Source organism: Aricia agestis, chromosome 10 (genome assembly GCF_905147365.1).
Source record: "Aricia agestis chromosome 10, ilAriAges1.1, whole genome shotgun sequence".
In the NCBI taxonomy this organism is placed as follows: Eukaryota; Metazoa; Arthropoda; class Insecta; order Lepidoptera; family Lycaenidae; genus Aricia; species Aricia agestis.
In genome coordinates this window covers 16,752,786-16,817,667 of record NC_056415.1, presented here as the reverse complement: position 1 = coordinate 16,817,667, position 64,882 = coordinate 16,752,786, and the positions used below count along the sequence as shown (strand labels likewise).

Sequence of the window (64,882 nt, the reverse complement as noted above, 5' to 3'; positions counted from 1 at the left end):
GATATTTTTTTTAATTTTTTTTTTGTATGTTCGACCACTACTCCGCCGTTTGTGAACCGATTTTCGAAATTTTTATTTTGTTATATTAGGTTTCACTTCAATTTGGACCCTTTTTCACAAAAGTGGTGATCTGATGATGGCATCCATGAGTAATCGAGGGAACTCCTCAAAATTTATATGGAAACATATGGTGATTTTGGTTTTATGAGAAGCATCTTAAGCATATTATGCTACCAAAACGCAAGATTTTGCACCAAGGTATACTATGGTTCCGAAAATACTAATAGAATTCCGGATTCCTTATAGATACAAGTTTGGGGGTTTAGGCGTTGTTTTAAGAACTGAAAGCATATGCTACTATGCAAATTACATTCATCATCATCATCATCATCATCACTACCATGTCAGGATCACCAATGTCACAACTCACATGGTTGTATATTATGGATACAATATACAAACAACACCATAAAATATCATCAGTCATCACGTTATGTTCTTATTTATTTGGTACATTTCAAAGCGATTTTAATATAAAAAAAAAAACCAAGTTCAAGTACCACAAAATTGAACATATGTAACAAATTTGGGTTGGACTGAAGGAAACGGGGCACTATGGAAAAAAGACAGAAAAATTTTTCATCAAAATTTTAACCTCTCATAACCACCCTTTTTGAATATACCAATCGATAGGGAGCGCCAAGGGGAGCAAAAAAGCTCAGATAAACATTTCTCGAAAATCAACCCCTGTCGAAAGACAGGCCGAAATGTGACCCTCGTTAGTACTAGAGAAAATACTTAGAAAAATTTGGCTAAGGTTTAGGAACCTACGTCAATTACCGTTTCCACCGCCAGTAAACTCTCCGTTTAGAAGAAATTCGCATTTAAGATTTTCGTAATCTTCAGATAAGATCATCTGTTTTGTGATGTTTACGAAGTATTTTTAAGGCATCTCAAGGCTGTGATGAGTGGGTCTTACTTAACTATATATAGACAGAATTTTGGAGAGTTCTCAAATTCCACCACAATGGTCGGACTTAGCGAAATCTTCTAGCGAAAGATGATTTCTCTCGCTAGCCAGACTCTAACTTACGGTTGCCACTTGCCAGACATGGAAATACTCAATACACGGCTAAAGTAAAGAGAAAATTTACATTACATGCCAACGGGGCATGGAAAGAAGCATGTTAAAGATAAGAAGAATTAAAAAAAATTGACATAGGTACAATAATAAGAGAGGAAACAAAAGCAACGGATGATTTGTGCTACGCTCATAAATTAAAATGGAAGTGGGCCGGCCATGTAGCCAGATGGCAGATTGTCGGATGAACGTTGGACCATAAGAGTGACACGTTGGAATAGCCCGCTCGGTAAGCGTTAACAGAGGCAGACCGCTTATAAGATAGGCAGACGACATAAAAGCTATAGCCGGGCCACGATGGACAAACATACCCCAAGATAGAGCAAAGTGGGCATCTCTGGAGGAGGCCTTCACCCGCGGAGGGGTTCTAGATGAATAATATTATTTAGGTTTTATTCTTACGGCCTGGCCGCACCTGCATCTATCGTCCGAAGCTTTGTGCTATTAGACGATACTCTTGGACCATACGTGCGCAGATCGTCCAATTATAGTATCGTTTTTAGCGCGAAGCACTACGCATATGCGGCCGCGGCAGTGTAATAATCGTCTATGAAATAAAGGCTTTTTTATTTTTATACTTATTATTTTATTTATGCTGCCAACATCACATAATATTTAAAAAAAACCGAAATAACACAATTTTAGGAAAATAATACAAAAACCATAAAGTTAATAATATTATACAGTTTACTTACCTAGCGGACCCTACCCTATCTATTACTGAGAATACTGAGTATTCGATTTCTTTCTTTCTACAAATTCCATGATCTTATTCTCAAGACGTCCCGAGCTCACAAGACCCAACGGCCAAGAAGGCCCAAGGCCCAAGGGGCCGGTGTAAGGGGCCAAGGGCCAAGTCCTACTTTAAATACAATCTGTTATCCCCTGATTGGCAGAGACCACTGACCTCTATAATACACTGGACAGGCGATCGCTATCAATAAAATATGCCTATTTGAAAGTCGCCATATTGGCGCTGATTGCTATGTGAAAGCAGTAGTGAGTGTACTTGGAACTACTATTTTGCAAATGGCGGTTGTCATTTTCTATATAAATTAGTTCACAGTACGCTCGACGCGGCGCTTCAATTCGGCATAAGAAATAGCTGTCATTTTGTACGGCATAGCCTGTCCAGTGTATTATAGAGGTCAGTGGCAAAGACCAATATTTCCTACAATAATCAAATCGAGTCTTTACTGCCATTTTAGCACAACCGTGAACCGTAATGTCGGCTGTACACTCTCGCCAAGACACAGCGAGGCGGCCCGAGTGCGAGAGTGTAAATGGGTGCGCTCGCCTCGTCTCGCCTGTCTCGGACCCTCTCGGTCCGGTGTCGGTATTTTGCCCCCGAGACAAAGGGTCTCGCGAGGAAAGCGAGCGCATTACTGTACACTCTCGCGTTTTTCACTACTAGTCGCGCCGCTAGACAGTGCAGAACAGAAAAATAACAATAATAAACATCATTATCAGTCATTATCTGTGAGAAATAAAATTAAATATGATTATAGATCTTTGGATTACAATGATATCTTTCGATGCATAGAGAAAAATAATGATCCATCTTGTCTGAGTTCATAACTGCGATTGAACTAAGCGAGAATGTACATGATCGCACTCGGGCAAGAGGCTCTCGCACGAGACTCTCGCCCGAGAGCTCTCGGCGAGAGTGTACAGCCGACATTAGATAAATGATTGGTCTCGCGCGAGCGGTCGAAGCGCGCGCGCGAGATCAATCATTTAAAATCTAAGCGTGAACCGATATTATAAATATGTAGGTAGGTACTTCCATTTATTTTTTTAGCGACAACTTTACCGCTACTTATTCAAATACTTAGTAGAGCAAATAAACTTGTCGAAAATAAATTATTCATATTTTTACTATTAAATAGTAAATACAGTACGCCGTACGTCGTTGCATGTCAAAGGATTTTCCCGCCATATAATTATGTATATTTCGTTCGTAGCGTGATGTCTTCATTATTTTTTTACAGCGGGGATGATCGCCGCGTGCCGGCCCGCCCTCATTTAGCAGTTGTAATAGAGACATCTAAATTGCTGGTTACAGTTTGTACACTACTATCGACATCTTTATTAGTGAGGGAAAAGCAGTATCGATAAAATTATGTTTTTCCTTCATTGGCACAATTTTTAACTATGCAGTATTTTTACATTTTTATTATTCCAAAATATAAACTCTGATAGATTGAAAAGCAATGTAAATATTCCATTTGAATACTGATTTTGAATTTAATAAGATAAAGAATAAATTTAAAAATATATCAGCATAATAATTTTGAAAACTTAAAAAGTCACTAAACGAAACATTTGCTGTTGTATGTAATTTTACGCTAATCTATAGATATAATTACAATATAGTTCTACAATACAATTTACCACCAAATAAGGGGCAAGCATTTTTGCAATCAACCAAAATAGAGTTTTCAATATAAGTTTGCGATCGTCGTCGTCGTTTTCGTCGGTCTTTCTATTGAGTTATTATAATATTATATAAAGTTCACTTTTATTGAGAACTTAGATGATCCGGTGAACTTCATATTATCATTTGCGTCCCTGAACTTCCACAAAATATGTAAATTCAAGGCTAAAATTGGCAAAATTGGCTTAGCTATTCTCGAGTTTTAGCGAGATTAACAACATTTAAAATTAATTTTCGTTTTAGAAGATAAATGGTACTATAAACCGAGTTTTTTACTTAATGAATTTTTTATATTATTATTGAGAACTGCTGCTGCTGTGTCATTTGAAACAAAAATTGGAAAATGAATATAGGGGACTAAAAAATACTTTTATTTTTGAAGAAATACTTAAGTCTATCATTACATTAATACTATAGGCGCCTACTTGACAATATTTTATTCCATTAAATATGTAAGTAACGTTCGTGACAAAAAGAAATGACACTGATTTTAACTGTCAATTTTCGTTTCATAGGGGTTATAAATACACTCACGCTGAAAACCTTACTCATTTTTTATACAAGCCACTAGGTATCAAGTTAAAATGAAATTGTTAGACAATTTTTTTAAGCCTTTAGAGGATCCTGCTAAGCCTTTGCTGGGTCCAAATCTTTGGATTCTAGATAAATTTTGGCTTATCTTACCAGACAACGTATTTGTGAGCTTCGGTTGCAGATTTTTACATTTAACAGTTCTATTTTTTGTACTAACACAATGCGCCGAGTTATATTTAAAACGTACCGACATGGCAGAAGTGTTCACAAATCTGAGGATCTTGATGCTGAGTTTCGTATGTGTGGTCAAAGGCAATACGTTTCTATTCTGGCACAAGGATTGGATGAAAGTAATCGAATATGTTACTTCAGCAGACAAATATGAAAGGGACACGAGAAATGAAATCAAAGATGCAATCCTCGATAGATATACAAAGTACTGTCGGCGCATCACTTTCTTTTATTGGATGCTTGTTTTTGCAACTCTCATTGGGACTACCACGGCTCCATATGTATTTCTCTCCTCTCCTACGTTCAGAGAAGGGCTGAAGAATGGTACTGAGATTTTCCCACACGTGTTCAGCTCCTGGATGCCGTTCGATAAATACAATTTCCCTGGTAATTGGATAACTGTAGCATGGCATACCTTCATGTGTACTATCGGAGCTGGAATCCTTGTATCTTATGATACAACTATAATCGTAATTATGGTGTTCTTCGCGGGAAAATTGGAAATTCTTAAGGAGCGCTGTAAAAAACTTGTAGGTGACGAAAACAGTATTTTTAAAGCAAGCATAGCTGAACTTCACAGCGTTCATATTTTATTATTGAAGTAAGTGCTAGCTTTTATTAATATTATATTGTTATTATAAATGAAATGCATATCGTATTCTTGATTTTTATAAATCTAGCAGTAATCAAACAAATAGCTCTAAAGATTTAACATTGCATAAGATGACAATTTTTAAAGCAAAGGCTTCTAAGTCGAGCATTTCGATGCCCTAAAATATTATGATGATTAAATCTCACCCCAAGAAAATTATCTAGGGGACAATATTTAGGTAACATTAATGCTACCTTTATTTGTTTAATATGCCTTTTAAAATGCGAATAATCTACAGTAAACATTTTATCATATTATTATGTATAATAACTTTATGAATTATAAAAATCTAATTGCGTGTTAAAAAACCCCAGGGATTCCTAAGGATAACATAGATAAATGTGTACTAATAGGCTAAAATCGTCATTTAAAAAAATATATATAAATAACTGATGAGGTCGGTGATCCATAAACAATTTTACTCCACGTCAACCTAATAATTATATAAACGGCATTAATTTTATACTGCTTATCAGATTTATCAAGATTTTTTGGTTTTATATAATAATTAATGTAATAAAGATGTGCAATGTTCCAGTAAAAAAAAATTACAGATACGAATAGTTTATCAGCGAAACGTTTGTACTGTACTATAAATACTGTAGGCATGCGTACTTTAATGTTTAGGTTTTTAACTAGAGAAAAGTTATCGTAATAATCACAAAATCATTTATTAGCCCGAAAATACCAATGGAGATATAGCATAAAAGCAATAGCTATCTTGATTGATCCAACCTAAGGTTTTTAACAGCAACTTATTAATTATTGTTGGTTACATGCTCACACTTTGTACGGTTATAACTCATAATGCTTTGCAAATATTCACTGGACAAAAGTAATCAGGGCGAGCGAAGTGAGCCCGAGTATATCCCACAACCTGAGCACTTTAATTTTCTGGTTCACTTTACGGTGAAACTATCACGCCTATTAATTTGTGCTTTAACATAGTAGTTTTTATTTATATGTGTTATCATCATATGGTGATTCCCGAACCGGTGGTACCTAGGCATCAGGTAGACATTCTGAAAAAAATTGATTCAAATTTACTCGGAAATAAAACATTTTTTATTATTTATTTTATTTTATCGGTCAGTCAAGGTTTGGTTACTATTAAAAAATAAAATAAGAAAAAAACTGCCGTAAAGATTACTACCACGCAGAAAAACGACGCGAGCCCTCACAAAGCTCGGCTTTTAGCCAGTGCCGTAAACAGCCTTTTTTGCGCCCTGTGCGAGCTTCTACAACTGGGTTCTTGTTTTTTTTAAATATTATTATAAGTAACCAGATGTATAGACCTATTTTATTGTTGGAATCGAGCACTAGGGATGCAGCGGGAACTTATCGGGAGCAAACCGAAAAAATAATGGTCCTGAATCCTGCCTGGTCAGGTCATTCTTGCGCCCCCCCAGAGTCTACGCCCTGTGCCTGGGCACCGGTGGCACCGCCCTGTTTACGGCGCTGCTTTTAGCTAGTATTATAAAATTCTAAACTCCAAACAAAATAACATACAACAACCCTAGCGAAAAAGTACGAATGTAAAAGTTAATAACAAAATAGTCACACTAAAAGAATAATAATTAGGTATTTATTGTTGTATCTTAGTCTTATTGGACTACGCTTATAATAATCGTCAATTAAAAGACGAACATTTTATAACCTCCTCCTTTTTGGAAGTCAGTTAATGAAATAAGTCATGTTAACTATTTCATTTTCTTACTAAGGTTTCTCCTTCATGGAATTTTATTAAGAATGCACAAATTATCTAGGCTTAAATGAGTATGCTCGATAGTAAACTTTTTTATGTACACGCCTTTTTCCGTATAAATACAAAAAATAAGTACTTAAGCTAATTACGATTTTTTTTATTAAATAAGGGGGCAAACGAGCAAATAGGTCACCTGATGGTAAGCAACTACCGTCGCCCATGGACACTCGCAACATCAGAAGAGCTGCAGGCGCGTTGCCAGCCTTTCAAAAAGGAATACGCTCTCTTCTTGAAGGTTTGCAGGTCGTATAGGTCCGGAAATACTGCTGGTGACAGTTCGTTCCAGAGTTTTACAGTGCGTGGCAGAAAGTTACGCGAAAAACTCACGGTGGAAGACGATATTAAACAAACAAGCATTGATAGAAGTGGCAACGTAACTATAGAATATTTTCCTGTTAATCGATAATTTTAAATTACAATTTTTTGAAAGAAAAGCATAATTTTACACAGCTAGCGCAGCAGTCTTTTCTATATGATAATAATATGAATAATTTTATTCATTTTCAAAGCACGAGGAACGAACGAATAGACTTCGGATAATAATACTTGATTAATGCTGACAATCAGGGCCGTCTTTAGCCTATGTGTCGCCCGTGTGCAAACATTACCCTAGCGCCCCCTAGCAAGCGCCAGTCAAAATGAAATGGGTACATAGTACAAGTACAGTTTGTCAGGCCGCTTAAGGGTGAGGACTCCATATTAGTATGGGTATAAGACAAGGGAGCAAATGAGCAAACGGGTCACCTGATGGAAAGCAAATACCGTGGCCCATAGTCACTCGCAACATCAGAAGACTTGCTGGTGCATTGCCGGCCTTTTAAGAGGGAATACGCTCTCTTCTTGAAGGTTTGCAGGTCATATTGGTCCGGAAATACTGTTGATGACAGTTCATTCCAGAGTTTTACAGTACGTGGCAGAAAGTTGCGCGAAAAATGCTCGGTGGAAGACTACCTCAAGGTGATTAGGATGATATATTTTTCGTGTGGAACAATGGCGAAAAGTTGCAGGAGGTATGATTCCGAACTCAGAGCACTCCCCGTGATACAACCGATAGATGATGCAGAATGAAGCTACATATCAGCGTAATTCAAGAGGCCTGTTTGAAACACTATGGCAATCAACAATTCGAGCGGCCCTGCGTTGGATACGATCCAGGCGGAGTACTTGGTACTTTAGCGCCCCTGCCCAGAGATGAGAACAGTATTTTATATGACGTCGAACCTGCGCCTTGTAGAGTTGTAGGCGTTGGTCCCGTCTCAAATACTGTCTCGCGCTGTTAAGAACACCAAGCTTTTTCGAGGCTAACTTGGCCTTACCCTCTAGAACGCGCCGAATGAGGCTCCGTTGTGAGCGGCGCTCGGCACCCCTAGGACCACGGCGCCCGTGTGCAACGCACACCCTGCACATAAGGAAAAGACGCCCCTGCTGACAATTATAGTTTTAGTTACCACGACATCTTACATTTTACGAGCTATAATAGTCCAGCTCTGTGAACAATCTACGTGCCAAAATATATTGAATAAATAATTTAAAAAATGTTATGATAATTCTATAAAATTGGCAATAATTATTTAAGTATATATTTTTTTGCAGAATTTACTAAACTGAAATAATTATATTATGTTCCCCTTGCTGCGAAAGCTTGCTACTATGTTAGAAATCTTAAATTAATATTTCTAGCATTAAGTATATATTAATATATTATCCAAAATGTGACTTTATTCAACAATATTTATTACAATATAATTGTTAAGATAATATAAATGAAACATATTTTATCTCGCTCCATTTTTGCCTGAGACTCAATAGGTTGATTTTGTACCAAGTTGAAATTGTACCCATAATAATATTCAAAAAAACTCATTTTTTACTACGACCTGACTACATTATTCGATATATACTTATAAAATAAAAAATAATTACAATATTTTGCCGTGTAACACAGGAGACGAAAGCTGCAGCTCACGCATGAAACTCTATTTTACTATTTAAATTTTAAATGATGCTATAACAATTATTATTAGTATTATAGATAGATTAGCTATTAATTGTACTAGCATACTAAAAGTATCTAATAATTTCAACGAAGAATATTATTTTTATCGACATCCGTGTCCCATCCCTAGCGAAGATTACGCCATTAGCGATGTCCGTTGATTCGTAAGAGTAAAAATATTAATATATCGTTTTGTTTCAGGTATACAAAATTGTTTGACTCCCTGCTGTCCCCGGTCATGTTTATTTACGTGGTTATGTGCTCTTTGATGATTTGTATGAGCGCCATACAAATGGCTGTAAGCTTCATATTTTTATTTCCGCTTCCGCTTTTTTTAAACTTAAAACTTTTAATGATTTCTTCAAAAGCGATAAAAAAGCCATATTTTTATGCTTTAAATACATAATATTATGTACTGAATAATTTATAATATTCAATTAATTATGTATCATTGTGGATTAGATACTAACTTATTGGATGAAAATTAGTAAGTAAGTATAGTACAATGACACATAAGAAACAAGAATATTACTTAATTATTTTTTAATCGGTTATCGGATCTCTTTCGTGGTTACCCTTACCACCAAAACTTCAGCTTTTTTTTCTTAATTATTCATATCCACTTGTGCGTTGTTGCTTGACAGCATGCTGGTGTGGTTTTCAGATGACAACCAGCGCGACCCACATGCTGATAATGGCTGAGTACCTGGTGTTCGGCATTGCTCAGTTATTCATGATCTGCTGGCACAGCAACGAGGTGCGCGTTAAAGTGAGTGACGACATTACTTATTTACAAATTACGATCCATCTGCATAAGTTTGCACTGAGTCGCCAGTGCAAATGTCATCAACAAATCACAATTTATGAGAAAAAGTGCAAATAGCTTGCTTTCATAATAATACCGCCCAAAGCGCTGAGCAACTAAATCCATACCTACTTGACACTACTATTGTCTATCAAATAAATACTTAGGTACTTACTAATTACTAATTAGACTGCCTTCACATTATTATGGCCTGTATTCACTTTCATTAGTACAAGTGCAAGTGACTAGTAATTGAGGCAGTGGAGTGTAGGTATGTAGTGCAAGTAGTGTCCAATTCTTATTTAGTGATAATTTAGTGGCTTTATTTAGTAAATTCAGTAGCAGCTGTCAACCATCGAGAAGCGAGCTTGCAATTGCAAGAAGTACCTACTCAAAGAAGTATTAAATGCGGTGCTGTCTGAAACGGGAACTCTTTTGGAAGCTGAATTTGCAAGATCTTGGTCTTGGAAATATGGGACTAATAGAAGACTTTGCTATTTTTTGCAAAACAAGACGAGCGTCCGAGTTCCAAAAATATAACTGCCATTTTGACATGTCCTTCATTTTTAACTGACTTCCAAAAAACGAGGAGGTTATATATGCGGCTGTGGATATATTTTTTTTATTTTTTTATTTTTGTATGTTCGACCACTACTCCGCCGTTTGTGAACCGATTTTCAAAATTTTTGTTTTTTTATATTAGGTTTCACTCCAATTTGGTCCCATTTTCACAAAAATGGTGATCTGATGATGGGATCCATGAGTCATCGAGGGAACTCCTCAAAATTTATATGGAAACATATGGTGATTTTGGTTTTATGAGAAGCATCCTAAGCACATGCTACCAAAACGCAAGATTTTGCACCAAGGTATACTATGGTTCCGAAGATACTAAGAGAACTCCGGATTCCTTATAGATACAACTTTGGGGGTTTAAGCCTTGTTTTAAGAACTGAAAGCATATGTTACTATGCAAATTACATTCATCATCATCATCATCATCATCATCATCATCATCATCACTACCATATCAGGGTCACCAATGTCACAACTCACATGGTTGTATATGAATACAATATACACACAACACCATAAAATATATTATAATCAGTCATCACTTTATGTCCTTATCCTAAAATACGTGGGAGAGCCATGCTTCGGCACGAATGTGCCGGCTCGACCGGATAAATACCACGTTCTCACAGAAAGCCGGCGTGAAACAGCGCTTGCGCTGTGTTTCGCCGAGTGAGTGAGTTTACCGGAGGCCCAATCCCCTACCCTATTCCTTTCCCTACCCTCCCCTATTCTCTTCCCTTCCCTACCCTCCCCTATTACCCGTTTCCCTATTAAAAGGCTGGCAACGCACTTGCAGCTCTTCTGATGCTGCGAGTGTCCACGGGCGACGGAACTTGCTTTCCATCAGGTGACCCGTTTGCTCGTTTGTCCCCTTATTTCATAAAAAAAAATTGCCCGCAACGGAGTAGCGGCATAAATTAGTTTATCACGCGGAAACCGTGCGATTTTTCGGGATATAAAAATATCCTATGTCCTTTCCCGGGACTCAAAGTATCTCCATACCAAATTTCAGCAAAATCGGTTCTGAGGTTTGAGCATGAAGAGGTAACAGACAAACAGAGAGACACACATTCGCATTTATAATATTAGTAAGTATAGATTAGTATGGAAGTAATTGAAAAGGTGTCCTTTTGTACTTTTAATACAATATAATAATAATATCATATCTATGGACGCTTCACACAACGTCAGTCTGGCCCCGTGCTAAGTACCTGAAGGACTTTTGTTACGGGTACCAGACAACGGAAATATAATATTTAATACTTTTATACTAGACAAGATGACGCCCGCAACTCCGTTGCGCCAAAAATCGTTTATCGCGCGTGTACCGTACATTTTCCCGGGATAAAAGTATCCAATGTCCTTTCCCGGGGCTCAAAATATACTAAATTTGAGCAAATTGGTTTAGCGGTTTGGGCGTGAAGTGGTAACAGACAGACATACAGATAGACAGAATATAGACAGACAGACACACTTTCGCATTTATATTATTAGTATGGATAGGTATACAATATACATATTATATTGTTTAAGATTTTTATTATACTATATTATACACTTAATATATTATTTTCATACACATCCAGTCTCCACTCTCCAGACCCGAGAACATTGAAAACTTTTTGTTCCGTCGGCGGGATTCGAACCCGCGACCCCCGGCTTGAGCTGCCACACTTTTGTAATTAGCTTCATGCACTCAACCAATTGAGCCACAAAGGTCGTCTCTTTATTTTGATAAATTAAAAACTTTCTTTAAATTGAAAGAAAAATAAATTAGCTATATTGATAATTATAATTAATTAGCCCCCGATATTTCCATTGTCCCCAGAATGAATTCTGAAAAATTGATCAAAAAAATCAAAAAGGATCCATCTTATTTACTGGACCAAGAGCCTGTGACGGCCAGGCCTTCCTCAGTTTCGGAAAGCTGTATTCCAACATTCTGAAAACACTAGCCTCAAAATTCAGAAATAAAACAATGTTTTTTTTTTTTGTTTATCTGAAGGTGTACCTGATCTTTGAGAAAAAAATAAAGCTCAATTTCATAGCTGGCAGGCACGCTGCGATTGAAGGGAGGAAGGGCGCGCGGGACGTGGATACTCGCACTTGCACTTGCAAAAAATAGAACACGCTTTTAATCACGTTACTACGCAGACGACTAATCACTTGCACTGATCAGTTGCTGTCCACACTTACTTTCTCCTAATCACTAATGACCCGCACTAGTTACCTGCACCATCACTAATCAAAGTGAATACAGTTCTAATCACGTTACTACGCAGCCGGCTAATCACTTGCACTAGTCAGTCGCTGTACACACTTACTTTCTCCTAATAAATAATTACCTGCCCTAATAACTTGCACTTACTACTAATGAAAGTGAATACGGGCCTATTTCTCCTAATTACTAATTACCTGCCCTAATCACTTGCACTTATTACTAATGAAAATGAATACGGGCCTTTAGGTCGCAAGTCGCGCGACTCGTTTAAAGTATAGCAGTCGCGCGGTTGCCGCACTACTCGCGACTATGTGAACAGTGAAGGCAGCCTTAGGTACCTATTTCAAAATGATTTTAATATCGTGAAAAACATCGTTAGAACGTATCTGGGACCGAATTCTATACCTAAGTCAACTTTCTCATCAGGACAGCCTGCGACCTTAGGGCAGGATGAAAATCGGGACCTATGCTATGATGTAGTGTAGACAGTGTAGTTAAATGTTCTTAACGGCAACTTATATAATATTAAGGGCTTATGGAGGCTCTGGTCTAGAACTCTAGAATCTAGATTTTTCCCCCAGTTCGACGAAGTCACATCAGGGCCCTACGAGAGCGAGTGGTACAGCAGCAGCGTACAGCAGCGGAAGTACATAATCCTGCTAATGGACCAGCTCAAGCTCATGCACATCTTCACCGCCGGACCGTTCACCAACCTCACTATACCCACCTTCATCACGGTACGTATCATTATAGGTACCTACTATCAGAGAAATTAATTATTCCTAGGCAGATGGCGGACCAAAGTAATTTGGTCGCGTTAAGTCAAAATATATAACGCATCCTACCGTTCATTGAATTGACATACCCGCCTCGCCCCTTCGTCTGCAAAACGCCTGACGTTCGTAATAATCACGCTGTGATGACGCAGCGCCCGTGTGGCCTATGCGTCAAACGGCAGCGCTGCGTCGACGGCCGACGCAACGCCCGTGTGGACAGGCTCTAACTGTATTCCTGTCATCGCGCGGGTCAATATAATATGTATACCGTTCTATCCCCGTATTTGTGGGCTGGTCCCTATGAATATTTCCCGCATCCATCATTACGTAGGATTTATTGTGGAAAAATGTGCAGTTTCCGCGCAATAAAATTTCTGCGCAGCGGAGTTGCATAGTAAACTGCTTAGAATTTAGATCATAATATTTTCTTACAGATACTCAAAGGAGCGTACAGCTACTATACGCTGCTTCGAAAATAATATGAATCATCAATTTGGGCAGTAGAAGCAGATAAGGTTAATAAAGATTGGTGAAAATAATAATGAGTTATTTTAATTGTTGAAATAAAAATTACATTTCTCAAAATATCAAATGATATTGACAGTCTTAAGACAGTGTCGCCATCTACTGAATTATTACTACTCCTATTTTAGGGGCTTTTTTAGAGTCTAAAATTGATAAATTACAGTTTGCATCTTTTGTGCCTGTCGCTCAATATTAAGGTCACTATATTTAGTGCAGTACATGACACTTTGTTCTGATTTTCTAAAAAATATAGGTGGCGCTAGTGCCAGGTCGGACGCGCCCGTAAGCAGTGAGAAAATCTAGGAACTTATTTGTACACTGAAAGGGTTTTTTTCAAAAGTTTTAAATAAAACAATCGAACCAGTCTTGTAAATGACGTGTAATTTTTTTAAATACTGTAAACAAGAGATCGAATATCAAATTCCTTTACAATCATTATAAGGTACGACGTACATGTTACAACGACCTAGTTATAAACCGACAACTAACAACTCCATTTAAAATAATATTGCAATAAAATACATTTATTTCAGCGCATTTCCTGAGTATAGAACACAAGCCAACATACAGTGCAATCGTTTTTATGGCATAATGGCTAAATCAACATCTTAGATGTAAAATATAATAATAAAGATTAAGAAAACAATTTATTATTGTGCCTGACCTCTATGTATCTACAAAATATAAAAAAGCTTATGTAATTTCCTTATTATAAGCCAGTAGAACCATAAAAATACGGGCGCACCGTTCTCACAAATTTTAAAGCCGCCAATTTCATGCCTTTATATACATACGGCTTTTCTTGACGTACTTTTTTAAAAAAGTACGTCAATTTCGAACAAGAGGACATCACATCCAACTAGAGTGCAATTCAAATTCGAACAAATTTAAAAATTCGAAGTACAATAATTTAGCTTAAATTAATTGGCAACACTGACGTATACTTATGGAGGCTATAGACCATGCGTCGAATAATGCACATAATATTTCGAGAAGCACTGCAACTATGAAATAAATGCTAATTAATCAAAACTAAGACTAGTTAAAGAGTTAGCACTACTTTACTTTAAATTATATTAGAGCGCTCGCAGGCTAAGGAACATAATAGCTGTCAATAAAATCTAAATCTAATATTTTCGCGGCGAAAAGAAATCGCAATATCAAATACGCTATAAAAATATAAACAAAAACATTTACGAAAATAAATGCAATAAACATGAGTTATAAAACTACGCCAACTAATTAAACTTACAATAAAAACTTACTTTAATATCTGAGTATAAATCTGAAGATAAAAAAAATGTCTAGAGTACCGAATGTTACAGAATACTAGCCAGGATTACAATTACTTATTGTTTTAATTAAAATGCACTAATACTCAAAGTAATTGATATAAGAATATCCGTGTGGGTAAAATTACCAGATTTTAAAATTTATTTTTGTTGGAAATGCAATTTCACTTTAATTTATATTGAGTTGAAAATTTATAAGCCCACAGCCCACTTGAACGTTTCTAGAGTATAAAATCTATTTGAACTGGGTAATTTCTATACTTTTAGCTTGCTTTGTCAAAGATCTTAATTATTTTTGTTCAATTCAGAAGAAAGATTTTACAATACGATTTATGAAAATCTTTAAAATTCAGTTACATAAATATAAACGCTATAGCAGCCAAGTATAAAATGTCTGCATTTAATCTAAAAACATTATCTACAATTTCTAGAAAATTAATAAAATATAAATCATGACCAGGGAAATAAGAATTGGCAGAAAATGAAGGTAGTAATTAAAATTTATCGATGGGATTATTTACCACTTTATAAATCACTTTGTTTGCTGTGTTGCTACAGTAAAAAAATAAGGGAATTTGATGGTTTTTATTTTCCTGGTCAAGCGATAAATATTGTTAGTTTTTTGGATGTTAGTGATGAGTTAAAAATGCGATTAAAGTGATGATAATTTGGCAGTGTTGGATGTTGGAGGCTTTCATTAACTGACACATTTCTTATGTTCATATTAGAAATTAAACGCGAAACATTATATTGAGCAATACCTTAAAGGCACTTATTATTTATTACCTCTAAGCATACAGCAGAATTGTTTTTTTATTATTTAAATGTCATTTTCCACCGGGATTTGGATACAAATAAATCATTTTATACTACCGAGTGACTTGTTAAAATGTTTTTAAAACTTTATTTTAAATTACTGGAATAAAATGTGTCACTTCACAAAAGCCGAGGATAAATCATAAAATACTTTACAATATTACTAAGAGATCATATTTAAAAAACCAGCAGAATTTCATTACAAACAACCAACACACACATAGTCACTATAAGATTCAATAACATTTGGGCTAAATCAGCATTTTAATTATAAAAATTTTAAACATTGCTATTATAAATATATATTTAGCAACAATGAGAAATATGGCAATATACAAAAATATAAATAAAAAAAATTATATTCAACATCATATCAGATAAAATATTATGTGTTTGGCCACCACCTTATAGAACATCGTGAAATACACAACCTCAATAATCCACAACATGTTTTAATATGTGATGATGCACCTACAAGTGTAGGTTCCATTATAACTTCAAAGTTCAAACAGATATCAAAGAACATGATTAGACAAAGGTTTTTTTCAACATGCTTATTTCATCTTATATGGTTTGATCATTTTCTTTAACCATCTCATTTAAAAAAAGTGTAATTATTGGATAATAATTTAAAGCAATAATATATTTTTATACAATCTGAATAGATTTTAGCTTCACAAATTAAAGTTGTGAACTTGAAATAAAGCAAAACTCGACATAATGTTGCCACACTAAAAAACTTTTAGAAGTTATAATGAACCCTACCAAAAGGACCAAAAATCTTGGATTGAAGTTAAACTTGATTTAATATAAAATAAATGTGACCATGGGCGTACCCAGGTAGGGGCAGCTAGCCCCTCCCCTAGAAGATAAAATAAACGTCTATTAACACATTTTGAATTCCCACTTGCGAGGAGTGGGAATTCAAAATGTGTTACCTACTCTGCGCAAATAAAAGTCAAATTCCATGATCTTTTGTTTCAATATACCAGACTGACCATCTTCTCGAAACAGGAATGCTGCCCCCTAGCTAAAATCCTGGGTATGCCCATGAATGTGACAGAAAATATAATCACACAAAATGTTGGTCCTTTAAAATTTAATATCAAAACATCTCAAACTGAAATAAAATGTTCGTCAGTGACCATGACTAGTCCAATATTGTTCACTCTTTACATATTAACATTACAAACATTAAGCTAACACACTGCCATACAAAAAGTCATTTGTAAAACGCCATAAATTTATGAGCTAAATGTGTTGAGAGCACTTGTTTTATTATCACAAATTTTATTATCAGTCGCATGCAGAGCTAGCTTCTGCATTGGGTCTATAATTACTTTAGAATTGTTTTCGTCTGTCTCATCTTCTTTTTTTGTGTCTGTACATTTTTTGCTGGGACATTCTGCATCCATTTGTTCTTTATTGTCGAAGACCGGGAAGAAATCGAAATGCGTTTTCCCATTGGTCATGTGTTTGTTTTTGTCTTTGTTCCTGTGTCTCTTTGTTTCACTTTCGTTAGCCTTAATGGTGGTCAGGTTTTGTTTGGAGAAGTCATCCCAACCCTGCGTAGTTTTGCCTTGACTGGAGTTCCAGTCTTTTCTAAATGAGCTAGACGGTTTACTTTCTTTCTCCGATGTGAACTTTTGTTGGATATCGTCAATTTGGTTGTGGTTTTCTCTGCTGGAAACAATCTGTCCATACACTGGGGTACAGTATGTGGGATCTAAGTCATTGTTACACCTGTTGTCTCTGTTCAAATGATTTTGATTCAATTGGCAGTTGTTCATGCCGGAATCAAATTCCGACTTCTGTCCTGCATTCATTAGTATCTGTTTTGATGATTTAACATTCTTCTTGTCTGTGTTGTGTGTCTTGCTCGGTGAATTGTCATATGACCTACCAATTTTTCCTGTTGATTTTTCATCTTCAACCATGTCTTCGTTGCCGATTCCATCAATGTCATAAACCTGAAAACAACATTAATTTTGATATTTTACTGTTCAACTTCAAATTCTATTTTCAATGTGATAATTTTTTTAACACGTTGCGGGACGGACGGTTATGCATTTGCAGATGAATTTCTAAAGAATGTACTTAAAATATAGGACTACCGTCATATCACATAATTTTTTCTTGTACGTAGAAGAATTTGAATGCACACAAACATACACTGAAAATGTTTATGTGTGAGCAACATCTAGGCAGTGTCTGTACGCACAGTACGGTCATGGCCGTGTACTATTGTGTGCAATCATTCGGAATGCGTTGAGTAGTGTCGCGCCGCGTGCGTTCGGAAGAAATTGTGTCGCTGTGGTTTTTGCAAAAGTTTTATTCGCGTCAAAATTAATGCAAAAAGGTGAGTGTTACATTATTTTAGTAATTATAATGACTAATAATAAAGTTGTACTGATGTTAGTCTGAAAAAATGATTTGAAAATTGCCATTTTAGGTATAAATTACATGTAAACAAATTGTTATATTTTGTTATAGATGGATGATGAGAATCGCATCAAACGGCTACTAGAACAAGTCTCAACACCGGAAAAGAGTGATGAGGATCCTTAGCACGATGATGGAGGAGAGTACGGGTCAGACGATGACTATTGTCCACCGTCTTTTTCGGGATCTTAGAACATCAGTTACCTGAATCGTTGGAACAGATTCATCAACTAGGTGGCGATAATTTCCAGGAACAAATTTCTGAACGAAAAAAAAACCAGCGCAGCTAATCTAGAGCAGTTGCCTAACGACGAAGGGTGGTCTAAAACTATTATACCAATTGCTGATTTCGAATTTTCGCCTTTTCAACGGCTTTAGCCTATTTACGGATCTAGCAGTACTGTCAATCTTCATTCGTTTTTTGATGTTGCTAGATAACGCTACGGGTATTGCCGTAGGAATATTTTGTATGAAGAATTTTACTGTCATATCATATGTTTTATTCAACTTAGTACCAACCCGCAACGTGTTAAACATTCAAATTAGTTTACTACACATGAAACAAACTATAAAAATCAAAGAACTTGTGAATTTATAATAAAGATAAATATTGCCATAATGTTAGATAGTAGAAAAGTGAAGAATTTAGTTTTTGTGTTACCTGCCCTACATCATGTATCACTAAAAGAAATGACATAGTTTAATTAAAAATTCAAAGTATTTTGATGGGATTCTTATGACATAATTAATTAAGTACTGATACCCACTTCCAACAAAAGTAACTTATAATAATATCTCGTAAGGAATGCACCCTTTAGTGTCATTCATACAGCATCAATTTTCAAATATTTTTATTAGTAACTTCTTACTAGTAAAAATATTTTCTTCTTACTAATATACACAATTTATAATACTTTTAAAAAAACTTTTTTCCAGTAGGAAATTATGTTTAATAGCTATTAGTAAAAGGTATATTTAAATATATCAATGATTGTTAAAATACACACCTTGTACATGACATCTTGGTTCAACCCTTTCTCTCTTTCTCTCTTGTTTTGAACAGCGAGCCACACATCTTTGAGCTCACCGGCTAAGTCCCGATCCTTTAATATAACTGGGTTTCTGGACAAAGCTAGACCAGGGTTCATGGCCTCAACAAAATCACACAGCAGACTGACAAGCGCCTCACGATCCTAGAGTTTTTAAATATAAATTGCATTAAATGGGTTAAATATTGAAAAAAAAAATCTATGTACAGTCTTGTATAAAATCTATTATAGATTTTGAGCAATAAGTCCGCGTTTCCACTGACGTAGATTGGAGCGGAGCTTTGTGGTGCCGAATTGACCAATCACCATGCTCGAAATCTTTGCTCTGCTTTGCTGTCATTCCGCTGGAATAGCACGATTGGTCAATTCGGGCACCGCTAAGGTCCGCTCTGTGTCAGTGGAAACGCACCCTAACTAATAAGAAAAAAGTATGACTCCAGATTTTTATTTGAATGCAGTAACATGACTTCTACTATTTTATTTTGTTTTTATGGTAACCACAATATTTGGATATATAGAATATTGAAATCAATCTTACCGATGGATTTGTTGCATTCTTTCCATTTTCTTTTAATATGTCAGGGTTAACCATCACAGCGAAGACCAGAAGAGGGGGCCTGTTACTATTCGGCGCACAACCTTGATGTACCTAAAAGTAACGCTCTGATTAATAATGTTTACTCAATTTTTTATTTACATTCTATTAAAAAAATGACCTTACCTGCATACCTCCATACAGAGGTATCGGATCAGAATACTGCTTGGGATTAGCTATTTTCTGCCATCCCAAAACATTGATGTAGAGCTTTTCCGACGTATCTTTTATCGTGTCTTGTATACACATATGGGGCTGAGGAGGATTCTTGAACTGACGAAATGCCCTTGATCGAACGTACACGGGTGCCGTCCGTTCTTGGGGATTCGGATCCATATTTCACTGTTTGATTACGGAAAACTTAGAATATCGCTCAGCGTTTAGCGATTATTACCCACAACTAAAACTGACATTTCCAAAAGGCCTTAGAACCGTTTTTGACTTACGAGTTTATTGAACTCTGGCAAGCGGCTTCGGTAGACATTTACTTGTGGTTTTCTCACTGAATATAAAGAAATTGCATGATTTATAACTTAAACGCGTATTTCTTTTGAGAAATATATGCTCGGAGCGCTTGTGATTCTAATTCAAAATTATTTTCACACGAAATTTTAGACGAAAATAGAAAAACTGATGATTGAATTTAGAAATGTCAAAATGGCAACAGAATTGCTAGAAGCTAAAAAAAAATTGACATTTAATTATAATATTGCTATATTAAAATAACGTATAAATATAATTAAAATGTTTTAAATTTTTATTATAGATATAAATAATTTATGATATAATTCGTTGGTAAATACTTCAATAACACAAGAAATCGGCCTGCTTCTATTATATTTTGTTGTAACTCAATGGAGAATGTTACTAGACCGTATGATTGAAATTTTGTCACAGTAAAGCCTGTGTGTATACAAATACACTAGTTTTTGTTGCAGTCAAAAATATCTATACCCTAGTAAACGAATGATTCTGCTTGGAAAAGTCGAAAGCAGAAATTTTGACTTTGGTACCTTGTTTAGACTAGTTAGGAGATAAACATACAAAAAGTCCTGACCCCTCCGAGGTGAGCCCGATGGAGGGAGGGACAAAGAAGGTCCCGTTTTTTGGTTTTTTGCTTACTCATCAGAAACGGTGCTTCGTACGAAATTCTCTTGTACTACACAAAAAAAGCTAATTAAATTTTCTACAACTTTGTCCCTTTCACTTTGTATCTATCTCCAATCATTGCCTCGCTATGAGGTTCTAAAATTGGCCGAGTGTGTTTTTTAGGGTTTCGTACCCAAAGGGTAAAAACGGGACCCTATACTGAGACTTTAATGTCTGTCCGTCTTCCTGACCGTCTGTCTGTCCATCTGTCTGTCCGTCTGTTTGTCCGTCTGTCTGTCCGTCTGTCTGTCCTTCTGTCTGTCCGTCTGTCTGTCCGTCTGTCTGTCCGTCTGTCTGTCTCCGGCTATAACTCAAGAACGATAATAGCTAGAGAGTTGAAATTTTCAGAGATTATGTATTTCTATTGCCGCTATAACAATAAATACAAAAAACAAAAAAAAATAATTATTTTAAGGGGGCTCTCATACATTTTTTGATCATTGCTTGATTTTTTTTGCAATTTTTTGCTCGATATCTATCATGGCATAAGGTAGGCTGAAATGTTCACAAAATACTTAGTTATATTTATACTTTAATAATTAAAAATAAAATTTAAATAAAATAAATAATTAATAATTAATTTTTAAAGAAGGAGGGGCATATCGTCCAAACTAATGTAGCACTTTGAGACATACGCCAAATGAAAGGGCTTGAAAAGTTAAACATTTTATTGTATGACGAAAAATCCATGGTTTAGAACCATGGGAGAAAAAAGTTAATGAGGGTAGAAGGTAAGAAAAAATCACATAAAAACACCCTATATTATTGCATCAATTTATAGTGTTGCTGGTAAGAAACAACTTCTGGAAAGTAATCGTATATGGCAAACTTGAGGAAAGTGTTGTATTTTAGTATAATGTTTCATATTTTTAAGAAATTTATGGAAAAACAATAAAACCTTAAAAATCTAACCTTTCCTGGATTTAACCGTACATCGTTACCTTGGAGAATTTGTTTATAATAAGCAATACTAGCAAATGGTGCAATAATACAGGATGTTTTATTTTTCCTGAGAAATAAAAAAACATCCTTTATTATTGCACCATACGCTAGTTTTGCTAATTATAAACAATTTCTCCAAAGTGATGATAAACGAAAAAATCAGGCAAAGGTTCGATATTCAACATTTTATTGTTTTTTGTATGAGAAAAATCAAGTTTGTTGTATGAGAGCCCCCCAACAATATTTAATTTATTTTGTTTTTAGTATTTACTGTTATAGCGGCAACAGAAATACATAATCTCTGAAAATTTCAACTTTCTAGCTATTATCGTTCTTGAGTTACAGTCTGGAGACAGACAGACGGACATACAGAAGGACAGACAGACGGACAGACAGACGGACAAACAGACGGACAGACAGATGGACAGACAGACGGTCAGGAAGACGGACAGACATCAAAGTCTCAGTAATAGGGTCCCGTTTTTACCCTTAGGGTGCGAAACCCTAAGAAACACACTTTTGAAAATCGGCCAATTTTAGAAGCTTATAGCGAGGCAATGATTGGAGATAGATACAAAGTGTAAAGGACGAAGTTATAGAGAATTTAATAAGCTTTTATTATGTAGTAGAAGAGAATTTCGCACGAAGCACCTTTTTGGATGAGTAAGCAAAAAACCAAAAAACGGGACCTTCTTTGCCCCCCCCTCCCTCGGGCTCACCGCGGAGGGGTCAGGACTTTTAGTATGTTTATCTCCTAACTACTGTAAACAAAGTACTAAAGTTAAAATTTCTGCTTTCGACTTTTCCAATCAGACCCCCATTTTGGGCATTCGTTTACTAGGCTACTAGTAGTTTTGATTTTATAGGGATTCAAAGTTTCGAAAAATATCGATTCCCGCTAACAGTCCCGCGACCGCTTGTGACGTCATAGCACAATTCTGCCGCGCGGGCCCCATACAATAAACGTGATTTTTTGCTCTATCTCAACAACGGCAATTAACGGCAATTAACAACGGCAAAATAATAATATTAAAATAAAATAAAATTTAAAATCCCATACAAAAATCACTGTAGCGGTACGGAACTCTTCGTGCGCCAGTCCAACTCGCACTTGGCCGATTATATATTTGTATTTTTTTACTAATCGGACTCGCTCACGAATACACATACCGTTATTTTTTTCATGAAATAAGGGGGCAAACGAGCAAGCGAGTCACCTGATGGAAAGCAACTTCCGTCGCCCATGGACACTCGCAGCATCAGAAGAGCTGCAGGTGTGTTGCCGGCCTTTTAAGAGGGAACAGGGTAATAGGGGAGGGTAAGGATGGGATGGGAAGGGAATAGGGGAGGGTAGGGAATAGAACAGGGTAGGGGATTGGGCCTCCGGTAAACTCACTCACTCGGCGAAACACAGCGCAAGCGCTGTTTCACGCCAGTTTTCTGTGAGAACGTGGTATTTCTCCGATCGAGCCGGCCTATTCGTGCCAAAGCATGACTTTCCCACGTCTAAAATAGACGACGTCTAAAATAGAGAATATAGTTTATAGAGCAAAATAGGCCAAAAATTGTGATTTTTGTATGGGAGCCATTCTTAATTTTTTATTTTATTATAATATTATTATTAATTATTAAAGTACACATATAATTAAGGCTTTGGTGAAAATTTCAAGTGCCTACCTGTCGCCGTTATTGAGATAGAGCAAAAAAAATCACGTTTATTGTATGGGGCCCGCGCGGCGGAATTGTGCTACATTGACATCACACCGTTACCGGGCGCCCGCGTCATATAGTTACAACTTGTTTTGCTTATAAATTGGAAACTAATAATTAACGTATCCAAGTAATTCTTTCACTAATATTCTTTATTTTTGACAGAGAATGTGGACTGCTAATAATCAAAATTAGGTAACATTCTCCATTGTAACTTGTAATAAATAAAGCATTAGATTACCGAGTAACAAAACTCTACTATAATAAATATTATACTCTTGATCTGTAAACAAAACGTTAGTACGTACTCACAAATGCGTTACGTTACTCGTATTTTCGTAGTTACTTTGCCTTAATATCTACAAATAATAAAATCGAGTTTTTTTTGTATTATTTTCCTAAAATTGTGTTAATTCGGTTTTTAATATATAATGTTAGTAGAATATCATTAAATATTCGATGTCGTGCATAAGTGTGGGCAAGTGATACAACTTCAAGAAACGTGCCATTTTGTGTTCCCTCCAAAACTCCATCGAAAGTTTTAGTAAAGGGTCTACCCCACTTTACTAAAACAACTGACTTGGCTCGTTGACTTTACTGACTTCTTTTTTAGACTTTTACTAGACTTTCGACTCGACGATCATCTGGAAAAACGACTTTAAATTTTGTAAACTTTTCACGATTTTTTTTCCCGCCATATTTTACTTGACACCGGCCATGGTTAAAAAGCCGAGCGCCATATTATGAAAAAAAAATTAACTTGTCAAATGCCAATGTCAAACTAGTAAAAAAGAAGAAGAAGAATACCAAATACCGCATTGGAGAATGGTGATTTATATTTTTCTCAGAATGTTATAAAAATGACATAATTTCGTGGAAAATATTTTCGATTTCAGTTTAAATAGCGTTTTTATACAAAGCATTATTCTCTATAAGAAATAAACAGTCTGTATTTTTAATTCAACATCAAAACACTGATCGAGAACTAGGTTATAACTGCGATAATTTTAAAATGAATAACAATTTTCGCGGAAACAATCGTGGAAGGCGGCCGTGGAACAGACAGAAAAGGGGTGGCAGAGGTTCTTGGGCGCGAGGTGGGGGTCGTCAGACGAATAACTACGGTAGAAACTTTTCTGGCGATCGCTCCGGTAACAACCAGTTTGGGAGTAATAGGCAGTACAAACGTGACACACCAAGCAAGAGGCTGACCGAGGAGGAGATTGGTGTAACAGAATATATCAGCGACCATAAAGGTTTTAGTGGAATTATTAAATCAAGGTTAGTTAAGCTTAGCTCTTACAGCAAATTAATTTACTATTTGTGTACCTTAATCGAGTACTTTTGCTTAAATCTTCGTGTTTTTTTGCATATCATAATACTTGCATCAACATACAATACATTTTGCTACTACCACAGATTTTCAGACTTCCAAGTGTCCGAGATCAATGAAGAAGGGGAGGTAGCCAAGTTAACAGACGTTAAACCACCGGAATTGCCAAAAGATGAGGCGGTTGATGAAGACGAAGACCTGCTCTTTAATAAATACAACCTGGAGATACTGCCCATGGAGACTTGGGACAAAATAAACCAACTTGTGCAAGATACCAACACAAAAGAGGAAAAAGTGGAAGTATGTTTTTTGATTTTGTAATAATAATCTTGTAAAGGTACCTATGCATTCCTAAATTAGAATGCTGCTTATAAGAAACATTCCTATATGATTCATATTTTTTAAAAAGAGACAACTCGCTTGATTTATAAACTTAATTTCATAGTTTCAGAATGGAGCTAGACTATACATAATCTTACATTCTTTATAGTTTTCTGTATATAATAAAGCATAACATAATCTTATTAAATGATGTCTGGTAGTTATCTTGTATATAAAATTCTTGTGTCACAATGTTAGTTACTGTACTCCTACGAAACGGCTAAACTGATTTTTACCAAATTTTATGTGCATATTCAGTAGGTCTGAGAATTGGCTACTGGGTATTTTTTATATTGATAGGTGCATTTGTTGAATAAATAATAGCAAATTGTTACAACTCGAGACTGACGGCGACCATTGTTTGTGTGATGGGATCGCGATGGACGTTGCCATGGTGCCATGCTTGTTTAGTCACATCAATAAAATAATATCCAGGTGAAATATATGTACTTGATATGGCAAAACAATGTTTGCCGCTTGTTTATATTATAATAACTTGATGACAACTGCAACTCCTATGTCCTTTCCTGGGACTAAAAGTATCTCCATACCAAATTTCAGCAAAATTGGTTCAGCGATTTGGGAGTGAAGAGGTAACAGACAGACTGACAGATGGATAGATAGACACACTTCCACATTTATAATATTAGTATGGATTGTTTTAGATAGATGTAACTGGAATGGCTAAAGATCAGAGAACGAAAATACATGAAGCTGTGAAGAAGGCCTTCGGAGAAAGTGTAGTTGGTAGCACTGTTACTGTTGATGACAAGAAGTTTGTTCAGTTTGACAAGTACAGGAAAGGAAGTGAGTATTAACAATACCATGTTAACGAAATTAAAATTAAATGTTTTCTATTTCAGTTATGAATTGACTTAATTAATTCATCAAGCCCCAAACGGTCACCGGTGACATAGAACAATAGAAATTCTATTGAGTCTCGTTTTCACAATATAAATTCTATTGTGTCTCATTGTTTCACCATCAACTGGCTAGTTGATATATGAAGCTTTATTTGCCGACGACCGACTGCCGACTTTATTTGCTTTATTTTATTTGACGACCTCTGTGGCTCAGTGGTGAGCGCGTTGGTAGCTCAAGCCGGGGGTCGCGGGTTCGAATCCCGCCGACGGAACAAAAAGTTTTCAATGTTCCCGGGTCTGGATGTGTATTAAATATGTGTATGACATAATAAAAATCTTAAATATATGTATAGTATAAAAGTATTAAATATATTTCCGTTGTCTGGTACCTGTAACACAAGTCCCTTAGGTATTTAGCATGGGGCCAAACTGACGTGGTGTGAAGCTCCATAGATTTAAAAAAAAAATTGCTGGTGGCAGGTTACGAGGTAGCTGGACTACAGTAATGTTTTATGTATTCAATTTATAAAAAGTAAAATGCTTTGTGTTTATAGTTCGTATAGACAACAGAGTGAAGTGGGTATGGCCAGAGGAGTACTTGTATTTTGTGTTGTACAAAGAGAACTGTGATACAATGGAAGCTGTCTCCCGCCTCGCTGAGCGTCTCAGAATGAAGTGAGTGAAAAGTCAGTTTATAAGTTACAAATGGATTATAGATATGAACTCTAATAAATAAAATAATAAATCTCTCTCTCTCTCTCTCTCTCTAAATAATAAAATAAAAATAAAAAATAAAAATAAAACTCGATAAACTTATACATTTTAATAACATACTGTTGTGTATGTACCAACTTTACAACTTTTTGCAAACTAGTCATTTTGTGGCAAGGTGGAAATTACGCTAGTTCAAAGAATAATTTTAGAAGCTCCTTTGATACAGTACTATATTATAATGCATTGCGCAAATTATGAAATGCAATTATTTTCTATATGGCTATTTAAATATATTTTGCCCTCTATTTTTACAGCTGAATGACACTTCCAATCGAATATACAATTTATCAATTATTATTATCTTCAGCTTCTTTATAATGACTGCTCATTATCACAGTATAAAACCGTCAATGATCGGGTACGCGGGCACCAAGGATAGACGCGCGAAGACGTCGCAGTGGGTGAGCGTGCGGCGCGCTGACCCGCGACGCGTTGCGGCCGCGTGTACCGCGCTGCGTCCCCTCCGCGTCGGCAACTACCGCTTTCGAGCTGTGCCGCTCAAACTTGGCATGTTGAAGGGCAATAGGTATGTACTGTGTGTATATAGACAGTGTAAAACTTAAGGTTGCTCAATGAAACTTGAGAAGGAATCAACAATGGAATTACCAATGCGCTTGCCACTCAAACTTGGCATGTTGAAGGGCAATAGGTGTGTACTGTGTGTGTGTATTGTGTATAGGCAGTGCAATACTTTAAGAATGCTTGATGAAACTTGAGAAGGAATCAACAGAATTAACAACTCGTCAGGAACTACCACTTCGAGCTGTGCTGCTCAAACTTGGCATGCTGAAGGGTGTGTACTGTGTAGGCTGCTTGAAACATTAAGATCGAATTAGAGATCGCCATATGGTCGAAATTCGACCTTAGTTCAACGACATTAGGACTACAACAGACTACAACCTATATTTTGTAAAAAAAAATATTGACTTTATCATAATTTTTTCAACTCTTGTCCCAGAGGGACTCAGCTGATCTCAGACTGGCCGTGTATTGTGTAAGCATTGTCTAATAGTATCTAAGATTCAATAAAAAAAAAAACTATAATCCATTTTCAATTTGTCACCTTGTTGTCAACAGACTTCAACCATAAATAATAGAGTATAATTTGTATGTATGGGCTTGTCACTCAAAAGGCTGTCATTTTTCCTAGTGTGTGTGTTGTAGTGTGTGTAATGTTTTATTTGTTAAAAAAATGTATGATAAAAGCATAATTTCAAAATAATATTAGCTCGATGCACTCCTTCACAATATAAACTATAATCATGCAAAATTTCATACACCTACGTTTCCCCATTTTTCGTCAAGAGGGATACAAAGTTTTTGGCTCACGTATTAATACGAGGGCTGCTATTTATGTGTCCGGAACTGGCCACTTACAAGAACAATATTTAAAAAGTAATTACAACATTTGAAAATACAACTCTTTGGTTGAAGAATACATTTTGTTTCACGTGACTGTCAATTATTTTTCCATTGTGGCGTCATTTTGAAAATTGCGTGTCTTCATTTGCCATGGATTTAACGCGTGAACATTTTCGTGCAATGATTTACTACGGTTTTCGGCGTGGGCTAAATCAACAACAGTGCTTTATTCAACTCACCGCAACTTTTGGAGATGAAGCACCATCAAAAACCACTGTTTATCACTGGTACAGTGAGTTTAATCGTGGGCGGTCTATGCTCACGGATGAAAATAAAGAAGGTCGCCCAAAAACAGCTGTTGTCCCACAAAATATAGATGCTGTGCGGGAACTAATAATGCGTGATCGTCATGTTACATATCGCGAGATAGAGGCGTCCTTAGGCATAAGTATGACGAGCATACATAAGATATTACACGAACATTTGGCTGTAAAAAAAATATGTTCGCGTTGGATTCCGCACAACTTGACAATCGATCAAAAACGGGCTCGTGTCGATTGGTGCAAAAAAATGATAAAAAAATACAACCGTGGTACGTCAAAAGCCGTTTATAATATCTACACAGGTGATGAATCTTGGATCTATGCATATGACCCCGAAACTAAACAACAGTCAACGGTGTGGGTGTTCCAAGATGAGCCGAAACCAACAAAAGTTACTCGTGCAAAAAGTACTTTGAAGCAAATGGTCGCCTGTTTTTTTGGAATTAATGGACATGTGGCTACAGTGCCATTAGAAAAAAAAAAAATAAAAAAAAAATTCTGAATGGTATACGACCATTTGTTTACCAGAAGTCTTTGAAGAAATAAGAAAGGACAACCGACAACGCAGAATCATATTACATCACGATAATGCTAGCTGTCACACCTCAGCTGAAACAACTCAGTTTTTGGAGGGTCAAAAGATCGAATTGACTGGTCATCCGCCGTACAGCCCTGATTTGGCACCTAACGATTTCTTTTTATTTCCATACGCGAAGAACAAATTACGTGGTCAACGTTTTTCGAGCCGCGAAGAGGCTGTTGATGCGTTCAAAATGCACGTTTTGGAGATACCTCAATCAGAATGGAAAAAGTGCTATGAAAATTGGTTCCAGCGTATGCAAAAGTGTGTCGATCATCGCGGCGAATATTTTGAAAAGCAATAAAACCATATTAAATGATATATGTTTGTTTCTTTTTTTAATTCCGGATACATAAATAGCAGCCCTCGTATATAGATAAAACTTACTCCAATAAAGTTAATTAGCTACCAATAATGTGTCTATATGATCATATCGCAATCAACTAGCAACGACCTCAAACATATTGTGTAGAAGAAATCTTCACTTGGGCTGAGGCTCCCAAAAAGTTTTGATATCGGGTTCTTCGGTGACATCCTATCATTTTAATTCCAGATTCCGTATATGTCTCCGCAACGTGACCGCCCCCGATAGCACAGTGGACGAGGCGTGCGCGCTTCTCCGGGATAACGGGTTCATCAACTACTACGGTCTACAGCGGTTCGGTTCCCGGGCGGACGTGCCGACTTATCTCATAGGACAGAAGTTGTTGCAGGGGAAGTTTAAAGAGGTATTTTCTAATGTGTCTTGATAAAATTCATAGGCACTAATTCGTATAATTTACGGTTCCCGAGGTATTGTATTTACACATACGGAGTGTCGGAATATATGTAATTAGTACAAATAACTCTAGATTTGTACTAATTATATAAATAAAACTGATGTCGATGTAAATTGGTATGGAAATATTTTCAGTCCCATGTTCATTTTTGCCCTGGTAAAAAGTTCCGATTTCCGTTCCATATGGAATATTCGATGTAATAATCAAGATGTAATAGCTATAGAAATCTGTAGCTAGACATGCGTCCCAGCCAAGGTCAAGCTAACACTAATATTAGACACCATTTGGCAGTTTGGGTCCCATCATAATTCGAAAATCATGTTTCTTATTCCAGGCCATCGACCTAATCCTCCACTCCCGCTCGGGTCCACTATCGGAGACACTCCAGCTGTACCACTCTGGCGACATAGACGCGGCGCTGGGCGCGCTGTCGGCGAGCGTGGCGCGCGCGCACCCGGTGGAGTCACGCCTGTTGCAGGCGCTGGCGGAGCGACCTAACGACCTGTTGGGGGCGCTGGCGCAGGTTTGAGATTCTAATTATAACATCTGTAGTGCACCTATAATATAATGGACATGTAACATTGTCTTAATAACACCAATACAGGGTGCAAAATGTTGAGAAATAGCTTTCGTAAGTTATCCTAAAAAACACTACAAGTAATGGACACTACAAGTCGCCTGCGCGTGATGTGATCCCGCGCGCGCGCCTCCCCTCCCGTAACCCCAGCTCATACCAACCGCAGCGAGTGACCGTTCTGCAATGATTTTAAATAGGATAAAATATGTCATTAAAAAAAATAACACACAACAATTTTTTTGCTCAACGGACTCTCCTAATGATACCTAAGCCCTGGAAAAAATTTGGCAGGAAGGTTTAATTGCACCCTGTATAGTGAGTGCAGCAGTCTAACTGTCAAGCTGTCAATCTTCACAGATTGCCAGACAGACTGCTGTCAAGACAGTTGTGTCATGGTCAGTGGAGGTTGCCGTTAAATTCGCATTGCAATATCGTGAGGCGCGTAGTACACCAAATGCGGCGCGTATGGTGCGGACGAATGTGCGAGGTTTCACATCATACAATTTTAAAATGCGGCGCATAAGGCGCGTGCGTGTTGATAAATATGCTGTCGCCTGAAATCATCTGATATTGCTTATTTCTAGATATCCCGCAACAACCGCCTCCTGTACCTGCACGCTTACCAGTCGCTGCTGTGGAACCGCGCGGCGTCGCGGCGGCTGCGGCGCGCGCGCGGCGTGCTGCCCGGTGACCTTGTGCCTGATACCGCTGCGGGCAATGTTGCCTTCGGTAGGTTATATTAGCAGCAGCGTATTTAGTTATTACTGGACAAGAATGACACTTGTAAATAATATGCAGTACAGCACTGCAGAGCTTCGATAGCTAAAGAGAAAAGCTTGACAAGGATTTAAACCCGAGACGACATCGTCAAACCTGGATTTTCTTAGAGGCTTAGTAATACCAATAGATGGTGCTACCTTAATTTATTATTTGGATCATAAGAGTAATATTATGCTTGTGTTTTTGCAATATTTATTATGAAATTCATATTATGTAACTTCTGAAAAACACTAAACAGTTTTACAGTTTCAAAACACAAATAATAATAGTATCAAAAATTTTCAGAGGCTCTTGAAGAGGATTCAGAAAATGATGACGAAGAAATTGAAAATAACGACACGGAAGATAAAGAAAAACAAGAAAAAACAGAAGGAAAATCAGAGAAAGAAAATAAGAAAAATAAAAGAGAACCGAAAGAGTTGATAAAAGTGAAAGTATTGACTCAAGAAGACGTTGACAGTGGAAGTTATTCACTGTCAGATGTAGTGCTCCCGCTACCTGGCTATAAAGTTACCTACCCGCCTAATATGAAGGACTTCTATGAAGACGAATTACAGAAAGATGGACTTAAATTGGACATGGTGCATAAATTTAAGTGAGTTGTTTGATTTTATATATAAAGATATTTTACTTATAACCTATCAGAGAGCGTTACGCGGTCAAGCATTGAATCAATCAGTTTTGCGTTCTTTGTGATATAATATTACATTACTTAGACCAACTGCTCCCTCTGGATCGTATCCAACGAAGGGCTGCTCGAATTGTTGACTGCCATAGTGTTTCAAACAGCTTGGACCCCTTGGAATTACGCCGAGATGTAGCTTCACTCTGCATCCTCCATCGGTTGTATCACGGGGAGTGCTCTGAGGAATTGTTCGGAATCATATCACCTGCAACTTTTCGCTGTCTGGTCGTTATCTTAGCTGTACTTACCGATAAAGTTATAAGCGGCGGCGGCAAGGCAGTTTACGGATGTTCCGGAGTCGCTTGCAGGGCAAACACTATCCTTCAAGCCCGATCCCCCATGCCTCGGGTTGTTAGGTAAAAAATAGAAAGACCTGCAAACCTTCAAGAAAAGAGCGTATTCTCTCTTAAAAGGCCGGCAACGCACCTGCAGCTCTTCTGATGTTGCGAGTGTCCATAGGCGACGGTAGTTGCTTTCCATCAGGCAACCCGCTTGCTCGTTTGCCCCCTTTTTCATAAAAAAAAAGATAATAATATATTCACATAGGAAGCGTTCTGACCGCGTTAGAATGCCTTCTGTGTGACAACATACAGAACGCAGAACCGACCGTTGCAGCGCTTGACCGCGTGAACGATCTCTGTTGATAGGTCCCATAGTGTTTTGTCCTAGTTCGATTTGTCAGAAAAGTGGCTTGATGGATTAGAATAAAACACTGTATAACTATAACGTCTGTATACAGGGTGTAACAAAAATAAGTGATAATACTTTAGGGTGTGTACGTGTTCCTTGTAGAGAGTTCACTGTGAAAGTAGCAGCACTGAAAGACCAACTCGTGACGCTCGGGCCCTTGCCCATACAAAAGTGAAAAAAAAATTACAGATTTCCTTTATCGGTCATGTGACGTTTTAATGTTTATATTACAATGCAACTGGACTTTGAACTGAAATCAGAAAATTAATGGATCGTCATTCTTGTAACACAATCCTTTTGAAATGTCCCATCCAAACTTGAAAACTACGACCAATCTTCCCCTTCTAAAGCCAAGCTCTGAACCACTAGAGTCTAGTGAAAGTAAGTTTAATTAATAATAATAATAATAATAGTGAGTACCTAATTTAGCAAATTTTAAAATACTCACCGAATTACAAAATATTGAATGGCACGTTTATGACTTCTTCAGAAAGATTCAGAAAAGGACACATTGATACGAAATGGTTCGCCATCCCTGACCTAGTGTATGCCTTTATGCTTTATGTTTGTTATGAAGTTCTTATTATTGTGAAATAACTTCTACAGGAGCTACAGTCTGTCCGGCGGGTACCGGACCGTCGTGACACGCGCGGGCGACCTGTCATGGCGGACGGTGAACTACCGGCGGCCCCACGGCGACCTGCTGCTGTCCGACGCGGACGAGCTCGACGGCGCCGCCACTGCCGAGGACCCGGGTGAGAGAGACAGACTGTGTGTGCGAGCGAGATAGACATAGTACATCTGACTGTCATGGCGGATGGTGAACTACCGGCGGCCGCACGCCGACCTGCCGCTGTCCGACGCGGACGAGCTCGACGGCGCCGCCCCCGCCGAGGACGCGGGTGAGAGAGATCAACTGTGTGTGCGAGCGAGACAGACACAGTACGTCGCACTAGGGACTAGGGTCTACGGTACTAGGGACTAGGGTCGCCACGTATATCCTACAACCAGTTTCTATCGTTGGCAGTAATATTTTTATATCTATTATAACAAAGGCACGGCATCAACACGACATCCAATATAGGCCATTCAGTTCGTAGGTCGCAGTTCAATTAATAAAGTTATAAAAACCAATTTGCTAATGGTTATGACAATTATCATTCTGTACAAATTGAAAAACGAAATTGATAATTGATGCCTTTAAAATGCCTTTAAAAAACCATTAATTAAATATTAAAGACAAGATGACGCCCGCAACTCCGTTGTACCAAAATTAGTTTATCGCGCGGGAAACGTACATTTTTCCGGGGTAAAAAGTATCCCATGTCCTTTCCCGGGACTCAAAGTATCTCCATACCAAATTTCAGCTAAATCGGTTCAGTCGTTTGGGCGTGAAGAGGTAACAGACAGACAGACACACTTCCGCATTTATAATATTAAGTATGGATATTATATTATGGTTACAATTATGCATTTCTTTGTTAATAAAACTAATTTTATTTCCAGATGGGCCATACAAGGCGTTACTAATGACGATGGATCTACCTTCAAGCTGCTACGCGACAATGGCGCTTCGGGAACTACTCAGGATAGATACCTCCAGCGAGAGCCAGGCGCAGCTGAACAACTACCATGTAAAAGACAAACAAACAGACGGAAAGACGGAGATGGACGGACAGACAGAGGCGGGACAAACAGAGAACGGCGGTGAAAAGAGGAAGAATGATAGTGATGATAATGTTGATAATAAGAAAGTTAAAGCTAATTAAATTTTATTAATGTTTGTGTGTGTTTTACTTTCGTAAAATATATTCACTTTGATTTCACTTTGATTGTTTTTGTATTCCTTAAGAGACGAATAACAATCACTCAACTGTAATCAAATAAAGATTTTGACATAAGCCCCGTACATTATCTGTCAAAATGTCTAAATGTCACTGTGTGCGGCCGTAAGTACTAAGGCTTGGTTCAATCCTGCACGTTTTTTTCCAGTATACGTCTTAACGAATAAATAGCTGTGGCGCATACAATGTATATAGAACCATTCACACGTCGATTGTACTGCAACAAATAGTGTACCAACAAATCCATTACAAGTCATCGAAAAACGAATACAAAAAAATGTGCTCCACAATGCAGTCTGAATCTTCCCCTATGAATATTTTCATTAGTAAGGTAAGGGACAGACCTTACTAATGAAAATATTCATAGGGGAAGATTCATAACGTCATAAGTCCACCATGATGCTACATTTTGCGTCTTTATACGTTGATAACATTTGATAAGTTCAATATCGTCTATTATAATCTTATTAAATTTTTGACAAATGCTCTTATTTCTTCATCCTTTTGGGCTTGCACACAAAACTGCGAATTCGCAACGCATCGCAAATATCGCCACAAAGTTCACAATAGAAATGACATTACGATGCGATGCGAATTCGCAGTTTTGTGTGAGAGCCCCTTATTCAATCGGGGTAGCAATAAAACAAACTTCGACTTATAATAATTTATTTTTCACTAGCTATGTTGTAGTTATAGTCGAGATATTGGTAGTTGGTTTGAGAATCTTTGTGTTCTCTTTGCACCAAAGAAATTTCCCTTTGTCCCCCTTGGTTGGACAATCTTGTATGTGGCCCTGGGTGGGACATGTCCCTTTGTCCCTCCATATGGGACAGTCCCCTGTGTGAATGTCCCCCCAGGTGGACTCTCAGTTCTCCCGGCGTGGGGAACGAACGGGGACACCAGGTGCATTTGTGAGGTTTGTTCTGGAACAAAGAATATAACGCATACTTAAATTAAGTTGAGGGTTTGATTGATAGTACCTAAAATTCGCAGGGTTGCAAAACCACACGATCTGTTTATTAATATTATTATCTTTCGCATTGTCGTCTATTTTTGACTTTGTCTTGGTTTATTTGGCCCTGGGCTTTAGCTAAAAAAGCTGGCTTGGGCGTAATCGCCCAGGCCAGCTTTTTGGGTTGGGTACAGCTAATGGTTCATACAGCCGCAACCAGAATCCAGATACATTCCATAATTATTACTTGACTTTAATTTAATTTTTAAAAGTTGATAGAACAAAATCTAGACTAAATTAAAGTTAATTCTGAGCGCCACAGCAATGGGTATATAATGTAAGGTATAGTACCTTGGTATGCGTCATACGATGGTAGTAGAGGTTGGAGCTGGCCGTGAAACACTTGCCGCACTCCCCGCACTTGTGCGGCTTCTCACCTGCAAACATAAGATATTAGGTTCGCGCACCACCTGCTGGGCTAGCACGGCCACCAGTAGAAATGCGAAAGTATGGACAAACTGTGGACATAAACTTAAGGTCCGTTCCGATCTTTACCGCGGCTAATCGCGACCGACAAAAATTCAATTAAAATGCCACTTTATGATAGACTATAATATGTCATAAAGTAAGATATTATTTGAATTTTTAGGACTATAGTCTGCCATAAAGTGGCATTTTAATTGAATTTTTCGGAATGAAAAAAGATCGAAACTTCACCTTAAGTTTATCTTCACAGTTTGTCTAGATATACTTTCGCATTTCGACTGGTGGCCGTGCTAGCCCGGCAGGTAAGGCTATGAAGATGATAGCTGATGATAGTATCTTCATTTTATTCATATTGGGATGTTGACTGATGTTAGATATTGGTAGATGCTACCGATAGGTATCTCTATAATTTGTTTTTCTAATAGCTGAAAATATTGGAATGCTAAAAATAATAGCAAGTTTTTGGTAAGCGTAGGTATGCGTAGATAAATAAATAAATAAATAATTCTTTATCGAACTAACAAAATAAATCAATTTACAACAACATAAAAAAGAAACAGTTCGAATTGGCGGCCTTACTGCTGGAAGCAGTCTCTTCCTTTTTTCATACAGGCCACAAACACGTTTACGTATAAACCGAAAAAAAAGGTTGAGTACCGTACCACAGGTCTATACGGTATACCCATAAAGTTAATATACCTAGCGGAATAGAGCAACAATCTCGAGCTGTCAAACGCAACCGAAATTGGTTTCATCTGTGTGTAAAAATATGTGTACGTATACACTTACACAAACATGATTGAACATGATTTCTATGAGATTAAATTGTCAACGTGCGGCACGTGCCGACTGGACGTCAAAAAAGAGTGCTGCTGTCATGTATCACACGTCTCTTTTTACCACGCAGTGTTACTGATAGTGACATCTCGCTTGCTCAGGCCTTTGTTTCTCTATTCCGTGAATATAAGTGTCATATACCAATGACACTAGGCTACTTGACCTATATTCAATTTCATTGAACAAATACATATTTCTAGTAGAACTTGGCCTAGGAAACCGTATTTCACCCTTATCATCAAATAAAAGCTTATGATTGATAAATAAAGTCGATTTGAAAATATAATTTTATGAAAATAGGATTTGTACTGACGAAAACGCTTTTGCGGTACTTCCGAATTGGATGTGACGTCATTCTATTCGTAATTTAATATCTTTTATTCATCGCGCTCGTTATATGTAAGTTTATTTGTACATAAATAATAAAAATAAGCCTAGAAAGATTTGTAAAATATATTTTCTTAAATAATTCATTAAAAACATCAGTTTTATAAATTATCTCCATTTATTGTAGACGGGAAATGAAATGGCCAAAACTTTTCTCCAAAAGTTTTCAACATTACAAATGATTTCTAATGTCTTATTTAATTCTTTTATAATTTTTGGGCACTTTTAGACGCGTACATTTAGCATATAAAAAAATGTTCAATAAAGAGAGCTTAAAATACAAAACGTATGACGTCACACTATGGCGGACAGTGTTTTCGGCGCCATTTATAAGGCATATTTTTCAATTAACATTTTTATGGGTTTCTACTGTGTAAAATATTAAAATATTAGCTTTGTAAAAATGAATGATTATGAAGCGATTAGCATGAAGAAAAAAATGAGGTCAAGTAGCCTCTTGACATTCGGTGATGTATCAGCTCATTTACCAGTGTGAATCCTGCGGTGCGTGTTGAGGGAGCTAGACGTGCTGAACCCCTTGTTGCACACCGGACACACGTGCGGCTTCTCACCTGAAACAAACCAACGTCATTACCTATAGCTACAAGTTCAAAGTTGTACCTAATAATAGTCCATTGAAATGTTACAATTTAAGGACTGAATATTGTATTTGTCCTCGACGCCTATGGCTCAGTTGGTAGGCTGTTGGTAGCTCAAGCCGGGGGTCGCGAGTTCGAATCCCGCCGACCGAACAAAAAGTTTTCAAAGTTCCTTGGTCATGCATGTGTATTAATTAATATTTTTTATTATTATTTATTAGAAGACGCAATTTTATTTTTGGGACATGTACGGGAGCTCAATAGAAGCTTATAACCTCAAGTTTGTGGGGTCGCCACTCTTGTCCCCTGGCCTATCTTGGAAATAGGGGTGACAAAACTATCGCGATACCTCGGAAAATATACGTCTTACAAAAAATTGTGAAATTCACCAGAACATTGGAGGCATACTGTAGAGCATTTCAGGCCTGCTTTTCTGCAGCCACACATGCTTCCACAGTTTCCTTTGCATCTGCAGAAAATTAATTTCATGATATCGGGGGTGCTGGAAGCTTGCAGTAAGTTTGTATTGGCATCCAAATATTTGCAGCATGCTTTTTCCATCCCCAATCTTCATGACTTTGATACAGTGCCGTAAATAGCCTTTTTTGCGCCCTGTGCGAGCTTCTATATAACTGCACCTTTGTTTTTTAGCCGACTTCCAAAAAGGAGGAGGTTATATGTTAGGCTGGGGATATTTTTTGACTACATTCGGAAACATCTCTGGGGCGCAGCGGGAACTTATTGGGAGCAATTATTAGAAAAATAAGGATCTGTCTGATCTGGCCATTCTTGCGCCCTCCTCCACCCTGTGCCTGGGCACCGGTGGCACCGCCCTATTTACGGCACTGCTTTGATATCTTCCGGGCCACGACTGGACCTGGTGATGTACTCGGAAACTGTGAAAACGAGCACCATCTTTTGTTGGAGTGATTTTTAAAAAAACCTATCCAACGACGCGAAAAAAAAAATCATCCCCGTTTGATGTGTAGGGGAGGTACCATAACAAATATTTTTTTAAGATTTTATGTACCATTTTCTCGGCATCATCGGCGAATAAGCACCTAAGAGGACATCCTTTAAAACAATGCCAAAATCCCAGCAAGAAGTTACCTAGAAGACACTTTTTATCTAACCGAGTGGAAGTGATCTGGAATAGACTTGCTGAAAGTGTTGTAGTGGCAACCTCTGCGAACTACTTTAAAAACAAACTGGACCAATTGGGAGATGAAATCTTCAAACGATTTGACACACACGCATCAGCTTAATTGCTGCTAGTGTAGTTACACAAATTATAATAATATTAATCATTAACACTTACCTATTTGGTATGGTTCATTTATTTGGTACATTTGAATTTTCAAAACAGCAATTTAATTGTTTTTTTTTATTATTTTTTCTTTGGAGTCGTTCATATCGCACAATGGAAAAATTGAAATATCGCTTTAATTACGAATATGAGTTCTACCGTGGCACGAGTGCTGCAGAAACAGCTCGAAAAATTAACAATATGTATGGCGCTGGTGTCACAAAAGAAAATACGGTACGGTTTTGGCTCCAACGTTTTCGTTCTGGAAATTTCGACCTTCAGAAGACAGAACAAGCCCCGTGAATGACCCGAGACCAAAATGAATAATGAAGAATTAAAGGCTATTTTGGAAGCGGATCCATCGCAAGCCACTTCAGAGTTAGCAGCAGGCTTCGATGTAAGTGATTTAATCCAGTTGAAACAAATTGTGAAAAAACTTGAAAGGTGGCCGGTACGGTACCTCATGAATTGAGTGAAGCAAACCAGAAAACACGCGTCGACTGGGTCGCGTGGGTTACATGATTGCTCAAACGACACAATAATGAAGGGATTTTAAATCGGACCATTACTTGTCATGAAAAATGGATCTTTTACGATAATTGGAAGCGTTCGTCGCAATGGCTGTCCCCTGGAGAATCAGCCAAATCCTGCCCCAAGCGAAAATTGACTCAGAACAAGTTAATTGTGAGTGTTTGGTGGACTAGTGCCGGTGTCGTTCATTACAGCTTTCTAAAATCTGGCCAAAGGGTTACGGCAGATATCTATTGTCAATTTGTCAGCAACTGCCAGAGGCGGCGCAAGGCGTGGGCGGTGTGGGCGACCGTCCACGGCTTCGCGGCCTAAGGGGCCTCGCGCCCCTTGGACCACAAAGTTTTTAAAGGTTTTACGAGTTGAAATACTCAAATATTCAAAAATAAAAAGTTTTATAAATTAAACTTTGCATTTTTAATTTTTTTTATTTCTCTCAATAAATCCGTTCTTTAGCATCATCCATCAAGGGGCCTCGCATAATATATTTTAGGGGGCCTCGCAAGATACATCTTGCTCACATAAAATGTAGGTATTAGCAACTGCAAACCATGATGGAAGAACTATAGCCGCTAAACAACTGAGGCTGGTCAATCGCTCTAGGCCACTGCTGCTTCAGGATAACGCTAGACCACACACTGCACAACAGACGGCCGCAAAACTGGAGGAGCTGCAATTGGAATTTCTGCGACATCCACCGTACTCCCCTGACCTTGCTCCAACAGACAAGCAGTCCTAACCGCATTCGAAGAATTTTTATTGACTCTCGTCCCTCCGTTTTTTTAGTAAAGGGATCAACGAGTTACGAGGCAAAAATGCATTGATAGCAATCACAGAACAATATTTTATTGTTCTGTGTATAGCAATGGTACATACTTTGATTAATTAAAATATATATAAGTACCTACTTATGTATTAAACAAAAAAAAATCGACTTTATATTCCTCCCATACAAAACGCTAATTTCATATTATGTAACGTATGTAAGGACATAATGGTTTTTGTTGCAGAAAAATTAAATTTTTCACATGATAAACTGGCGTTACGAAGTTACCTAGGTGTCATAAATTTGGTATTAGTACGGGAGCCCTACACTACAAATATATACTAGTAATCTGTGGCCCTACAACAATTTTTTATATTACTATCAAGCTAATTTTTTGTGAGTAGCTTCATTTTGATAAGACGAGCAACATTTTTATCTGCGAAAAATCTTGAAAGTGGCAGTTAACAGAAATAGAAAGGATTTCATACTTTGACTTGATGGTCCTAAAATATGGATTGTTCTAATTTTGTAGGACAATGTTACTCTTAAATTATATAATTAACCTATCAATATAAAAAAAATCAGATAAGAGACATAGATAGATCAGCTTCTTAGGGTTCCGTTTTAGGGTTCAGTAGTCAACCATGTTACTCTTAAATTATATAACTATTAACCTATCAATATAAGAAATCAGATAAGATAGATAGATAGATATTCAGCTTGTTAGGGTTCCGTTTTAGGGTTCAGTAGTCAACCAAGTTTTGTTCATTACGGAACCCTAACGAGCAGATTTTTTGTATAATGATAGATTAATAGTCATATAATTTATTAAGAGTAATATTGTTCTATAGGGCAATTCCATATGTGACTGACTCTACATTTGATACGACTCGCGTTTTATTTTGTCATATATTATGGTTACTATCATGTTGTTAATATCAATTTTCAGATGGCTTTGTAGCAGATTAAACAAGTTAACTTATGCAGGAAAAATGGTGTACACTGTTGTTTTCAAATAGCATTTATTTAGTCAAACATAAACGTGACTGACACTACATGCAAAAGGAAGTCGTTTCCGAGAGAGTTTGTAAACACCAATAATCTTCCTCTCTGTGTGCTAAATAACTCTACCTTGTATTTTTATCGAAAGCGCATGAAACATACTATTATAAAATGGTTACCTTAAACCTGTAAGTTATTTAAAAAAATATTTATTAGCAAAAGAAATTGTGACCGACACTACAGCCCAAAACGTGACCGACACTACACTCACTTTGTGCAGGTAAAAGTCGGTAGTTTTACATGACACCTTAAAATTTATGTATCTCAGCACGTACAATATGAACTCCAAAATTATATAAAAGCAAATCAGTAATTAGTTAATTCATTAAAATGCTTTTTTTGAACTTAAACATCACAAAAACGAAATCATTAATAATTTGTCAAAAAATAACTCAACACGAAATCTTCTCAAAAACTATTAACATAATAACCCAAGAGCCAGCGATAGGCAGACTTTCGTCATTTTTTAAGCTTAAAATTTTCCTTTATATGAGCCTTATAGAGGTAAGAACGACCAGACACTATGAAGTTTCGGTCGCTATTACTTTAGTTCTGTAGGTCTACCTTACGTGCAATAAAGTTTAAAGATCAATAATTTTATCTTATTTTCTTGCAATATCTGTAAGAATCTCATATTCTACGGCCAAATTTTTGTGACAATTGCTTCCCATTTCCAGACATCGCTAAATTTTGGATTATATTTGACTTTGAGGTGGTCTGGCAGGTTCTTAAAATAATAAATTAGCTTTCTGCTTCTCTCTCTCTGCTTTCTATAGATATTTTCGTCATCTATCACCAAAACTAACAAACAAAAAGCTACTTTTGGGCGTGATCAACTCTATAATGTGACCAACACTACAAAAATATTTTTTAGAGTTTAGGTGTTATAAAAAAAGATGACAAATTATTTTTAATGCCAGTATCATTTGAGTAACGGCGTCACGTAGGAAAGTTTCTAATTTTATTGATGTAAGAGTAATTTTACTGTAGTTAAAGACAAAAGTAATGTTTTTTATGTGACCGACACTACAACTCGACACTGTGATCTTACAAGCCTATTATATCTTTTTAAAAATGAATTTTCCCAAATTTCAAAAGCTATATCAGTATTTAATTGTGTGAACAATCAGTGTGTAACAAAATATGACAAGAATTTAAAATAGATAACGTGAAAACTAAGTCAGAACTTCATCACACAAAACCACTCTCAGCCGAGCTCACGACATCATCTCATAAATGACAGCTTTGCTAGAAAAGTAATGCTTAGAGATTGTTGCTTCTATAAAATCTTAATAGTACAATAATGTTGTGAATTTAATTAAGTATTTTTAATACCAAAATCAGGTATTAATTTCTTAGCTTATGGTAGACTTTTACATGGAACTGCCCTACAAATAAACAGTCCATATTTTAGGACCATCAATTCAAAGAATGAAATCCTTTCTATCTCTGTTAGCGGCTACCACTTTCGAGATTTTTCATAAATAAAAATGTTGTTCGTCTTATCAAAATAAAGCTACTCACAAAAAATTTGCTTAATAGTAAAAAAAAAATGTACTTATTTAAGAATGCTTTATAAAATTTTGACCTTCATTTAGTTTTAACTTTACCAAATATAATATTAGCCACTAGCCAAGGCACTCGCAAAATAGCTAGTTTTTTCTCTCCTTACCAGTATGTGTCCTCATATGCCTCTTCAACAGCGAAGGTCTGTCGAAAGTCTTCAAGCAGACCTGGCAGGGCAGCACATTGCGGTGTCTCTCCTTGAAGCTTGTCCGCTCGTATAACTGTACTAGATGCTCGTTCAAACCAGCTAGGAACTTCAGGTCTATGATGTTGACTATCTTTGGACGATTCTTAGTTGATAAATCCAAAGGTTCCGTTTGCACGTTCATATTTTAATTTTGGAATGAGTTAAGTTTTTAGAGCGTTTTGAATTATTGTTGGTTCGAATTTTAAATTTTGTTTTGTTTAAAAATTACTGTTTTAGAACTTGTTAGGTGCCAGCACAGTTTTGAATTAAGAATGTTAAAAAAATTAAACTGTGCTGTATGCTGCCAATAGGAAACAGAAAAAAATAGAATCTTTGTTTTGTAGCTTTCAGCCGCAATTTTTTTATTAATTTTTAGAACTTGTTACAACCGATTTGTAATATTTAAAGATTTTCTTCCGGCTTTTCCTTCATAACTGAAGGCAATTGGAGAGTTTTCCACCCTTAAATAGGCATTTAGTGACGTCGTATTGAATTGTGTAAGGCATAGTATCGGTGCCATTGTGGTGACAACAATATCGAGGACCGCACTAATCGACGTGATTTGCCAATTTTTCATAAAAAAACATGGAGGTGTGAAAATCAGTATGAAATCTACCGTAGGTAGATACAATTTTCTACGATATTAGTTAAGAATCGTCATAAGTATTAAATATGTTCCTTTTTAAAGATATATTTATTTTACATTCCCATCGTTCATACAGGCATACATTAGTTGTGGTGGTTACTTAGGTACTTACTACCATATAAAATATGTATGTACCTAATAGCTGAAAGACGTATGGATTATAGACTTACCTAAGGCTGTTTAGTTTCTAATTAAAGCGAGGACTGCGGCACACCGATGGTGTGGTCTGAAGACTGTATTCCTCGATTTATACCAAGGGAAGTGGAGGCTGCAACCTGAAAACCGATATGAAACATGGCTTATCAGTTATCCCTTATGTTGTGTTTCGCCAAAATATGATTGAGGTAGGTGAAGAGTGGCCCATGAATGGCGGACGGGCCTATAAAATTTGGATAACTGGACCATATTATAAACACATTCCTCGCAACACATCTCTGGTAGAAACGCAGCCTTAAGGTGATGCCACATCCACGATTCTACCTCTCTGCCCCGATTGAAGCAAACGTAATCTGGTATAGAGGTGACGCGGCAGGACTGTTTGTGTTGCCCGTTGTGCCCATTGTGTCCGCCACCGTGTTTATTCGTGTACACCATCGATGTCTTGGTAAATATAGATTCATACAGAGGAAACTTATATTATGGTCTCTATCCAAATTTTAGGACGGTGAAAATTCAAAATACACAAGATGAAGCTTTACAGTTTACATTAACAAAAAAAAAGAGATCTTTTAAAATTCTCTTATGGGTTTAATGGCAAAGCGATTAAAACACCCAAATCCACATAGATGTAATAAAAATCAACAAAATAATAAACATAACAGGTAGATATTATTATAAAAACAAAAGAGAGAGATTTAATGCGGACTTGGCGTTTACGCCATACAACAAACAATTATTTAAATGACAAGTTCTTATGTATTGTAATAGTTACTTTAACATTGTATGGGTGCGGTTTCATTTCAGCTTCAGACTTGGCACCAATCGAAAAAATTCACTGGTAGGTTACCTATTAATAGTTCCACCTGATCAACTTTCTAGAATCTCGTAATCCGTAATACGTGTAATGAGATGTCATTAAAATCGGATCAGTAAATAAGGTTCTTTAGCAAAACAAACTTCTATTCGAACATTTTTTTTTTTTAATGAAAAAAGGGGGCAAACGAGCAAACGGGTTACCTGATGGAAAGCAACTTCCGTCGCCCATGGACACTCGCAGCATCAGAAGAGCTGCAAGTGAGTTGCCGGCCTTTTAAGAGGGAATAGGGTAATAGGGGAGGGTAGGGAAGGGAATAGGGTAGGGGTTAGGGGATTGGGCCTCCGGTAAACTCACTCATTCGGCGAAACACAGCGCAAGCGCTGTTTCACGCCTGTTTTCTGTGAGATGTATTTATCCGGTCGAGCCGGCCCATTCATGCCGAAGCATGGCTCTCCCACGTATAAATTATATATTTAGAAATAATTAAAAAGTGAATCTAGCCCTAAGACATCACTCTGTACATTATACTGATGATGGTCGCACACAATGAGCCGTATTTCCGACACCCTGTACACCCCCAATATTACCAACATTACGATATTCCAAATATTCGATACAGTAGTACCACAATACCGTATTGACTGTACTATAAAAGAGCGGTTTTTGATGTATCATCGCAATTCTAAGGTATTAGAATCTTTTCGTAGTAATTGCTTCGTACTTTTGTGTCAGACTAGGTTATTCTGTCGCTTCGTTCATTATTCGTCGCAAAAATTGTATTTTTGGGATTTATACTTTTGTGATTACGTCTTAGTAACTTTAATTTAACAATATGGGAGGTGGAATTTATACAATTTTTCTTAGGGAATCCCAACAACTACATGAAAAGAAACATGTGTGCGAAATTTTAAGTTTCTAGCTCTAAGGCTTTTGGATAGTGCATTGATGTACAATCAGAGAAGTTGATTCCTAGACAGATGGAGGACCTAAGTAATTTGGTCGCGTTACGTCGAACCCAACCGACCGATCACAGCTAACATTGAACTGACATAAGCCTACCAAGTGACGTAAGTCCGTCAACTGACTAAGCATCAATTTCTTGATGGTACAAACTACAAGCAAAATGAAATCCCACGGAAACCGTTTATTTGATCATAATTAAATGCAGCTCCTTTGGCCCACTTTAGGTATATCTGTGCCAAATTTGATAAAAATCGGTTCTTTTATTTAAAGCTTTTTTAATTAATTAAAGCTTTTCGAAAGATTTAAATACCTATTTCTTTGTAAAATCTATTTACTTTTTTCAGTCGACGAAAAAAAAAAAGAAAAAAGCAAGTCCATCCCAGCTAAGTAATGTTTAAGTAAAAAGTTAGGTGGCTTTAAAAATCTCATTGCGATTCCTTCTTATTCAAATGTCGCAAATCCGATTCCTCCTTGTTAGGGCCTTATTTAACTTTAGGCTGCTTACGCACAACTTTTATTTATTCCATTGTTGGAGTTAAACCTTGTTCGCTGGTAACTTTATTATCGGAACAGAATCAAGACTCTGAGCAAAGTTATCTAAAAATTGACAAATTCTAATACGGAACGATGGAAAGTTGTCCATAGTATGTAGGTTAGCTATACAGAGTATCTAACTATAGGTACTAACCTATAGTCACTATCTAAATACTCAAAACTAACAAAAGCTCGTCGCATACATCGGAAAGTGTACAATATCGGTATTGAGTATACCTATGCAGTATGCTCCATGTAGGTGATATAGATACTTACATTCAGATATTTAAGATTATGATTTTATAAGATTTATCTGTGAGAACGGATACCATAATTCAGAAAGTCATCAGAAGACAAGGTCTTCCTTAATTCTTAAACATAAGTTTCACAAGTCACATAATACTTGTATTCAAATTCAGATTCGAACATTTTGATTTTTAGGAGATTCCTAACTTTTTAGCGTTCAATTTTTTTTGTTAAATGCTTGTCGAAATGAAAGTTATTGTTTACTAGCTGTCCCGGTGAACTTCGTGTCACTTTAAAACCTTCCCTGGACTTCTACGAATATTTTAAGACAGATTAGCCCAATCCGTTCAACCGTTTTCGAGTTTTAGCATTACTAACACAATTGAAAATCCATTTTTATATATATAGATGGTGTCTGTTTGTTTGCAATCTGCAGATGTGTCGTCTAACTTAATATTATGCTGTCAGTGGGTATGAACCAATTGTTCGTTCAGATGTTTTCTTCTTCTTTTTAGAAATATGGGAATTCAGTAACTTCAAGATACACAGCAAAATTTCAATGCGAAGATAATATTAATTATATTCAGTAAAACTTATTTGTTTAGCTAAAACTGGATCTCTGATATTCAAGAGGCTTATCCATTTTCATCACGATCGAAGGTTAAGTAAGTAAATAATATTATGTATTGAATATACCTAGGCCTTCCTTGACTACAAAATGAAAATAGACAAAGGAAAAAATAGTTTCACGTGCCAATTTTATCCCTTAAATATTTTGATTGAAAGACGGTAAATATTTGGCCTTCCTAGGTATAAAGAACCTTCAAATATAATAAACCATTGCACGTGGCAATTTTGTTCGTTCAATAAAGCGAAGGTACAAAGTAAAATAAACGGTACAATATTTGGTCCGCGGTATCGACCCGCGCCTGTTGCATAAATGCATTAGTCTGAAGATAGGCACCTCGCACTATGTTGTGGGATTGGGGACGAGATGTAGCGATTTCGGAAAACAATTGTGACTAGATTTTTTTTTATGCAATAAGGGGGCAAACGAGCAGACGGGTCACCCGATGGAAAGCAACTTCCGTCGCCCATGGACACTCGCAGCATCAGAAGAGCTGCAGATGCGTTGCCGGCCTTTTAAGAGGGAATTGGGTAATAGGGGAGGGTAGGGATGGGAAGGGAAGGGAAGGGAATAGGGGAGGGTAGGGAAGGGAATAGGGTAGGGGATTGGGCCTCCGGTAAACTCACTCACTCGGCGAAACACAGCGCAAGCGCTGTTTCACGCCGGTTTTCTGTGAGAACGTGGTATTTCCTCCGGTCGAGCAGGCCCATTCGTGCCGAAGCATGGCTCTCCCACATATACGATGTTGAACTTTGAGCAAAAATTCGATTATTGCGCGAACAGCAGGTACAATTAATGTTGCAATATCATACTATATAAAGGTTCCAGGGAATGGTCAGTACTCAAAGCATCTTCATTTATGAAATTAAAGTAGAATCGGCTTAACGGCTCAAGACTGAAGTGGTAACAGATGTACACTTTGAGGATGACTGATGAATTAGAATAAAATGTTTTAACATTTAAATAAAAGCTGTATTTGCGAGTTTCAATAATGCCTACAATGGTGCCTAAAAGGTGAATCGTATTATATTCGTATGCAATACAATGTTACCTACATGAAGCACTGATTGGAGCAGTAAACTTTAACGATACGTAAATAATAACGTATTAAATTAGGGTAGGATGTACATTGTACACAGTTATAGGTATGTAGGTAGTAAATGCGTAGTGTCAAGTATGCAAATAGAAATTGTTTGCTTGCTGCCTTAAGGCGACGCCTTGATAATTTGGCTGTAGCGATATCGATTTTTCTCAGCAATGACTAAAGCTAAGAAATTATAGTTCATTATCAGTATTCATCATGTCTTCGTCTTTGAATTACTCATAGCATAACACGGTTGGTCAACTTTTATAACAAAGAATAATTAATCAAAAATACCTCTGTAAAAAAAGGGATTCCTATTTTGCCAACAGAGGAGAGTGATTTAAGCTTCCAGTACCTACATAAATTGGTTCAAGCATACACTTTAATTTGCCCATAGCTTATATGAAATGTATTTTATGGTTTTTAAATTACGCGACAAAACCATTTTGTCGCTTTCCATTTTTTGCTGTTCCATTGCCATTTTTCTATGGGAAGCCGGGCTGGCCTCTCATGTTTTTTTTTTTCGAAACGGTCTGGTTAAGACCATGGTAGTTTAATCGTGGCTATAACTAGTCTGTCGCTAGTTGGTTTGGAGATAAGCAATGAGGGTGCCTGGCCCCCTCCCCTAAAGTCACACGTGTGACATTCTAATCGGGCATTGTTGGGGGCCTCTCATAGAAAACAAGTAATCTAAAACATATCCAACACGGTTTTTTACTTTAACGCGGCGTCACCTTAACTGTTTCAACATGCTTTCAATCACAAGATGAGTTGGTAAGTCATTTACTTCACTTTTATAGTTCAACCAGTTCATTTAATATCACGCTTTTTGCCACAATTAATAAAAAAATAAGTACTTAAAACAAAAAAAAATCGCTTCAGCCCCCACCTCGCACCACAGCCCCGCTCCCCAAATTTATTCTTAATAAAGCGGCGAGAGGCCGGACGGATGTTTTTTGGATCTCTTTGAGCTCCATCATCTCTCTCTAATGTCCATTCGATAGTTCTCACGTCCTGTGGGATAACCGGGATCATACCGAGATCGTCCCGGGATCAATTCCGCCCAATATCGGTCAGTTTAATACGTTATTTTTTTCTTTTCTTTACGTTCTTATTGTAGAGTAATAATGAAAGAAATAAGTTTTCGGTATTAGGTTTTATTTATCTGGGGGCACGGCAGTGCCTCCGCCAAGTCGAGCAAAAAAGCGGCACGGCCGTACTATCCTTTTCTCGAACCAATTCAGGCTCTTTTTGACCCCCTATAACTTCATTGTGGATGGTTTATCCACATCGCATGAAAACACCATGTATCTTACAATTTATACATAATTATTATAATATTAAATTGTTTAGTTTATTGCGCTCCATGCGATTGATGCAGGCCCGTAGTGCTGTGTGATACTGTATAATGTTATACTAAACAATCTAATCATGCGATGTCCAAGTCGATCTATTTATTTAAAACGTAAAAGATTTTTAATATTGATATGATAATAACTTACGTAATAACTTGAGACAGAAGGTCCCATAGGTAGGGACTGAATAAATTAACCGACTTGGTATTGCATGGATCTCATAAATTTTTACGGTATAAAAACTGAGTTGCGACTTGCGAGACTTGGTTTTTTTACAGGATGTTTTTGATGGGATATATTTTACTCGAATACGGTGAAGCTAAAAGGAAATGGATCTTGCCATCTACGTTATGTACTCTCGTAGCGGCTAAGTACTGTGACTGTTAAAAGGGTGGTCGCCACCGTGGTCTAGTGGTATAGAGCGCGGCTCTTGACACGGAGGTCGTGGGTTACACGTACGTGGGAAACATGTTATTTCCAAGTTAGGTTAGGACAGTGCAGGCTGATCACTTGATTTTCTGAGAAATAAGATGATCCATGCGTCGGATGGGCAATGGGCATGTCGGTCCTACGCCTGATATCTCGCCGGTTGTATCGGTCCTCCGTCCAACTGGGTTATGAGAGTAAAGGAATAGAGAGTGCTTTTGTGTACTGCTCACACACTTGGGCACTATAAAAATTACTTCTGCGTAGCTGGCCTGGTTTCCATGAAACCGGCCACCGTCACCGAAACTGGTGTGGGGGGTATTACCGATAAGTTACCGATATTAAGGGTGGGTTGCACCAACTTACTTTAACTATAACTTTAACTTAACCATAACAAAATGTCAAATAAATTGTCAAATTCCTAGTAAAAGTCCATAATGGACGCCATATTTGACGATAACCTTAACCTTAACTACGCCTCTGGTGCAACCCACCCTTATTAATCTGTGGTACTGGTTCCGATTTTAACAAATGAAGTGTGATAACTAATAACTGATAAGATTAGTAATGACGCCACGAATAATATTATAGGCTTTAATATTTCTTGTTATAAACTTTGTACTTTCTATGTTTTGTCTTCAGCTTTTCTTGTTAAATGGAAATAATATAAGGGAAATATGTTTTCGTTTAGGTTGTTTTTGTAAGTTTAAAATAAGCTGGATTATTATTAGATACCAACTATTTGTACGTACTTCTTAGGCTGTGGTGTTTTGGGTGACGTGGGAAGTATGGTAAGGTAGTTTAAAATTTGATAATCATCTGTGTCTTATTCATCTTTGATATTATAATATTTATTATTCAATACTAATAATATAAGTTTAAAATAAGTACGAAAGTTTATGTCTATCCTATTTACATGGTGATTTGTGTCTTTTCCGAGGCTTTATGTATTAACTAGAAGCGTTAAAATTATTTTTGTTAAGCAGGTACCTGCATACCTAATATAATAAACATCGGTTTAGTGGTTTAATCATTTAGAGGTAATAGACAGACAGACACACATATTCGCGTTCATAGTAATCAATAATAAAACATAGTGATAATACTTTAGTGTGTGTATCCCCTGTATGAAATTCACTATGAAAGTAGTAGCGCTGAAAGAGCAACATTTTTTAAAACTTTTGTATAGGAAAACTCATTGCGCTGGGGCGCGTGCCCATACAAATCTCAAAAAAAAAAAATCTTTTAGCGCTGATATTTTCACAGTGAACTCTATAGTCTATACAGGAAACCCATACACACCCTAAGGGTGAAGCCAAACGAGCGTAATTTGTGAGTTGTGAGTCGCAGAATTTAGGCTAGCAGAAATTCTACTGCATTCAGTTTCATACAAAATTCCTGATTGATAATATTTCATACAAAATTCCTCCACACGAGCGTGATTTGTGAGTCATGATACTTAGTTTTTTTACACCTTGTTTTTTTTTTTTTTATATAAGGGGGCAAACGAGCAAACGGGTCACCTGATGGAAAGCAACTTCCGTCGCCCATGGACACTCGCAGCATCAGAAGAGCTGCAAGTGCGTTGCCGGCCTTTTAAGAGGAAATAGGGTAATAGGGGAGGGTAGGGAAGGGAGGGGAAGGGAATAGTTGAGGGTAGGGAAGGGAATAGGTTAGGGGTTAGGGGATTGGGCCTCCGGTAAACTCACTCACTCGGCGAAACACAGCGCAAGCGCTGTTTCACGCCGGTTTTCTGTGAGAACGTGGTATTTATCCGGTCGAGCCGGCCCATTCGTGCCGAAGCATGGCTCTCCCACGTATAGATAGCTATAATGTTACCTACCACGTAATCAATGATCAGTCTTCCGAAAGATGATGGTAAAAACTTGTTATGATCGAATCAAGGATCGAAACAATCGAACGATTGTATTATGTGCATCGATTTTAGATTTTTGTGATCGTTTAAGTCTTATTGCAAGTGGGGCAAGCAAGAACAATATTAATTCGTAAAGTTGTCGATAAGATTTGTAAGAAAATAATAACAGCCTAATAATATGTAGCTAATAGCTATACATTTTTCTGGTTTGGCCTAAACCAAAAATCGCATAATTTCTGTCATATTATTGTATTTGGCGTGTGGCGGTACCCACAATTCGCCTAACATTTCTGCATCGCGCTATCGAAGTTTATACGACAGCTGAGATGTATCACGTGGGCTCCGGCCTGACCGGGCATAACACCTCGCTCGGTCGGAAGATCTTCCTTTAGCCGCCACGCACATATCCCACATTGGTGACCCTCGACAGAACACGCCTCCTTCATCATCATCACTCCCAGCCCCTCCGCACCGCGCTAGCCAGCATATCGCCTTATCGGGTACATCGTCCACTAGCCGCAATGTACCGCGGCTTGGGCGACTCCGCATCGGCATCATCGGGCTTTCTCACTACACCGACCGGTCAGCAAGCAGAGCACATCTCTCCTGGTCAGCACGTAGCATCGGCCCCGATGTATCACGTAGGCTCCGGCCTGACCGGGCATATAACACCTCGCTCGGTCGGAAGATCTTCCTTTGGCCGCCACGCACATATCCCACAGGCGCTTTGAGAAAAGTCGAGATTTCACGGGATCAATATTTGATCATACTATAATAGAACTTACTAGATGTTGCCCGCCACTTCGTCCGCGTCAACATAGTATAATAACAAAGATGGAGAAATATGAAAAAGTAAAATATAACCTCCTCCTTTTTGGAAGTCGGTTAAAAAGTAGCCTAAGTTACACCTTACTACATCAGCTATCTACCAAAAAAAAATCCCGGCAAAATAGCTCCAGCCGTTTCAGAGATTAGCCGGAACAAACAGACAAACATACAGACAAAAATTGAAAAAAATGTTGTTTCTGTGTATGTAGCGTATATAGATTTATATGCATGTAGTAAAAAACGGTTCTTTCAATATTACAAACAGACACTCCAATTTTATTTATATGTATAGATGTATAGATACGAGTAACACCTGCATACATATTGTGAATCTTTTCATCTTTTTAATAGGTATTTCTCTGGTTGTACATATTAATATCCTTCATAAAATAAAACCCTAGTTGCGCTGTCGGTGAAACGACTGTCGACCATTATTAACAAGATGGTTTTGTGGACTGTCGCTAATGAAAAAACTTAAATTAGAAGCATAGTAGTTACATAACGTCTTACAAACAACTTCAAGTAGTAATAAAACTTGGTAAAAGCTTCTGATAAGATGAGTGGGCGGGGCGTATTGGGCGGGGCTTACACTGGGCGGGGTTTGCGCTGGGCGGGGCGTAGGCGGGTAAGTGTGTCAAGTGGTACTTACCATTTGTATTCTGGAATTAGAAAAAGACTGGATATGCTAATTGTTGTTTATCTTAATTGGGATGTTTTGTTTGTGTTCGGTTACGCCAGATGAATAAGGGATGAAAATGTTTGGATATTTCGGTGATATGGTATTTTGTTGGAAGTATATAAAATTGAGGTTGGAACAGCTTTAGGGTATTGAAGAGGATTTTGTAGTTCGTGCTTATGTAATTACCTTTTCCAGATAGTTAGGGGCTGCCCAAGTTATAATTATTATGATTAGTATAACTCATATTATGACGAAACAGGGAAACTTTTACTGGTTTTGTAATAAATTAACATTATTAAAATTAGAATAAGTAAGTATAATATTGTATAATAATAAAATGTTAGTATAGGCAGTTTAAAATTATTATTATAGTTAGTATATCTATGTTAATTTTTAACTTTAAGACATAGCTATAGTTTGTATCCTAATATGTAATTGTTTTAGCCCTAGTTTTCGCATGAAACACAGGAGATATCCTAGTTCAGGCAACACTTTAACCATTTGTATTTAGTTTAAGTAGCTCTAACGATTTGTATCTCACCATTATGAAAACTGAATAAATATATTTATACGTGGGAGAGCCATGCTTCGGCACGAATGGGCCGGTTCGACCGGAGAAATACCACGTTCTCACAGAAAACCGGCGTGAAACAGCGCTTGCGCTGTGTTTCGCGGAGTGAGTGAGTTTACCGGAGGCCCAATCCCCTACCCTATTCCCTTCCCTACCATCCCCTATTCCCTTCCCTACCCTCTCCTATTACCCTATTCCCTCTTAAGGCCGTCAACGCACTTGTAGCTCTACTAATGCTGCGAGTGTCCATGGGCGACGGAAGTTGCTTTCCATCAGGTGACCCGTTTGCTCGTTTCCGTATTCCATTTATTATTACGTTCTGAAATGAAATTTAAGACTTTTTAAGAAAAAAGCAATGTAAAAAGTAACTCATTTGGCGTGCACCGAGTACTGGGGAGTTGCAATGTCTTCTTTATGGTAATCGCGTCGTCATTTACAAGTCAAAAGGGAGCACCTTGAGACAAACCTACACATGACTTTTTCATCTGCTTTTAAGGTTTTTTTTTTCATTTTTTGGATTAGAAAAATAACTATTTACCTATTTAAAAACGCATAGTAGGCTACTTGTGGCTATCGGGAATATATCCGTTCAAAACGACTAAATCCGAACACCCGTTGGAGCTGGAGCTGGAGTTGGAGCTGGAGTTGGAGCTGGAGCTGGAGCTGGCGTTGCAGTTGGCGTTGGCGTTGGCGTTGGCGTTGGCGTTGGCGTTTGTGTTTATGTTTGTGATGGTGTAGGTGTTGGTGTTGGTGAGCACCCCGAGCACCTTTCAAATACTTATTTTATTTATCCCTGACAAAATACTGTTATAAATTTGACCTATCTGTCTGTCTATCTGTCTGTGTGTTAGAAAAATATGTGCCTGCCTGTGGTATTATCTGAACTGTCCGCTCAGCTCAGTTGCTTTTAATTTTTCAATATTACAATTATTTTTTATTCCTCGTTATAAAACCTATACACTGTGTCCCGACACCGGTGTCCGATTCTTTAATGTCATGATGTAAAGCATATTTTATCGATAGATTGGCTCTCAAATTTTTTTCTCTCTCACGGTTGTAAAATGGCAGCCATTTTAGTTTTTCTCGGGCTTTCACACTAATCTGACCAGTACTTCTCATGTAAATATCAGAGTAGACAGATATATAGAGTATGCCGACGTAGAACTGATGTTGAAATTTTTAAATTTGACGTATTATGACGAAAATCGTCGCTACGGTTACGTACGGTACGGTACGGTTGTTAAATTGTTACCTACGAATTTAAAACTATGACACATTCGCTGGACGTGTTCCTCTTTGGTCGTATTGTTGTTTGTGTTTTGGCACATACGATTAAAATTGTCAGAATCCAATTTTGAAATATTTATTTTAAATATTTAAAAATAAATTATATCAGCCAGCGCGAAGTACATTCGTTCATAATCCTAGTGAAACCCGACGAATTTGACAGAAATTGAAACCTGTCCGTTTCTTTGCAGTTGAACTACTGGTAGTTATGTCTATTGTGAAAATATCCTATGAAGATAAAAAAGGTCTCATTTGACAGCTAAACTTGTGAGCTACGGTCACACAGGTAGAAATTAAACAAAGAATGAATGATGATGAAAGAATGAATGAATTATGAATTTTGTGGAATTAAACAAAGAAAAACCAAATTTTAAAGAAAAAAAATGTCTATTTTTTAACCGACTTCCAAAAAGGAGAAGGTTATAATATGTTCGGCTGTGGATATTTTTTAATAAAATGGGTTTTTGTGGAAAATCTAGCGCATTAAACTGATTATTTTTTATTTTAAAAAGATTTTGAAAAGATTAGAAGAGGAGGTTTTTTAAATAAATTCCTTTACTTCTATACCCTAAGTTAGATAGTTTAGAAGTTATTACGATTTTCTTATGAAATATTGGTCAGATTAGTGTGAGGGCCGGAGAAAAAAATTTTGATAGCCAATTTGTCATTAAAATATGCCACACATCATAAAATTAAAGGATCGGACACCGGTGTTGGGACATATTGTATAGTAAAATCCTTATAGTATATTATTATTAAATTGTTTTGGTATCAGTTAAAGAAAGACAAAAAGACATTTTGCATTAATTTGGAATCTAAGACTATTCTAGGATCTCAAAACCAGTGCCGTAAATAGCCTTTTTTGCGCCCTGTGCGAGCTTATAACTGCACCCTTGTTTTTTAACTGGCTTCCAAAAAGGAGAAGGTAATATGTTGTAGATTTTTTTTACTACATTGGAAAACATCTCTGGGGGCAGCGGGAAATACTTATCGGGAGCAATTCGAAAGAATAAGAGTCTGCCTGGTCTGGCCATTCTTGCGCCCCCCCAGAGTCTACGCCTGGACACCGGTGGCACCGCCCTATTTACGGCACTGCTCAAAACGTCTACAATCATTATTTAACCTTTTTTTTACTTTGTGGGTTTGCTAGTCTGGTAAAAAGACTTTTAGTAACAACATTCTTTTAAAACTAACTTTAAACCCAAACACAACCGCAATATTATACAGGTTGTTCGGGTGAACAACCTTAAACCATCAAATGAGCCCGTCAAAATGAACAACTATTTCTATGAGAACAATGCTGGGAACTCAAAAAAATCCGTCGTCATACCCATACAAATCTCTCTCTCTCATTTGATGGTTTAAGGTTTTAAGGATAACGTTGTTCACCCTAACAACCTGTATAGCGCTTACTGCATGCCACACAACCGCCATAATATTATTATATACAGTATAGCGCAACCGCCTCTTTTTCAAGTCGGTTATAATAACACTTGGTCGGTCAACAACAGATGCAGGCATTAGTCTTCTGTGTAGTATTTTTGAAGCTTGGGAGGGGTCGCAGGATGCACTTGGTATTTTCTGCGATCTCTCTAAAGCATTTGACTGTGTGGAGTATGATACTCTAATAAGAAAACTACACCATTATGGTATAAGGGGCACGGCACACGTGGAAGTTAACTCCATAAGGTCTAATGAAACCAAAATAAAACTAGGGGTGCCACAAGGGTCCATTTTAGGCCCTTTTCTTTTTCTTATCTATATAAATGATTTACCTTATCTTGTTAAAGATAAGCATGACTTTTTGCTGATGACACTTCACTAATTTTTAATGTGAAGAGGCGACAATTTAATTATGACGAGGTAAATAGTGCTCTCTCAAAAATAGTATATTGGTTTAATGCTAATAATTTACTTTTGAACTCAAATAAAACAAATGTTGAAAATTTATCTTGCCACATGTTAGGCAAGTACAAACCAATGTACTATTAAATGATGAGAAAATGAATTTAGTAGACACCACCGTATTCCTAGGCATAACGCTGGATTGTAAGTTACAATGGGGTCCACATATTGCAAAACTGGCAGATAAGCTTAGTTCTGCAGCATATGCTGTTAAAAAAATTCGTGTGAAATCACTGATATAGAGACCGCGCGATTAGTTTACTTTAGCTACTTTCATAGCATAATGTCTTACGGCATCCTTTTGTGGGGAAACGCGGCGGATATTAATACAATATTTGTGCTGCAGAAGCGAGCTATTCGTTCTATTTATAAGATGTCGTCTTTTGAATCTCTAAGAGAAAAATTTAAAGAAATAAGAATTCTGACCGTCGCATCTCAATACATCTTGGAAAATCTCTTATATGTTAGAAATAACATAAATATTTTTAAAAAGAAAAGTGATAATCATAATGTAAATACTAGAAATAAGAATAAGTTAGCAATACCAATGTTCAGACTAGCCAAAGTAAGTAAATCCTTTAAAGGCCAATGTATACGCCTATACAATAAAATCCCAGAAAATGTTCAAAATCTACCTTTAAACAAATTTAAAAAAGCAGATAAAGAACGTTTGTGTGCTAAAGCGTATTATAAAGTCAATGACTTCATCGAGGACAGCACACCTTGGGAATAGGGTGGCTCCATGCAGGTTACTTTTCTTTTATTTTTGTTACATGGCTGTAAGCCATAACTTTGTAATTTTCCATTTATTTAGTAAAAGATGGCCCCGTGCGAGTTTCTTACGCCGGTTCTTCTCGGCGGGGTAGTTCCCGAACCGGTGGTAGGCAACGTAGTCTTCTTCGTTCGACTTTCAAAAAGTGTATCATGATACCCATTTTGAATAAAAAGATATTTTATTTACTTGAAATACACATCAAAACAGAAGCACCAAAGCGTTCTTTCATCTACATTACGTGTTTTTTCAATGTATTTAATCATATTTTGTCAAGGCGCCCCGCCTGTAATATTTCCAATTTGATCATGTTTATTTAAATGAGTTCTGTATTACAGTCGCTGCGAGCGGTTTAATATGTACCTAACATTCTTATTATCTTGCGCCTGTCCTGTTTCCATCGTCCCCACGGTAAGTAATTGTTAGATGATATTGTGCGATTTGCCAAAGACTTCAAATCTGTTTTGTTGTTGTGTTGTCTGTCTATCTGTCTGTCTGTCTGCTACCTCTTCACGCTCAAACCGCTGTACCGATTTTCTGAAGTTTGGCATGGAGATACTTTGAGTCTCGGGAAAGGACATAGGATACTTTTTATCCCGGAAAATGTACGGTTGCCGCGTAATAAACGAATTTTGGCGCAACGGAGTTGCGGACATCATCTAGTTGACTGACTCCTGAGATACGGGCGTTAGCCTAGTTTAGGTGTCAGAGTCTTCATAGGATTGTTGTAGCGATTAAGTCAATAAAGAATTTATTATTATTATTATTATTATTATAGTTAATTATAACGGTAGCATGCTTTTTGCCTTGTTGTTTGCAAATTGACGCGAAAGAGATCACGTGATTCGAATGAGGACAAAACCCAGCCTGCAGCCAGTTCTAATGAGTACGAGTAATAACTATTAGTTCGCATTCACACATCATGAGTTTTTATCCAGATATTTACATGCGATCGCGTGTTAAGTATATCTACGTTAGTTGAATTCTAAGTAATCAATCTATAAGTGAAACAAATAATCATGACTTTTTTGCTAAGTCTTTATGTTATAATTTCTCACTGTGTGAATCTTATAGTAATATACCACTAGGGGAAGTACCTCACCCCTGTAAAAAATGCTCACAGGTATAGTTATGCTATAAAATTATTGCTAGCGTTTCTCACGGTGAAAAGCGACAAAAACTCACACACAACACTTGAGGCCCGCCTCACGAGCACGACGTGTCACGCCGCACGTGACGTTCTTAAGACAGTACCTACAATACTTATTTAGTAGCAAGAGTCTTTTTATTATTAAATAAGGGGGCAAACGAGCAAAACGAGGGCAACTGCCGTCGCCCATGGACACTCGCAACATGAGAAGAGCTGCAGGTGCGTTGCCGGCCTTATAAGAGGGCTCTTTTCTTGAAGGTTTGCAGGTCGTATAGGTCCGGAAATACTGCTGGTGACAGTTCGTTCCAGGGTTTTACAGTGCGCGGCAGAAAGTTACGCGAAAAACGCACTGGGGAAGACTGTCTGTCTTGACTGTTATGTCTCAAGTAACCATAACAGAGATATTTAATAATTACTTTACAGTAATTAAATGGGATGGAATTATTTAGGTATTTGACAAAAAGCTTATGAAGCTTATGTCAAAATCTTCAGTACTCAATTTCATGCAATTCACTGTCGAAACATGGCAGTTCAGAAAGAGATTGAAGCTACCCACTTTCATTGTTTTTTTGCGCTTAAGTCGAATTAGTCTGCTATATATTCGATCGGTAAGTTGACAATAGATAATCCAATATAATATTATGTAATTGTCCTGTGGATTTACTATTTACATGTTGATTATGCAGTTCAAAACTTAAAAGTCCGGGTGCCATCGCAATTCTCATACAAACGTAACACCAAGATCATTTCCCATACAAGAATATTTACCACATTATTTGAGTTATTATTCAGCTTAAGATTTTTGGTATGTAAATATTTTTCAGTGAATCTTTGTACAGGAACCTCGGTAATTACTATCTTAAGCTAAATAATAACTCAAATATGGTAAATTATCTTGGTATTACGTTTATTATGAGAACTGCGATGGCACCCGGACTCTTAAAGTTCGGGACGGACCCTGCCGTGCCGTGCAACCGTGGGCCCGCGCTTTCCCCGCACTTTTTTCCAATTTGAGCGCCGACGACGTGTCGGGAAAATCCTCTTTTGATTTATTTTTTAATTCACCACCTCATTTCAATTTATAGAGGCGACGGCTTTGCGGCATTTGTACCTGTCGCTTCAACTTGTACACGGGTAAAATTGTTCCACGTTTTCAATATTTTAATTTAAAATTTTATCTTGTATACATTTTATATGTTGTTTCTGTCTAAACTATTTAGTTAAAATACTTTTGGGCATGAACGGACGTGTACTTTGAATTCTTCGAAAGGACATAATATTAATTAGGATCAATAAACACTGAATATATTATGTGAAAGAAGTGACTGGCGGCAGAGTACCTAAGGGTGGATTGCACTAGAGGCGTAGTTATAGTTAAGGTTAAAGTTATCGTCAAATATGGCGTCCACTATGGACTTTTACTAGGGATTTGACAGTTTATTTGACATTTTGTTATGGTTAAAGTTAAAGTTATAGTTAAAGTAAGTTGGTGCAACCCACCCTTAGTAGATATGTGGATACAAAGAGTATCAACAATACAAAAATATGTCTGACTTCTGCACGCTTAATATTATTGCTGAACGTTGATGAAATTTGTTATGGGGATACTTGGAGTCTCTGCAGGAAATAATTCCAAGATACTTCATAAAGCGACAAAATGGTTTCCACTTCAATTCTCACGTATGGGCTGAAAAATCTAGTATTATTTAAGGGAATAACTAAATATAGATAGACTGTAAGAGTGGAAAATTACAGATGATCCTCATTTGAATATACGAGGGAAGGTGGAGGGTGCACTCACACTACCCCCTTCTGTAAAAGCTGTGTCAATACTTTAAAATGTAAAAATCTTCTCGAAAATTCAATAAGATGAGACGGCAGTTGTGAAACATCAAATTGGTTTCTATTTGGAATAGGTCAACACTTCGATGGTAAATAAATGGGAAAGTGTGTCTATCTGTCTGCCTGTTACCTCTTTAAACACTAAATAATTTTGTAAGTATGAAAACCTGGCCTTTTCATACAAAATATTGTGTATAGTATCTAAGCAGTGTTTTGAAGGTTATGTTGCTACGTGTGTGATTCAATTGTGCTTTTATGTAAGCTTCTCCAATACTACTTGTTTATTTCTAAACCAACTAGCAACAGACTAGTTATAGCCACGATTAAACTATCATGGTCTTAATGTCAAAGCTACTGGTCACCAGACCAGTAGCTTTGACCCTTTCGAAAAAAAACTACTTGTATTTTGTTACCAAACGACAAAAATATCGTAGTTTTGTGAAATTAAAATGAGGGTAGGTACAACTTTTGCTTGATTTATTACCGACAAGCATGAACAAAGTTTCATGCTTGATAGGCAACGGTTTCAATCGAAACAGAACCTATATGCTGCATTATTATGGCAAATATGTGCGACAAAACTCATACTAAGTTACATTAGATAAAATATTGACGTGGGAGAGCCATGCTTCGGCACGAATGGGCCGGCTCGACCGGAGAAATACCACGTCCTCACAGAAAACCGGCGTGAAACAGCGCTTCCGCTGTGTTTCGCCGAGTGAGTGAGTTTACCGGAGGCCCAATCCCCTACCCTTTTCCTTTCCCTACCCTCCCCTATTTCCTTCCGTACCCTCCCCTATTACCCCTTAAAAGGCCGGCAACGCACCTGCAGCTCTTCTGATGCTGCGAGTGTCCATGGGCGACGGAAGTTGCTTTCCATCAGGTGACCCGTTTGCTCGTTTGCCCCCTTATTTCATTAAAAAAAAAAAAAAAAACTAAAAATGAGATTGCGATGCGAATTCGCCCTTTATTAGCGCAGCATTAAAATAATAGAATTTTTATGCTAGCCTATGAACCTTAGTTTAAACTAGCTGTAGCCCGCGACTTCGTCCGCGTTAGGAAAATGTGATAACAAAGATACAGTCATTTTGGGTAACTTTGAATTGCGATTTAACTTTGAAAAATACAATAATGCATTGTTTTGTATTGTTCAAAATTAAATCGCAATTCAAAGTTACCCAAAAATGAGCGTAATGAAAAAGAATAAATTTTCCCTTTTTAAGGTTCCTTACCCAAATGGGAATTTATTACAAAGACTTTGAAGATTGTCTGTCTGTCCGTCTCCAGACTGTATCTCAAGAACCGCGCTAGCTAGATAGTTGGCATAACTAACCGTTTTTCTATTGCCGTTATAGCAACAAATACTAAAGACAAAATACTTAAAGAAAGTATTTGAAGGAGGCTCCCATACAACAAATGCCTTAATTTGGCCTTTTGCAGTCAATGTGATTACAAAATACGTATTTAAATTTTATTAATCAGTTTAATCACTAAGTACATGCTATAAAACAAAATCCTTAGTTTTGTCTGTCTGTATGTCTGATCGTGGTATACTTATAATTAAAAACCACTGCACAGATTTTCATGCTCTTTTCAATCGAAATAATGATTTTTCGGTAGGTTCAGGCATATTTAATTTGTTTCTGTGTGCATTTGAGTAAACTGTTGTCGGAAAAAATTAAGCCCTATGAATTATGATATGAGACGTAGGTAATAATAAAATAATGTATGGCGGAAATATGTTCCTTTTCTAGATCTACAAAAAAGCTCGCCTTAGAATATTATGTCTATCCTTGAAGGTGAAGGAGCTATGCTTACATTTATTTTTATATTGAAATTACGCTGAAGTTAGCTGCTACCGACTTAAAAATTATGAAGATCGAATACCTACAGAAATAGTTGACGCGTCTATTTGTGCCCCATTATCATATCACCACTTTCGTAAGCATTGTACCAAATTCGGGTTATATACAGCTACAAAACAGTTTTGAAAATCAGTAAAAAACGGTGGATCAATAATATAATCAAAGGCAAGAGTTTTTATAATACCTAATGTAACGTGATGATACACGGCCTAATTATAGTAATGATAATGATTAGTATTTAAATTGACACATTGACATTTAAATATGCTTTTAGTCACAGTATAGCAATGGGACTAATATTGCTATACTGTGTTTTAGTGCAAAAAATATCCAGGAGTTCCCTATACATATATCTCACGAATTTCAGTATCAGATCACCACTTTCGTAAGCGTTGTACCAAATTCGGGTTATTGTATCTCTATAAAGTACACTAAACACTAAATAGCAACAAAAGAGTTTTGAAAATCACTCAACAAACGGTGGTACAATAATATAATCAAAGGCAAGATTTTTGATAATAATGTTTGCATGATTATAGTGATGATGATGATTAGTATTATTGACACATTTACATAATAATACGCTTTTAGTTGTTGAAACAACGCCAAAATTGCCGAACATTTATCTATAAGGATTCAGGAGTTCTTTACAGCACTTTCGGAACCAGGGTGTACTTCGGCGCAAATTCTTATTTTTTGGTAGTTAAAACTTAAAATCCTTCAGAAAAACGTAAAATCACTATATGTTTTCATATAAAAGAAGTTCTGTCGATTTCTCATGGATTGCATCATCAAATCACCACTTTTGTGATCATGTTACCAAGTTCGGGTTACATCTTATATAATAACAAAAGAATTTTGGAAATCGGTCTAAAAACGACGGAGTTGTCCGCGAACCAAAATAAAAAAAGTGAAATACATCCTCCTCCTTTTCGAAAGTCGGTTAAAAAGTAGCCTAAGTTATGCCTTACTACATCAGCTATGTGCCAAAAAAAGTCCCGTCAAAATCGCTCTAGCCGTTTCAGAGATTAGCCGGAACAAACAGACAGACAGACATACAGACAAAAATTGTAAAAAATGTTGCTTTGGTGTATGTACCCTATATACATTCATATGCATCTAGTAAAAAACGGTTCTTTCAATATTACAAACAGACACTCCAATTTTATTTATGTGTATAGATGTATAGATGTATAGATTAAGAACATGTAAAACTTATTTTATCAAGGCGGTAAGGTACAGTTTCCTTACAATAACAAGCGTTTCTTTTAGCTCAATATAACATTTTACAAGGAAAACCGCCAAGTGTGAGCACTGAGCAGTCAATACACCCTTGTATTTTTATTTCGCCTTTGATCCCTATCAAAGGCGACGATATTTTCGGCCGAACGACCGGGATTTACACAAAACGCTCACATTATAACACAAACATAACGGACAGAGGGGGCTTTTCAAAACTTGCAACAGCGCGGTTTTTATTTTAATTAAATTCAAATGTCAAAAGTAATAGATTTTACATTTTGGAAATAGTATAGCTACATAAGCTAAGTTATAAGTAAATTAACATCAATATAAAGATACGGATACGGTTCATTACTTTGTATGGTTGCAAATTACACTAGCTTTGTCTTGGAGTAGACTATTGCACCAAGAATCACAAACAATCGGTCTAACTTGCGTATGTATGCCTTTATTACCTATGTAGGTAAATAACTTATCTATACTAATATTATAAATGCGAAAGTATCTCTGTCTGTCTGTCTGTCTGTCTCGCTTTCACGCCAAAACTACCGAACCGATTGTAATGAAATTTTGTATACAGATAGTCTAAAGCCTGAGAAAGGACATAGGCTACTTTTTTACTGGAAAAAAGGGTTGTAAGGAGGTGAAAATACGAAAATTTGTTCAAATTAAGTTAGTTCCAAAAATGGCGCCGTGCGTCTCTTAC

General features: G+C 37.0%; 4 protein-coding genes across 5 annotated transcripts; 2 read left to right on the top strand and 2 right to left on the bottom strand.

Moving 5' to 3' along the window:
- The first annotated feature begins 4,259 nt into the window (after positions 1 to 4,259).
- On the top strand, positions 4,260 to 13,645 carry LOC121731010 (odorant receptor 4-like). The gene is made up of 5 exons (XM_042120300.1): positions 4,260 to 4,944; positions 8,958 to 9,054; positions 9,421 to 9,525; positions 12,940 to 13,095; positions 13,569 to 13,645. The coding sequence occupies exons 1-5, from the start codon at positions 4,364 to 4,366 to the stop codon at positions 13,611 to 13,613; spliced, it is 984 nt and encodes a 327-aa protein (XP_041976234.1). The 5' UTR covers positions 4,260 to 4,363; the 3' UTR covers positions 13,614 to 13,645.
- A 2,468-nt stretch (positions 13,646 to 16,113) lies between these two features.
- LOC121731274 lies at positions 16,114 to 20,494 on the bottom strand. 2 transcript variants are annotated; one of them, XM_042120638.1, is made up of 5 exons: positions 20,300 to 20,317; positions 19,980 to 20,195; positions 19,797 to 19,907; positions 19,217 to 19,402; positions 16,114 to 17,737 (listed from the first exon to the last, which is right to left on the bottom strand). In XM_042120638.1, the coding sequence occupies exons 2-5, from the start codon at positions 20,187 to 20,189 to the stop codon at positions 17,012 to 17,014; spliced, it is 1,233 nt and encodes a 410-aa protein (XP_041976572.1). In that variant the 5' UTR covers positions 20,190 to 20,195; positions 20,300 to 20,317; the 3' UTR covers positions 16,114 to 17,011. The 2 variants fall into 2 exon arrangements, with proteins under 2 accessions (XP_041976572.1, XP_041976571.1); XM_042120637.1 differs by having other exon boundaries at positions 19,980 to 20,494.
- Positions 20,495 to 24,488: 3,994 nt separating this feature from the next.
- Positions 24,489 to 34,564, top strand: LOC121731256 (pseudouridylate synthase 7 homolog). The gene is made up of 11 exons (XM_042120619.1): positions 24,489 to 24,935; positions 25,074 to 25,287; positions 26,034 to 26,175; positions 26,786 to 26,906; positions 27,343 to 27,531; positions 29,824 to 29,998; positions 30,384 to 30,572; positions 31,211 to 31,355; positions 31,692 to 32,001; positions 33,388 to 33,536; positions 34,288 to 34,564. Exons 1-11 carry the CDS (start codon positions 24,667 to 24,669, stop codon positions 34,548 to 34,550), a joined length of 2,166 nt encoding a protein of 721 aa, XP_041976553.1. The 5' UTR covers positions 24,489 to 24,666; the 3' UTR covers positions 34,551 to 34,564.
- A 726-nt stretch (positions 34,565 to 35,290) lies between these two features.
- On the bottom strand, positions 35,291 to 43,463 carry LOC121731238 (oocyte zinc finger protein XlCOF19-like). Its single transcript, XM_042120594.1, has 4 exons — positions 43,221 to 43,463; positions 37,776 to 37,859; positions 35,929 to 36,014; positions 35,291 to 35,548 (listed from the first exon to the last, which is right to left on the bottom strand). Exons 1-4 carry the CDS (start codon positions 43,441 to 43,443, stop codon positions 35,291 to 35,293), a joined length of 651 nt encoding a protein of 216 aa, XP_041976528.1. The 5' UTR covers positions 43,444 to 43,463.
- Positions 43,464 to 64,882: the final 21,419 nt, after the last annotated feature.

Bases quoted from the DNA above. Each gene is read 5' to 3' on its own strand.
- LOC121731010 (XM_042120300.1), top strand. From the start codon at position 4,364: ATGGCAGAAGTGTTCACAAATCTGAGGATCTTGATGCTGAGTTTCGTA. The intron at 4,945-8,957 runs GTAAGTGCTAGC...GTTTTGTTTCAG, and splicing joins GTTCATATTTTATTATTGAA to GTATACAAAATTGTTTGACT. The intron at 9,055-9,420 runs GTAAGCTTCATA...TGTGGTTTTCAG, and splicing joins TGAGCGCCATACAAATGGCT to ATGACAACCAGCGCGACCCA.
- LOC121731274 (XM_042120637.1), bottom strand. From the start codon at position 20,189: ATGGATCCGAATCCCCAAGAACGGACGGCACCCGTGTACGTTCGATCA. The intron at 19,403-19,796 runs GTAAGATTGATT...TAAAAACTCTAG, and splicing joins AGAATGCAACAAATCCATCG to GATCGTGAGGCGCTTGTCAG. The intron at 17,738-19,216 runs GTGTGTATTTTA...TGTTGTTTTCAG, and splicing joins ACCAAGATGTCATGTACAAG to GTTTATGACATTGATGGAAT.
- LOC121731256 (XM_042120619.1), top strand. From the start codon at position 24,667: ATGAATAACAATTTTCGCGGAAACAATCGTGGAAGGCGGCCGTGGAAC. The intron at 25,288-26,033 runs GTATGTTTTTTG...GGATTGTTTTAG, and splicing joins CAAAAGAGGAAAAAGTGGAA to ATAGATGTAACTGGAATGGC. The intron at 30,573-31,210 runs GTTTGAGATTCT...GCTTATTTCTAG, and splicing joins TGTTGGGGGCGCTGGCGCAG to ATATCCCGCAACAACCGCCT.
- LOC121731238 (XM_042120594.1), bottom strand. From the start codon at position 43,443: ATGAACGTGCAAACGGAACCTTTGGATTTATCAACTAAGAATCGTCCA. The intron at 37,860-43,220 runs GTAAGGAGAGAA...GGTTTGTTTCAG, and splicing joins GCATATGAGGACACATACTG to GTGAGAAGCCGCACGTGTGT. The intron at 36,015-37,775 runs GTAAATGAGCTG...TTATGTTTGCAG, and splicing joins GCACCGCAGGATTCACACTG to GTGAGAAGCCGCACAAGTGC.